This window comes from Sturnira hondurensis, unplaced genomic scaffold, assembly GCF_014824575.4.
Source record: "Sturnira hondurensis isolate 20B ecotype Veracruz unplaced genomic scaffold, ASM1482457v3 Scaffold0005279, whole genome shotgun sequence".
NCBI lineage: Eukaryota > Metazoa > Chordata > Mammalia > Chiroptera > Phyllostomidae > Sturnira > Sturnira hondurensis.
The window spans coordinates 10,255,476-10,327,564 of record NW_028077910.1 but is presented as its reverse complement, the minus strand read 5'-3'; positions in this window follow the sequence as shown (position 1 = coordinate 10,327,564).

The window sequence follows — 72,089 nt, the reverse complement described above, 5'->3', positions numbered from 1 at the left end:
CTTTTATTTCCTTTTCTTGTCTGATTGCTGTGGCTAGAACTTCTAATACTATATTGAATAGAAGTGGTGAAAGTGGGCAACCTTATCTTGTTCCTGATCTTAGTGGAAAAGATTTTAGTTTTTGCTCATTGAGTATGATGTTGGCTGTAGATCTTTCATATATGGCCTTTATTATATTGAGGAATGCTCCCTCTATTCCCATTTTTCTGAGTACCTTTATCATAAATGGGTGTTGTACCTTATTGAAAGCTTTTTCTATGTCTATTGATATGATCATGTGGTTTTTGTCACTTTAATTTAATAAATATTTATTGTCAACTAACATTTGAAAAGAGAACCAAAAATACTTTACAGTAAAAGGAGCCCTGGCTGGTATGACTCAGTGGCCTGAGCACTGGCCTGCAAGCCAGTGTTGCTAGTTTAGTTCCCAGTCAGGGGCACAGACCAGGTCCCTGGTAGGGGGGTTGTGAGAAGCTACCATTTGTTGTAGTTTGATGTACCTCTCACACATCAGTGCTTCTCCCCCCTTTCTCTCTCCCTTAAGAAACAAACATTTTAAAAGATAACCTCCTCAATAAATGATGCTGCAAAAAAATGGATATCCACATGTAAAATTATGAAACTAGTCCCTATACAAGGTTCACAAAAATTAACTCAAGGTGAAGTAAGGACTTAAGTGTAAGATCTGAATCTATAATTCCCCTGGGTGTGGGGGACAAGAGCAAAGCTTCTTAACATGGGTCTTGGCAATGTTATTTAGATGTGACACCTAACACACAAACAACATCATAAAATATTAACGAGTAGAAGTAGACCAAAACAAAAAGCTTCCACACAGAAAAAATATAATCATTTTTAAAGAATAATGTATGGAAGGAGAGTAAATATTTGCAAACTATGCATAAGTACCTTTTAAGGGGTTAATATGCAAACTACATAACTCATACAACTCAATTAGTAAAATAATAATATCTTAATTAAAATAGGCAAAAGATGAAAGGAGACATTCTTCCTAAGAAAATATTAAAATGACCAATAAGACATAATGAAAATGTGAAGCAAACCCACAATGACATATTGCCTCATACTTGTCAGAAAGGCTGTCATCAAAATGGCAAGAGAAAACAAATGCTAGAGAGGATGTGGGTTGTTGGTGAGAAATGTGAACTGGTACAACCACTAAAGAAGACTGTACAGTGGTTTTACAAAAACCTAAAAGTAGATCTACCATATAATCCAGCAATTCTACTGGTGGATGTATATTTGAAGGAAAAAAGTGTATGTCAAAGAGATATCTGCTCTGCTATATTAGTCACAGTTTATTTACAATAACCAAAGCATAAAAACAATGTAGGTGCCCAACAGTAGATAAATGACTAAAGAAAATAATATAGAGGTAATAAAAAGTATGTATGATATATATCATAAAACTATATCATTTATGATATTATTCAGCCATGAAAATAAAGAAATCCTATACTTTGTGATAGTCTGAATAAACCTTAGTGTCATTATGTTAAGCAATAAGCTAAACGGACAAAGATCAATCAATATTGCATTCTCACATGTGGAATCAAGAAACATCAGTAAAAAAAAAAGATCAAATTTATGGTTATTGGAGTCAGAGAATTGGATGATGGTGGTCAAGAAATACAAATTTCTAGTAATAAGTCCCAGAGATGTAATATACATGATGACTATAATTAGCATTGCTGTATGACATACTTAAAATTTACTAAAATGGTATATTCAAAATTTATCATCACAAGGAAAAAACATTGTTGTTTATAACTGCATGCGGTAATGGGTGATAACTCATTTACTCTGACAATCATCATGACTGTAGTTTAACAATATATGTAACTACAGCCATTGGTCTCCACACGTTGAAATGATGCACTGCTGTATACCAATTAGAGCTCAATAAAAATAAAGTTGACCAAAAGAGAAAGAAATAAATTAAATTAATATTTACTTTTATGTGTGTGTTTATTTATTTTCTACTCTTGGACAAACTGATTTTTAAGGGAGTATTTTAACAAATAAAAATTAATTTAAGTTATTTATAATTTTTATTCAAAATTTTGCTAAATATCATAAAAAATATTTCATCCTATTTGTCAAGGTATATCAAGGATAATTCACTGGACATTTTTCTCAAGCTACTTTTGTATGGTAAATGGGATATTCTGAATGAATGGAATCTGATCTAAAAACCCACACTGCATATTACAATTTACCAAGCATTATGGTAATATTGTAGTCAGACTGTGTGTGTGTGAGTTGTGTGTGTGGTTAATGGGAGTAGGAGTAAGGTAGAAAAGCCAGGGAACTTACTTTTAAATGATTTCTCATTTATTGAATAAAAGTAGATGATGGATAGCTAGGGGACTATTGACATTATTTATTTTTACAAGTCTTTGATTGTGATGAGGGGATTAAATTTTAAGGGGGGAAGCCCATTTGAATTGTCCTTTATAGAATATCTGTAGGCAAAAAATAATGTGTAGAAAAAACATTCTAGGCTTAGGAAACAGTGGAAAAATTCAAAGTACCTTTGGGAATCTAGTTTTTAATCAAAGTAGGAAATTTTGAAGAATTCATGGTTTTTAATCAAAGTAGGAAATTATGAAGAATTCATGGTTTTCTACTTTGATTAAAAACTAGATTCCCAAAGGTACTTTGAATTTTTCCACTGTTTCCTAAGCCTAGAATGTTTTTTCTACACATTATTTTTTGCCTACAGATATTCTATAAAGGACAATTCTATGCACCCGGATGTTCATAGCAGCACAATTCACGATAGCCAAGAGTTGGAAGCAACCTAGATGCCCATCAGTAAATGAGTGGATCAAAAAGCTATGGTACATTTACACAATGGAATTCTATGCTGCAGAAAGGAAGAAGGAGCTCCTACCCTTTGCAACATCATGGATGAAACTGGAAAACATTACGCTGAGTGAAATAAGCCAGGCAGTGAAAGACAAATACCATATGATCTCACCTTTAAAAGGAATCTAAACAACAAAACAAACAAGCAAGCAAAATATGACCAATGACACTCAAATACGGAACAGGTTGACAGGGTCCAGAGAGGAGAGTGAAGAGAATCATAGGGGAAAAGGGGATGGACTCACATGAACAAGTATAAAGGTCACATAGACAATAATTAAGGTGGGGGCAGAAATGGGAGGGAGGTGCGGAGCACTGGTGGGGCAGGGCAGGGAATATAAAACAGAAAGCTGTACTTGAATAAGAATTAAATAAAAAATTTAAAAAAACAAACAAAAAAAGAATTCATGGTAGTCTTTTCATTTCTTGCTGAATACTCTGTCTCAAATACAGGCATTTTCTGTTAACCTTTCAAAAGATAAGTCAAAACATGAAAAGGAAAGAAAATCTTTAAAATTAGTTAAAATATATGTACTAAAATAAAATACAATTCTGAAAAAAGTATATGAAAAAGAGAAATAAGTCAGATGCAGAGAGATGGTTACTATATGATATCACTTATATGAGGCACTTAAAATATTCAGACTCATAAATGCAGAGAGTAGATAATCACCATATTCATTGAGTTGTATATGTTAAACATATACAGCTTTTTTTCATGTCACTCATACCTCAATAAAGTATATAAAAGAATATAAAGTAATTTTAAAGTAAAAAATATAAAGAAGACATGAATACCATCACCTGAATTAAGATATTATAACTGTTAACAATATCTACAATACTGAGAAAACATATTTCTAGTCAGGGATTATTGTTAACAGTTGAGATGACCTTCACTGAATTTAAGCTGATAAAGGTGGAAAGTGATGATGGAGTTTTCTTGCAAAACAAATGAATAAGAAAAGCGATGAGACAGGGAAGTAAGGTATCTCTGGGAAGGAGTGAGTCAACCACTTGGACTTTACCAGGAGAATCTTGTAAAGAGTCACAAACTTAAAAGTAAGTTTTATACACTGGTCCAATAATGCCAGAATAAAACCCCTATATGGTATTTAGTATAGAGACAGAAGCCCCAGGAATGTGTTTGTGTTCCTAATGTATGTGATGATAAATTTTAGGCAAGTTGCCTGGTCTAAGAGATTCCAGGACAGCTGGTAAAGCATTGTTTCTGGGTGTGTCCATGAGGGTGTTTCTGGAAGAGATTAGTGTTTAATTCAGTAGATGCAGTAAAGAAATCTGTCTTCGACAATGTGCGTAGGCATCATTCAATTTCTGAAGAGCCTGAATTAAACAAAAAGGCTAAGGAATGATGTGCTCTCTTTCCCCTTTCTTGAATTAGGACATCCATCTTTTACCGTCAGACATCAGAGCTTTGGGTTCTCGGGCCTTTGGACTCAGACTGAATTATGCCACCTGCTTTCCTGGTTCTCCAGCTTGCAGATGGCAGATTGTGAAACTTCTCAGGCTCACAACTGCATGAGTAAATTCCTATAATAAATCTCCTCTTTTATATGTGTGTTCATATTCTATTGGTCTGTTTCCCTGGGCAACCCTGACTAATACAGCGTGTGTTATTTCCTTGTAATCCTTCTTGTTTTAAAGAGAAATGGAGTCTATACAGCTATTTATAATTTCATGAAGAAGTTAAAAAACATGACAAATAAGTAATTAATTAATAGAAATATTTTATTTTTAATATTTTATTTATTCTTTTTAAGAGAGAGGGGAAGGGAGGGATTAAGAGAGGGAGAGAAACATCAATGTGTGGTTGTCTCTCATGTGGCCCCCACTGGGGGGAATCTGGCCCAAAACCCGGGAATGTGACCTTACTGGAAATCCAACCGGTGACCCTTCAGTTCACAGTCCCTGCTCAATTCACTGAGCTACACCAGCCAAGGCAAAATTAATCAATAGAAACATTTTTAAAATACCAAAAAATGTGTGTTCATTGTGCAAATGCAATAATAAAGTGTATGTACTTTCACTTCCGAATGTTTGTTATTTGCATACATACATATACATAATGTGTTTGTTTTTATGGTTTCAAAATTATACATATAGACTTACACTACACTACATCTTGCTTTTCTCTCCACAATATATTATAAATCCTTTTGTGGTAGCATGTATAAAACTGACTCACTTTTTCATGTTTTAAAAAGATTTATTTAAATATAATATCCATGCAGAAAAGTGCACATAGAAATGTACAGCTAGGTAAAGGTCACAAAGCAAACCTCCCAATACAATCGATCCCTCCCTGATCAGTAAACAGAAAATTAACAGCCCTACAGAAACCCCACTTCCCCAACTTCTTTGAAATCTGAGTCCTCTGCTTTCGAAATTTTGAAACATTTCATTTCTTCTGTCTTCTTTGTTTGACATTTCCATAGACTTTTGATAGTATTATATTGTGAATTATATCTTGTATTTACTTATTGGGTAATAAGATTGAACACTGTTTCCTATCTTAATTACTATTTCATCATTCCCTTTGTTTTATGAGCTTGAACATATCTTCTGACCACTTTTTAAAAATTAGACCATCTGTCTTTTTTTGATTTGTAATGTGGTTTATGTATTTTGCACATAGGACCAATGTTAGATGTAGATAGATATTTTCACTCACTCTATATCTTGCCTTTTTACTTTAAAGTTTGTGTGTTTATCTATGTATGTCTGTGTGTCTTGTAGACTATTTCAATATTAGTTTTAAATTTATAGTAAATTTAGAAGATAGTACAAGAAACCCTGTACCCATTTTTCCTAATTATAAATATTTAATGTTGTTGTGTACAACAACATTATTGGTTGTATCAGGCAATTGGTTGTATCAGAACCAATACTGGTTTTCTTAAGAAACTGATATTGATACATTAGTATTAACAAAGGCCATAGTTTATTCAGCTCACATTAGATTTTATCTAATGTCCTGTTTATGATGCAGTATCCCCTCTAATAATATCATGTTATGTTTGTAATTTGCTTTTATTGTATCTTTTCCATTACCGTTTATTCTCCTTATGCCCTCTTCCATCTCTGCCACCCCTCCTCCCCACCATCCCTCCAATCACCACAGTGTTGTCTGTGTCCACGAGTCTTTTCTCTTCTTTACTCGATCCCTCCACCCCCTAACACCCCTGCACCCAGAGCTGTCAACCTGCACTCACTCTATGAGTCTGTCTCTAGTGTGCTTGTTAGTTCAGCTTGTTCATTAGATTCCACGTATGAGTGAATCAAATGGTATGAGGAGAGTGGCAGTGGTCTCAGCACTGTGAGTGGTGATGGGAATCTTTACACTCTACTTACTGTGCCTCTTCTGACAGCATCCTCATGAAGAGAGAAGGCAGCACCTTTTTATTGCTGGGTGTGGGTGGAAGTCCAGGCTCCTCAGTGGTCCTCACTGATATTGCAGGTAGTTTGGGTGGTGGAATTGCTGACTCTCTGCTTTTCTACTTGACCTTTTTGAAGCCACTGCTGTGATGCCTGGTTATAACCTGGAGAGAGGAAAAGTCTGGACTCCCCAGTTGGCCTTTGCTGCAATGGACAGAGGTAGGGCCACAGTTAAGCTGTTTGTGTGTGTGTGTGTGTGTGTGTGTGTGTGTGTGTGTGTGTGTTGGCTATTTGGATGGAACAGATGAGTTATTACCCAAAAGGTTTCTGACTTTATAGACTATCTTTATCCTAGTTTATTTGCTACAGGGACCAAACTTTTGTTGGATTTTGTGTTTTCTGTGCTTGCTGGCATTTTGGAGCTATAAAAAAACAAACAAAAAGAAAACCCAAGGGACACATTACTAAGCTGTTCTTTGCATCCTGAGACCCCTAGTCTGTTTTCTCATCACTTTTCAAAGTCTTTTTATGCTTGGTTTATGTGTAATGTACACTTTTGCTAGTTATACTAACTGGAAAGAATAGGGGAATACATGTCCACTAGGTCACTCAGAAGGTAAAGCTCAATATGCTTGTTTACTTTTAAATTAGCAAGGTTTTCAAGGTTTTAAAAAATTATTTATATTCCCTATATCTCCTTTATTTTTATTTTTAAAATATCTATTTTTAAAAAGAAAGTTAATGACTTGTCTGTCTCAATAAAATTTGAACATTTTATATCACATTCTCATCCTGGAGACTACAGGATTCAAGAATAATTTCAACAAATATACAGTGTTATTTATCCATCTGTAGCAGCTTAATAAATCAAGGAAAGAGTTCCCACAGACTTAAGTTAGCTCAGATGCCAAGGAAGTTTTTTATTAATTGTGTCTGCTCTAAAATGCTTCATATTTGCATATGAAGATTTCATATGTTTATTAATTTGATCTTACCCTTCAACTGTAAACATTGCATATTTTTTCTATAGACTCAGTATTTATCTCATTTAATGATAATTTTTGGCTTACAGTTGTGTATGTGCATACTCAAGCTATATTTTTTTCAGTCTCATGAGACGTTATTAACAAAAACATTACATTTTCACAATTTAAAATACATATATAAAAAAAGTAAAACTGAGTCATCTTTTTGACCTACCAAAATGAACATTTCTGTTACTGTCTTTTAACATTTCAGTTTTTGCTTAACAATATTTTGTATACAGTCAATGTTCAAAGGTTTATTTTTAATTCTACATATTGTTTTTATCATGTTTTATTAATATGCCTTTATTTTGTTGTTAAATTGTGTTGAATTTGGGGTAATACTGTATTTCATGTTATTTTATTTTATAAAAACAGATTTTAAAAATATTTTAGATACAAATTTTGCTCCCTATGTGAGCCTTCAGCAAATGACGGGTTATAAAACAATGTGAAAAATAAGCTCATTTGGATGAACAGTCTTTATCAAATGCTACAGATACTTTCTAAAACATCACAATATATACTGCTACAGAGATATATGAGCTTTATGTAATTAAACTTTAATAAGATAGCTAAGAACAACATAATGGCTATAGCTATGTAAGTGTAAAAGGATAGAAGTCTTACACAGCTGGGAAAAGAAAAGGGCTGGTTTTCCAAACCCATGTACCTCTTCTGTGTACACACAAGTTTAGGGTATCACTCTCTTGTAGCTGAGGGTGGCTGTTTCCGTAAACCCTCAGGGTCTAATGTCAATGAAAGTGAAGTGGGCAACACCTGTGTATGCTCTTTTCCACTCTTCTGTTCTTTCCTGTGTGTGCAATGATGATACCCCAGCAACCCTATCAATCGTTCATTGGCAATGGAAAAGCTAGCTACACCTTTTCCCCTGATTTCTGTGTGGGACATACCACTCTTTGTCCTATCCACATTGGTGGAAAATGCATTCTGGAACATCACATCAGAGAAAAGCAAACTTTTCAGTTTGAACCATTGTGGTCTATTTGTTAGAGCAAATTAGTCTAATGTATAGAGTATTTAATTTAAAAATTCCATTAAACCCTAAATAAATCCAGAAGCTATTATTTATATATAAGCATATTGTTTTTAGTGTACATGTTGCTATTGTTAAACCAATGAGAAGGTTCAGGCTATAGTAAAGAACAAGAAACATTTATCTGGGCAAAAGGATTGCAATTTGAGGGACATGGATTCAAGATCAACACAAACTGTGCTCTGGAGAGAACAAAGAAAGGCAGGATTTAAACTGCAAACCCCACAAAATTCTGTCATGCTCGTGGAGGATCCTGGCTAGGCCAGCAGGAATTAGTTAGTGGCAATATGCAAGGAAGGAATAAAGTCCACCTACGTGCATACAGTGGTTATTCCAGGGTGGCCTTGAACAAAGTTTAACAACAGTTTTTAGCAACTTTATAGCAGCTCTGGAAACTGAGGCAAAAGATGTGCATAGTAATAGGACAAAGCCCCTTGCCCAGACCCAGCTGGACCCCATAAAGCATAAAAGACCCTCATTGTTTTATGAATCTTTATCCTCAGGACTAGAAACTTACTGGAAGCTCCCTGAAGGCTCAGAGGCTCTGGGAAGTTCGGAAACAGAACAAACCAGACCACAAGGCCTGGGACCAGACCCTGTACCCATCGGGTTGCAGCCCGATGGAACCATCCTGCTCTACAACCACTCCATCACTTAGTGAAAGCCCCAACCCCTCGGAGATGGTGCTTATCTTTGCACCAAGCCCTTTCTGTCTCTTGTGATCATTCAGTAAAAACTTTTACTCTGCACATTCTTCTCTTTGTGAGTTCTTTCACAGTCTGTGTCAATAACCACCCAAAAGACACAGCCCACACTTTTGATAGCCTCCTATTTTTTTACGTTACTATCTTAGCAATGTTTATGTCATTTTTCTCCATTATTAGTTTTTGTATTGATATAACTACAAACTTAGAAATTCTTGAGTACCTACGAAAACGTAATATAACTTTTTCCTTTATTTTGTGCAGCTTTATACATTTTGCTTAGGTGGTAAATGATGTTGAGAGATAATAGTAAGTCCTATACATATTCACTGGGGGCACATTGAATGATTTGTTTTCATTTAGTGAGATTATGAAACTTTTTCTCAGATTTAACACAATGGGTATACCATACTTTTATAAGCCAATATACAAATAAACTTATATTTTAAAATTATGTCAGTCACATCATGAAGAGAAACCTATTATACTTTTATCCACATATTTGTTGATGGCCTCCAGCCCAAAACAAGTAGAACACCTGTGGTTGAAAAAAGTTTGATTTATCGGCTCATTGGTGTGAGAGCGATCACATACAATGGATAAACATGGAGCTTCTCCATGAATATAGTAGCACAAACTATAATCTAGAAATTGTGAAGTAATTTTGGGGAAGGATGAATGAAGCAGGATCCTGCCTTAGATTGAATGCTTTCAGAAAGTTGGGGTGATTTTATATTTGGGTGACTAAACAGTTTTTATTTGGAAGATGGAAATAACGGAGTAGAGTTAAAGCTGCAATGAACAAAGTTGCAGCAATCATTTCCAATATGGTTACAAATGGCCTAGCGTGATGTTTGTGTTTTGTGTAATTTTATACATTTAACAGATCATCAGAGCTTAGTTGTGAGTGTCAGACCAGCATCCTGGAAGTGTAGGTGCTGAGCCACCTATGTATTGTCAGGAGTTACCTTTCTCTTTCTTAGTTTTTGCTTTGGTCCAAGGGTGAAACAAGTGAGGAGTAAAGGTGTTAAGGTCACTATTGCCAAAACTTTGCTATCTGGATGTTTTCCCCGGCACATGTTTGTACTTCGAATAGAAGTCGTCTTTGCCATTCACTTTGATACATTTGAAATGACAGTAGCTTTTGCAAGTCTGAACAGGATCTTTTGGGCAACTGCATGGGAATGGTTGTTAGTATTTGTGAGAGTTACGACAGATAAGGCCTGAATAACCAAATATAGGCCCCAAAACATGTCCGAAATCCACTTGTGCTGCCATTTCTAAAGCTCTAATAAGGATTTTTTTAAAGCCTGGTAACAGACTGTTCTATGTAACCCGAAGTATTTATGTATTTGCAGCTAGAAGTGTTCCCCCCTGGCTAGACAAACAGAAATCAAGGGTCACACATGTGTCCCTATCAACTTTGGCTAAGAAATTTAAATTTAAACTAGTTCATTGGGCTTCTGGAGCAGAATTTATGTTCTCATGAGAAGGGCAAATAATCTTGGAAATATTCTATATCTCATCAGGACATAATCAATTATTCATCCCTTAAGGTGCAAAGACTCCTTAGATGAAGTTAAACCACTCTCGAAAAGGCAGGCAGGAATATCTCTAAGGAGAACAATCTAACACTTGTAGCGAAAACAAAGCTAATATCACTTTCCAATCTTGGTGGTAGAACAAGTTTTGTCAGTGTAATTCCTCAGCACTATATCTACTGCTATGGGTTCGAAGGTCAATATTAATAAGACTGAAGTGTGAAATTAATTATGTAAGGAAATCTCAAGTATTAGCAGAGAACTTTAGACAATGTTTATCTGCTGAAATGCTTAAAGGAACATCTATAAAAGTTTTTTTTTTCATTAGGAGGCTTAGGCAGAGGATGACATATCCATCAAGTTGTTAAATTCAGAGCAAACACAGACGATCCTAAAGTTTAAAAGTAACAAGATGAAAGTAAGAAAGAGCACACTGAAAAAACTTTTTGTTAATTAAAAGAGCATGCCAAAATGTAATAGTATGCAAGATTAATGATAGAATAAAAAGAAAAAAAGAGACTATTGAAGAATTAGAAAATCAATCTTGTTCTTTCATCTTGTTCAAAAAATGTCTACTTTTGCAATCATTAACAGGTTCCTTTGTCTTAGATAAAAGCAGTCCACTTCTCTAGTTAGTTTCTGATGGACTTCTAACAATTCTGAATTTGAACTCTCCTAGCAGAATTTGACATACAGTAGTCATGAAAAAGAAAACTACTGGGAATGTGATATTTCCGGTCAATAAAAGAGTCTATAGAGTAGAATGTCTTTATGTTTCCTGGAGACCATAAAATAAAAACAACCAATTGTTTGTTTTTTTTTCCACCAGTTCTGTTGCTACCACCCTGTCTTATGGATTTAATGAAATATTGAAATAAACAATAGCTCTTGGATGATTTCTAAGAAATAAAGTCAAGGACCCTAATAGCACTTCCCCAAACATTTTATGTGCAAAAATGGAAAAGCATGTTTTGAACTTTAAAATTATAGAAACCAATTTATTTGTAGATTTAATTTATCCATCTAAATTTCATCATAAATGCACCTTTTGGACTTGAAAAGTAATAGTGCCTTTCTGCTCTGAAAAAGACAATGCCCAGAGAATGAGAAGAGAGGGAGAAAAATATTTGAAAAGTCACACCTAGCCTTGGTTGGTGTAGCTCAGTGGATTGAGCATGGGCCTGAGAACCACAGAATCATGGTTCAATTCCCAGTCAGGGCACATGCCTGGGCTGCAGGCCAATTCCCAGCAGGGGACTCATGAGAAGCAACCATATATTGATATTTCTCTCCTTCTCTCCTTCCTTTCCCCTCTAAAGATAAATAAATAAAATCTTAAAAAAGAAGAAAAAGAAAAGTCACACCTAATAAAGGACTGTTATCCAAAATACACAAAGAATTCTTAAAATTAACAATATGGAAATGAGCCAAAGTCTGAAGAAAAACTTCACAAAAGACATTACAAAGAGCAAAAAAGCATATGAAAAACTGTTGCAAATCGTAGGTCTTCAGGACAATGCAAATTACAACAACAATGAGATGCCATTATATACCTATTAGAATGGCCCAAATCTGGAATGCTGCTAACACGAAACACTGGTGGGGCATGGAATGATAAGGATTCTCATTCTTTGTTGGTAAGAATGCCAAATAGTACTGCCACTTGGGGAGACAGTTTAACAGTTACTTACAGAGCTAATCCTATTTTTACCATACGATCCAGCAAATGCACTCCTTGGCACTTAAACAAAGAGCTGGAAACTTCTGCCAACACAGATGCCTGAAAAAGGATGTTCATAGCAGCCTTATTCATAATTACCAAAATTTGGAAGGATATGCCAGTAGGTGAATGGATAATCAAAATTCTACATGCAGGAAATAGAATGAAAATATTCAGTTAAAGTAACCCATAAACTATCAAGCCATGTCAAGACATGGGGAAATCTTAAATAATCCTTATTGCTAAATGAAAGAAGCCAATCTGAAAAGTCTCCATACTGTATGGTTCTAACTATATCACATTCTGGAAAAAGCAAGAGTTTGGAGACAGTATGAAGATCAGTTGTTGCCAAAGTTTGGCTAGGGAAGTAGAAAGAATAGGCACAGCATAGAGAGTTTGGGGGACAACAACAATACTCTACCTTATAACTTAATGATGGATATGTGCTAATGTCATTGTACATTTGTCCAAAGCCACGGAATGTCAAGTATCGAGTCAACACTAATATAAATGATGAACTTTGGGTGACTAATATGTGCCCATGTAAGCTCATAAATTGTAACAAATGAACCACTCTGGTGGGGAATGTCACTAATGGGGGAGACTAATGCATGTGTGGGAAAATGGTGTATATGGGAAATGTCTGTGTTTTCCCCTCAATGATACAATGATTTTTTAATGGCTCTAAAATAACTATATAACCTTGACTGGTGTGGCTCAGTTGGTTGGGTGTCATACCTCAAAGCAAAAAGTTGCTGGATTTTTTGGTCAGGGCACATGCCTGGTTGCTAGTTTTGTGCCCTGGTCAGGGTGTACTAGGGAGGCAGCTGACCAATCTTTCTCTCTCACATCGGTGTTTCTCTTTCTCCCTTTTTCCCCCCTCTGTAAAAATTAATAAACAAATTCTTTAATAAATAAATTAATAAAGCCTTAATAAAATACATGAGCTTTAACACATATTTAGGTTAATATACTTATGTTAATATATGTTGGAAGTAATTATAATTTTGAGTTTATAGACAAATCTAACTATTTTTTTCTTTTTCAATATATTTTGATTGCATTATTAAGTTGTCCCATTTTCCCCCCTTCACTCCCCTCCGCCCTGCAGGCCCTTTCTCACCCACTTTCCCCCCACCCCTTTAGTTCATGTCCATGGGTCATACTTAAAAGGTCTTTGGTTTCTAAATTTCCTATACTATTCCTACTCTGTCCTTTCTATTGCCTACTTATTATATATGCTACTTATTCTCTGTATGTCCCTCCCTCCCCCTTCCACTCCCCTGTTGCCTATCCTCCGTGTGACCTTCATTTCTGTGGTTCTGTTCCTGTTCTAGTTGTTTACTTGGTTTGCTTTTGTTTTTATTTTAGGTGTGGTTGTTAATGATTGTGAGTTTGCTGTCATTTTACTGTTAATATTTTTATCTTCTTTTTCTTACATAAATTCCTTTAACATTTCATATAATAAGGGCTTGGTGATGATGAACTCCTTTAACTTAACCTTATCTGGGAAGCGCTTTATCTGTCCTTCCATGATAAATGATAGCTTTGCTGGATAAAGGAATCTTGGATGTAGATCTTTGCCTTTCATGGCTTGGAATACTTCTCTCCAGCCCCTTCTTGCCTATAAGGTCTCTTTTGAGAAATCAGCTGATAGTCTTATGGGAATTCCTTTGTAGGTAATTGTCTCCTTTTCTCTAGTTGCTTCTAGTATTCTCTCCTTAATTTTAATCTTGGGTAATGTAATTATGATGTGCCTTGGTGTGTTCCTCCTTGAGTCCAACTTCTTTGGGACTCTCTGAGCTTTCTGGACTTCCTAGAAGTTTATTTTCTTTGCCAGATTAGGGAAGTCCTCCTTTATTATTTGTTCAGATAACTTTTCCACTTGTTGCTCTTCCTCTTCCCCTTCTGATACCCCTATAATTTTGGTGTTGGAACGTTTAAAGATGTCCTGGAGGTTCCTAAGCCTCTCCTCATTTTTTTGAATGCTTGTTTCTTCATTTTTTTCTGATTGGATATTTTTTTCCCTTCTGGTCCACACTGTTGATTTAAGACCCAGTGTCCTTCTCATAACTGTTGGTTCCCTGTACATTTTTCTTTATTTCATTTAGTGTGGCCTTCATTTTTCATCTAATATGTGGCCAAATTCAACCAATTCTGTGAGCATCCTGATTACCAGTATTTTGAACTGTGCATCTGATAGGTTGGCCATCTCTTCATCACTTACTTGTATTTCTTCTTGAGCTTTGATCTGTTCTTTCCTTTTGGCCATCTTTTGTCTTGACATGCCTGTTAAGTTGTAAGGGGCAGAGCCTTAGGTGTTCACCAGTACAACCTAGTCACTGGGTTGTGACATTGTATGTGGGGGAGGGGCCCAAGAGGGAACAATGGCGCTTGCTCTGCTCTCTGCCAGATTTCATTCACTTCCTCCGCTTCCCACAAGCAAACTGGGCCCTTCTGGTGCTGATTCCCACATGGGTGGGTTTGTGTACATTCTAGGACCCTGTGGGTCTCTCCAATGAACTCTCCTGCGGGGCTTGGAGTTTCAGCACCTCAACCCGCACAGGTGTTTTTAATGGGTGGTTTGAGGCTTTATTTCCCTGTGCTGGGGCCCTGGGTTGTGTGGTACATCCTGCTTCCCAATTGTTCTTCCCAGTTTATCTGTACACCCATGTGGGAACCCCTAGTTCGCAATCCACCACCTCACCAGTAAGCTGGCTGCAGCCTCGCACACCCAGATTCACTATCCACTGCCTCACTGGGTCCACCAGTAGCTGCCTTGCCCAGAGTCCTCTCTGACCAGCTTCCTGTCTCTGCCCCTTCTACTGGTCTGAATGAATGTGTCTTCTTTGCTCCTTGGTTGTCAGACTTCCATACAATTCAATTTTCTGGCAGTTATGGTTGTTTTTTGTTTTTAAATTGTTCTTGTCCTTCTTTTAGTTGTGTGAGGAAGCATAGTGTGTCTACCTATGCCTCCATCTTGACCGGAAGTCCAAATCTAATTATTTTTATCCTGTGAATTAAATTGGAAAAATCTTTGTGTTACCTAATGACCATTTTAAAATGATATAAACACAAAACAATATGTCTTATTTAGAATTTTAGGCTGGAATTTGAGTAAAGTTAAGAACAGTTTTAGGCAAGACAAATATAGAATATTTATTCAAAGAAAAAAACACCTATGGACATCATTATAAAAACATTTAGCAATAAAGAAACCACAATTGTTAGAAACTCAATATTTAAAAAATATTTTTCACCTGTATTTAACAATATTTCTAAAGAATGACTTAACATAATATTTTGTCAGCCAACAGGAAGCTCTGCATGTGGGCAGAAAATAACTTGGCCATTTTACAAGAAATTAAAAAGGCACAATCATAAACTATCTTATTTTTATTCATGAAACAATATACTAAGTATTAATATACATTTATATATTTATACCAAGGCACACAGAAATATACAAACATACAAGTAATTCAAAGCTTTAGCAATTAATTCAAAGCTTTAACTAAAGCTTTAAAGTATAATTATTACCACTATATTAAATAAAACAATGTATCATTTAATTAAATTTTTCCCTTGATGAACTATAGAACTTTCTTAATAAACAAGAAGAAAATCATATTTTTATGCATTCGTATTTTTCTGTAATTACTTTACTTAGTTTGGTCATTCATTTATATTGATCATCTTTAAATACTGATTTACACCAAATAATGGTTAATCAAATTAATGATTTTATTTATTTTATGGCCAAGGGGGAAAAACACACAAAATAAACCTCTCAAAATAAAAAATGATAAAAATTAAAAACTGTTTATTGTATTATTTTCTATGTGAAAACATATTATTTTAACAGATTTGGAAGTGACAAGAAAAACACATATATAAATGCAATAATACAAACAACTTTTGCATGTTTTCTTAATTTTAGCCACTCAAATAAATAAAGTAAATTACAATCATGCTTAATAATCAATGTTTAATGCATACTTAGAGATTGGTCTGGTATGTAAAACTTACATATTAGTTAACAACTTTAGCTAAGGATAGTATGAAATAAACTCCTAAAAATGTTTTAATGCTATCTATTATACCTTTATATAATATAAACATATTACATTTATTATTGTGTATATTATTTCATTGTATATTTATAGTTCTGCTATATTTATATTCAACATGTATAATTTTAACAAATTATAGACACTTTATATTTTACTTAACTCATAGATCAAGCGGAGGAAATTTAGGATGTTTAAACTAAATGTTGTGCTGATATAAAAATACAGGACCTCATCAATCTTTAAAATCTCAAAAGTGAGGAAAGAGAAGACAAGAGGAAGCAGAGCATCCTACTCTATGTTGCATTCCATGGGTTTTATATCACCATCTTTACCTGTATGTAAGGAGCATGTAGCACATTCTATATCTTTGGCATATTTCTGTCAATTATCTTCACAGTGTGGAAGCAATATTATAATTTATTTTCCTTTTTTGCCTGCTTCTAGACATTTTAAAAACCCTTCAAAACAATTTATCAAAGGCTACCTCTAGCAGATATTTATGTTTGGCTCCAGTTCAAGTCGTATTAAGAGTTTTGCTAAAAAAAAAAAATGTGTTCAGTGGACATAAGCAAATTTTGACATTCAATTAGAATTTGTTATTTTTCTTTGATTAAAATAAATATCTCTACACTCAATAGTTGGAAGTGAGGACTATAAAATTTCCTATTCATAACCTTATTACCAGATGACAATAAAAGATAATTTCAGTACTAATCATTATAAAAGTAGATGGTATTTTTTATCAGGTAGGGAAAAAGTCCACTTTGTTGGCTTGATGAAATTATAGGTTCTGTGTCAGTCAGAGTTCTCTCTCTCTCTCTCTCTCTCTGTCTCTCTCTATATATATACACACATACACACATAATAAATTATATGTGAAGACGTGTATACACATATATAATATTATAATATAATTTTAATTTTAAGATATGTATAATGTGTGAGTATATATGTATATAAACATATATTTTATATACAGCAATACAGGGTCTGGCACAAATAACATGCTTATATAATTCCAAATTTTGGCGGACTCCTGCCAGCAGAGTTCCTATGTTGTGGCTGACGAGGAGAATGAATGCACAGGTGACAACAATCCTGTGAAGAAAAAGAGAGCTGCACGGCTACTCTCTCAAGAGGAGAGCACCTCAACCCTTGCCTAGACAGGCTTTTATTGTTTTCCTCCAGTCTTATATCAGAGAAAGATTTATTATCTATTACATAGAATATTATTGTCTACATTTTAGGTACAATCAAGGAAATGAAAATAACATGCAGAGGGGAATGGCCATGAGCTGATTAGCTCTGTCCTTGGGAAAGTTTATACAGGCTTTGGATATTACCTTGAAGATAGACAATACACATTTGTTGTTTTAGACCAGAGTGATGGAGTTTTAACAAGAGCAAGACATAACGGTCTGTATGCATTTTGTAGGCCTGATTCCCATGAGAAAACTCGGTTTGAATGTCTGGCTCCTGCCCACCACTTTGCTTCTGTAGGTTTTCCATACAGAGCTGAGTCACATTTGCCAGACTAAAACAAACCCGTCCCCTATATAAAATCTTGTATCACAAAATCATAAGCATGTTATTGTAATATAACAGTACCATATTCAGGCACACCATATGATATTTTAGGTAAAATGTTCAAATTAAAACTATAAATTATCACACCCATATTATTACCCTAGCGATCACACTCAAGCAGTTGTTACTTCTGCCAGACTCTGTGTATAAGAAACAGACAGACAGACATTCAGAGACCATATGTACTTACACAAAGGAATTGGGTCATACGCTTGTGGGAGGTGGCAAGTCCAAAACCTGTGGGGGAGATAAACAAGCTGGAAACTCAGACAGAGTTTCTGTGTTATTGTTTTGAGGTAGAATTCCTTCTTCTCCAGTACACCTGTTTCCACATTTAAGACATTCAAATAATCCCATAAGGCCCACATGCATTATTCAGCATAATATCCTTTATTTAAAGTCAATTTATTATACATGTTAATCACATCTACAACATACACTCATAGCACCATTTAAACTGGGGTCTGACCAAGCAACAGGGCCTCATAGCCTAGGCAAGTGACACAGAAAAGTAACCACAGTGGGTGCTAACCTTTCAACAAACGTTCATTTGAGGCACCTGAAACCACTTATTAGCATCAGGATTTAGTTAAATATCTGGTTGGCATTGAGTAGAACATTATCAAAATCGATGTCCCTAAATAGATTATGTTACTAATTCCATAATTTGTATACAAAGAGTTTTTCCTTCTGGGACAAAAATCTATGGTGTTAATTTATTCTAGACTGTCCTTATGGCAAAAAGTTAAAATTAGAAATGATCTGTAACACTTCCAAAGCAGATATTATTGGCATACAGTAAAGCAAGAAATAAACAAGTTATTGAAAAAAATCAATTATTATCCCACAAATGTACAGTAAGATTTTTATTTCTAGCCAACTTACTTACCAAACTAACCAAGTAACAACTTCTGTAAAATTACATTAGACTGTATTTGGAAAGATTGTAGAAATATTTAAGAAAAATTAACTTCCTAAGCCAATTTTAAAAATGCTGTTTTTTCCAAGTATGCAATTATAGTTCTTTAGTTATGAACTTTTTTCTTTCTTAAGATGGTTTACAAGATACAAAAATGTTTTGCATATATTTTGTATTGGTATTAATTAAAAAAAACACGAACTATACCAATTTCACTTAACCAGAGGGGAGGTGGGAGGGGATAATGGGGATAAAGAGGGGAAGGGTTTTCAGGAACTACTATAAAGGACATACGGACAAAATTAAGGTGGGGTCGAAGCAAGGAAAGGAGGTGAGGTGGCAGGGAGTGGTGGGGTAAATGCAGATAACTATAACTGAACAACAATAAAATAATTTAAAAAAGAAATCAAAGCCTTTAGAAAGATAATATGGATACAATAGACTATTATTTATCAAAATATTATAGTCTATATTGCCATAAACTTTTTTCTGTGTGTTCAGTACATTTCAGTAGCTCAAATAAAATTAAAAAAACAGTACATTATAATGAAGAAGTTGAGTTTTGCTAGAATAAACAGAATAACAAGTCTATGAAAATAAATTAAATTTTAAAAGCATTATCTAGATATATATTTTCAATTTCACATAAAGTACACATAAAACATAATTCCATTCAAATAGCATCCTGTTTTTTCTTGAGTGTAGAGAAATACTGAAAACTAATCTCATTTAAAAAGTGCTAATCTAATAAATATGTTATTATTATGAGTAAGAATTCCAAATCTCTGTGATTTCATTGCAGAGACTTGACTGTAACTTGACTGTAACTAAAATAGAGCATATTTGATTAAGTATCATTTTTAAGTGAAATAGAACTTTGCAAAGCCATTGCACAGACAATACTACAGAAAGATGTATCTATCAGTAAAAATATTTGGTTATCTATTTATACCTAAATATCTATGCATTTTATTTGGATTGAATAAATCTGATTAACTTTAAATGTTATTATTCATTTCTGAGTCTTTGAGGTCATTTCCTATGATTTGTAAATAATTGTTTTTATTTCTTATTTTCTCCAACATTTTACTTGTTTACTAAAATGTGACATGACATTTATTAATGAAACTTTAGTCTTTTTCTTTGTATGAAGAATTTTAGCTTTTTAATACATCTTGGGAACAAGAATAGTCATGCATTCATCATAGAATTTTCAAAAGCCCAGCGCTTACAAAATCCAAAAGGAGAAACTTTGGAAGGGAAAAGAAACAGACTCCTCCATCCAAACAGAAATAAAAGGATTTGGAAACTTTTTCTCCAAGAAAATATTCATCCTTAGCATTACACAAGGAACCCTGAGTAATTTTATATAGTAAATAATAACTTCTAAGACCATTAAAAATAATTACCTTTACATACCTGTAGACTAATTTTAAAGAGAAATGTGTGCATGCCAATCAGTTATATAATTTTTATGGAATATATTTGGTGACATATTTCTGTCCATAGTATCATTAAAAACACTTTACTTTCAGAATTTAAATAATACTAAAGTTTAACATGAACATTATTGATGATAATTAATTTTTAGTAACAGTTAACACAATAAAACACATTTCACATGATGTAATAATTTCACACTATTTTCAGGTCTAGATGTTTCTTATCATGAAGAGCATGGTTTAAAATATTAGATTCAATTCTGTTCAAAATTTATTGCTTTTGAAGGGACTAATGTTCTTTTATTAAACTAAAAAGAATTCTTCAAATTTCACCATATTTGAAAAGTCTCACTTTTAATTTGAAATGTCATCTAACAATTATATGGTGAATTTTATTTTATGTATAGCATAATGTAAATGTCCAATGAAATAATATGTATGTATCACTATATGTCACTCTTACATATAGAATGTTTAAGTTAAAGGAGTTCATCATCACCAAGTCCTTATTATATGAAATGTTAAAGAGACTTATCTATCTAAGAAAAAGAAGAAGATCATAACTATGAACAGTTGCGTGGGCTGGTGCGGCTAAGTGGATTGAGTGTCGGCCTGTGAACCAACGAGTCACCGGTTGGTTTCCCAGCCAGGGCACATGCCTAGGTTTCAGGCCCGGTCCCCAGTGGGGGAGGTGTGTGAGAGGCAACCACACATTAATGTTTCTCTCCCTCTCTTTCTCCCTCACTTCTTCTTTCTCTAGAAATAAATAAATAAAATCTTTTTTAGAAAAGAACACAAAGTATCTCTCTTTAGTTTAAAAAAATAGGAAAAAAATAAACCATGAATAGTAAAATGACAACAAACAACTATCAATAACTGAACCAAAAAAGAGGAAGAAAGCAAATTGAGCAAACAAATAGAACAGGAATGGAATTACAGAAATGGAGATCACATAGAGGGTTATTAGTAGTGAAAGGGTGGGGGGACAATGAGGGAAAGGTGCAAGAAATAAGAAGCATAAATGGTATGTGTAAAATAGAAAGGGGGAGGATAAGAATAGTATAGGAAATGGAGAAGCAACAAACTTATATGTAAAACCCATGGACTTGAACCAAGTTGGGAGAATGATGTTGGAAGGGGAGATGCGAGGTGGAGGGAGATAAAGGTGAAAAAATAGGGCAACTATAATAGCATAATCAATAAAATATAGTTAAAAACTTAAAAAATAATATTCTATTCTATCTCTCTATCTACCATCTATTATATACGTATATGAATGATTGACCTTAGTTTGTTCTATAAAATGAAGGTTTTAATCCTACTTTTAAAAAAGATTTTATTTATTTATCTTTAGAGGGGAAGGGAAGGAGAGAGGGAGAGAAGTATCAATGTATGGTTGCTTCTCATGCATCCCCTGCTGGGAACTGGCCTGCAACCCAGGCATGTGCCCTGACTGGGAATTGAACTGCAGTTATTTAGTTCACAGGCCTGTGCTCAATCCACTGAGCTACACCAGCCAGGGCTTAATCCTACTTTTTTAATCGGACCAATATTGTTCCTGTCACGATTTTAGTTTACTAGTTAAATGTATATTACTCATATTTATTAGCTTCAAATCCATATATGTGAAATGGTTGAAAGAGAAATCATACTTCACCAGAAGCATTTAGAAAATAAGAAAGACAAACAGAAAAAACAATGATTTATTTACCAGAGGATTCTTTTTCTCTTTCGTGCATACTGTCAGAAGAATGTGTTCTTTCTATAGATAGATCCCTGTCCTTCATGGTGTTCTTGTGTGTCAATATGCGGCACAACTTTTCATGGTACGGTTTTTCCTCTTCCATTGGAAGCCATCATTACATTTGAAATACTGTTAAAAAGCACTCCATTTTCTCTTATAAACCGGTTCAGTTACAGGCATGACAAATGTTCCTTAGAACTGGCAATAAAGAAACTCATTATAGAACTTAAGTTTCTAGTAGATAGTTTAGAGTTTTATCAAATAAATTTATGCTACCTCTCTTGTCACATCATTTTACTAATAGGTTTGCAATCAAATTAGACATTAAACAATAAAATGCATGGGTTGTTTCACAATGTATTAAATTCTCACATGGGAAATAGAATTATCCATCTCACTCACGTCTAGAGCTTGAGTCTCCCACGTCATTTCCCACTGTCCTCCAGTACGTATTCTTCCCTCCAGAAAGGCAACCGTCCTTTTTTCCCCCTCAACATACCATACTCATTGACTATTCAAAACAACTAATTCTATTATTGCTTATCCTGAAATATTTTTATCTTTTACTCTTTATATTACTGTTCATACTTTGCCATCACCAGCCCATAAAGAGTTTCTAGCCACTGATTTACTTTCTCCGGCCTTCTCTGGACAACGCGAGTGCCTCATTCCCTGAGCTCCAAGATATTCCTTTATGCAATGACATACCCACATAAAGATATGTCTCTGAACTGGTTTTAAACATACATCAAGCAAGCCCTGCATCTAATTGAGAAAATGAAAGTTCTTCGCTCCTTAGAACGGAGATACTACACGTAAGAATAGACTCAGTAAATACCTGTGGGGTGAGCTTATATGGCATTCCAATTACAGAAGGATGGAGGGACGGGTTCTTTTTGGTGTTCCTGTTGTACAATATAAATAAAGAAATGGTTTAGGTTCTGTCTTTTTCTGAATTCACAATTGTCGCCATTGCATTCCAATGTTCATGCTTATTGCGTTTCACATACTGGCTTTTAAATGAACATAGTATTTCACTACACATGTTATCAGTAGATTACTTTTATCCCAAGTAGGAAGAATATTTTATTTTTGAATTTTAACAGGTCATTTTCCCGTAACTGACTAAACCACACCCTGTTGAAGTAATTTTATTTCTAGTCCCTTCTCCTGGAGATTGGATGAGTTGCAGCACTGCTCTACTTTAATGTGCGACGGTCTTCGGAGAAACGGCGGCATCTTTACTACAGCTGAGGAAAACTAAAAATGTGTCCGTGGCAGCATCCCTCACCAAATATGCCTGTACGTCTTTTAAAGCTTTAGTGAAGACTCAAACATTGTCATTTCAGTTCATCATAAGTTATCATGTAGAATAATGTTCTCTGGTGAATGATTCAGGGTAATGATGTAGTAGCTGGAAAGATATAATGACAAATCCCTGGGACAGAAGCTATCCTTTTTCGAAGTTTTTTTTTTTCTTTTTAAAACTCAAAAAGGTCCCTGGCTGGTGTAGCTCAGTGAATTGAGCGCGGGCCTGCAAACCAAAGGATCACCTTTTGATTCTCAGTCAGGGCACATATAAGAATCAACAAATGAATGCATAAATAAGTGGGAAAACAAATTGATGTCTCTCTCTGCCTCCCTCTCTCTCCCTAAAATCAATAAAAAATAACATTAATTTTACTAGTTTTGTACTGAAGCTAACCTCATAATGCAGTTATATTAATGCACTTCAAAAATTACCTTCAACAATAAAGACTGATGAATTATACCTGCAGTTATTGACTAATACATACCCTGAATCAATTTAAATCTTTCTATTATATATATACATGTATAGATATTGTATTACATATTATATATGTGTTATGTATAACATAAGATATATACCTATAGATATATATTATATACTAATATATATCTTTCACATATATAACATAAAATACATGTGTGTTGTATATCACATAAGCTATGTATCTATAGATATATAGGTATTCTGTTTCCTAAATAGAAGATGTTGATTGTGTGAAAATACTGTCAATTGATATATTTTTGCATCTGCTTAGTAATCTGCTCCTGTGATATTAAATACTATATGTCTCATCTAGTATATATCATCTAATATATATTCTTCTCAGTGTACATAGAAACTCACTGACAGGCAACAAAATCATTAAGGTTGAGTATCTTCTTATTACAAAGAGATATTTGATTAATGTTAATTTACTACCAAAACTTGAAGTGCATACTTTTGCATGACAATGAATATCCAGTTTTGAGGACAAAGCTCATATGTGAAGTAGCAACATTCCTTTTCTCCCTTTACCTTTACAAACACTTTAGCCCTCCCCACTCCAAACAGTTTTCCACAGAACATTTTATTGTGGTCCTCTTGCTGCACTGTCCATCAGTTACTCTCTCACTCACCCACAGCCTCATTGCATTGTCCACTCTTTTATCCTGCTCTGATACTCTAGAATTCGGTTGAATGTGATGTGCAGTATTGAGAACTAAAGGAGAGTTTTCCTAGAATACCAAAACGTGATGCCCAAATGGATACTAGATTCCTGCATATCTCTGAGTACCCAAAATGTTGCATTACAGCATTTGCTGTGGAGAGCAGTGTTCTTTCCTATAAAAAGTGAGCCATACCTTATCTCACCAGGTGTTTTATCATAATGTACTTTTCCTGTTATAACTGCAAGGGAATCCAGAGGAGACTGTAATTGAACCACAATGTGATTCTCCTTGTTCCTCTCACCTTGAGAAGTCATGCTATGTGATATTTATGTTGATTAATACTACACTGCAAGACATCTACAATCTAAATGGCGAATACAAGACCTAGTGTTGTGACTAACTCAACACTAAATGAATGCAAGCTGACGGTAATAATGTTGCTATTTTTTATTGGCTTTAAATACAAATCAAAAAATTTGAGCATTAGAGAAAGAGTAAAAATTTTGTTGAAATCATTAGATGTATAAAACAAGTGTGTGAGGGAGAATGTAAATTTTTGCATCAAAGATAATAAAGTATACAAGATCTACATTGAAGGACATGTAGGATGAAAAGGTGTGCAAGAAGCTGCCAGTGTTCAAGATTGCCTTTGAAAATGTGAGAGATTGTGAGAAATGTACCCTGGATGCAAGTTATTTTTTGTGTGTGCATGTGCATTTATGTTTATGTCATGAGACAAACTCCTATTCAGCACATTGCACTTGAAAATATCTTGTTGATTATAGTACTTAGAGATCTTGGAGAAGAGAATAATGCTGGAAAAATGTACAATGTTCTGCTGCTTTGCAATTCTAAGTGACATTACTTTTAAAAACTTGTAATTCAGAAGAACTCATAGTAAAGAACATCATATAAATGAGATCAAATGATAATAAAATGGTTGGTGATGAAGAGGTATCAGAAAGGTTCAGAAGCTTTTGACAACCAGAGGTGCAGCTGGTAACTCTCTAGAACATTGCTATAAACTCTCATTACCCCAACTCAATGACAATTGTTCATACTTTCACAGTTGTATGGATTGCCAGAACAGCTGCTACCTGCAAAAGATTGTGTGGAGAGGTAAGTCTCTTGCAGACCACCCACTAGTTCTCCTAGAAAGAGTGAGATGAAGAGGATGAATAGTGTAGCAACAGACGTAAAGCAGATACGAAGTTAGGTCTGAGGTGTCGGTTGAAGAAATATTGGTACTCATGAGGATTAGTGTTTGGATTTCTCATACTTATCTCTCTCAAACCACTGAACTAATTTCTGTAATCAATTTCTCACCCCATTTAAAGGAAAAGTCACTTTAAAATGTAAAATTAATTGTGATTTTGATTCTTATGCAGATAAGTTGTCTTCAACACTATTGTCCTGATAACTCTTAAAAAACACTATGTTTTATTAAGTTTTATGAAAGAATAAGCACATATTTTAGAACTATTTTTATATAAAACTTTAGAAATAGTCTTTATTCCTTTAGTTAATTTTTAAACCTTTAGCATTGAGCAGATTGCTGAAAATTTTTTAGTAGATTTCTGCCTGTCATGTGACTCTTATTTTGGAGATACTACAAGGGGCTAAAGTTACTGATAACACCATTTCTTTTTTTCTTTAATATCTGTAGGTAATGAATTTGTTTGAATGGTATTACTATGTTTCAAAGTACTTGGTCAAAGTACTATTAGGTCTTCAATCCATTTTGAATTTATTCAAGAGAATTTTGTTGTTCTATGTGCCTTGTGGTTTTGTGTGAATTAGGTCTCCTTTTTACTGCTATTTCTTCAATTTTGTAATTTTTATTAGTAGTAGTGATAAAATACTTTATGCTAGATTATTACTTCTGATCTCTCTGATAAGAGAGTGTTAATAATATGTTGTGAGGGCTTTTAAGTAAGCACATTCGCATTCACTTCCTTATAACTTCTTCAGTCCTGTACATGAAGGATGACCTAACAAAACAACAGGGGTATTTTTCTTTTTCTTTTTTAAATTTTATTTTAATTGTTGTTCAAGTACAGTTTTTTATACTTTATTCATCCTAGCCCAAGCCCCAGTCCTCCCTTCCTCCCTCCTACTTCCACCCTCCTCCCTAGTTTTTGTCCATGTGTCCTTTATACTTGTTTCTGTATACCCTTCCCCTTTCCCCCTTTTCTTTATTGCTGTGTAAAAAAATAACACAAACATACAACTTAAAAGAGCACTTATTTACCATCTTACTTCCCTGTGGGTCAGGAGTCCAAGCATAGCATGGTCGGCTCTTCCACAGGACTGCAATCCAGGTGTTGGCCCTGCAGGCTGTCAGCCTGAGGGCTTCAGCTTCTGGCTTGCTGTCAGCTGGAGACTGATGTGGTTCTTCTTCAATATGTATATGATTATTCTTCTTGTCTTGTACAAATGCATATCGCCATTGTCAGTGAGTAAATAAATGCCCGTGCCCCCCAAATAAATGGCTTCTAAGTAGAACATTTTTCACCATAGCTATATAAGCACAATTCCTTACAGTGATTGTCTCTCTTCACTGCACTTTGTGCTTAAATTCCAACACAATTCGATAATTGGAGGAAGCAACTGTGGACTAATTTCCTTCTTACTTGCAGTAAGTTTAATGCTAGCATTGGTCACTATAGGTAAACCCAAAGGAAACATAAACAGTTGAACTGGTGACTCACAAAGTTTAACTTTCATTGAAAGATCTGGTTTACATTATATATATATAATATAAACTGCAACAGAGAGAATATTTAACATTTTTTAAGTATAGTACATGTACACTGATAGATGAATTCTCTAAGTCCTCACTGGCATTTAGAAATGAGATAGTAGATTTATTTTCTTAATTTTTAAAATGTATATATTTTAATTGTTGTTCAAGTACAGTTTTCTGTCTTTTACCCCCATCACAGCCCACCCTCCCAGTGCTCCCTATCTCCCTCCCATTTCCACCCCCCTTAGTTTTTGTCCATGTGTCCTTTACACTTGTTCCTGTAAACCCTTCCCCTTTTCCCCTGAAATTCCCTCCCCTCTCCCCTCTGGTCACTGTCTGCCTGTTCTCTATTTCAGTGTCTTTGATTATATTTTCCTTGCTTGTTTGTTTTGTTGTTTAGGTTCATGTTAAAGGTGAGATCATATGGTATTTGTCTTTCAACACCTGGCTTATTTCACTCAGCATAATGCTTTCCAGTTCCATCCGTGCTGTTGCAAAGGGTAGGAGCTCCTTCTTTCTTTCTGCTGCATAGAATTTCATTGTGTAAATGTACCATAGTTTTTTGGTCCATTCATTTACTGATGGGCACCTAGGTTGCTTTCAACTCTTGGCTATCGTAAATTGTGCTGCTATGAACATTGGGGTGCATAGGTTCTTTGGGATTGGTGTTTCGTGGTTCTTAAGATATAATCCTAGCAGTGAAATTGCTGAGTCAAGAGGCAGGTCCATTTTTAGTTTTCTCAGAAAATTCCATACTGTTTTCCACAGTGGTTGTACCAGTCAGCAATCCCACCAACAGTGCACTAGGGTCCCATTTTCTCCACAACCTCTCCAACACCATGGCAATTTGTAAAGTTTAAGATAAAATAAAATTGACTTTCTAATTTTTTGAAGTATCTCCACACAGCTTTCCACAGTGACTGCACCAGTCTACATTCCCACCAACAGTGCAAAATATTCCCTTTTTTTCATATACTTTCCAACACTTGTTGTTTGTTGATTTATTGATGACAGCCATTCTCACAGATGTGAGGTAATATTTCTTTGTGGTTTTAATTTGCACTTCTTTGATGATTAATGATGTTGAGCATCTTTTCATATTTCTATTGACCATCTGTTTGCCATGTTTAAAAAAGTGTCTACTCAGGTCCTTTGCCCATTTTTTAATTGGGGTTTTTTTTTGGTATTGAGTTTTGTAAGTTCTTTAAAAGTTTTGGGTATTAACCCCTCATCAGACGTAGTGGCAAACATGTTTTCCCATTCTGTGAGCTGCCATTTTATTTTGATGTTTTCTCTCTATGCAAAAAGTTTTTGGTTTTATGTAGTCCCCTTTTTTTTCTGTTTGCTTCTTTGTTTCCTTTGCCTGGGGAGATATATCTGATAAAATGTTGTTATGAATAATGTCTGAAATTTTGCTGTCTATGTTTTATTAACAATTTTTATAATTTTGGGTGTAACATTTAACTTTTTAATCCATTTTGAATTTATTCTGGTGTGTGGTTTAAGAACGGAATCCAGTTTCATTTTTCTGCGTGTATCTGTCCAGTTTTTCCAGCACCATTTATTGAATAAACTATTTTTAGCCCATTATATGAACTTCATTCCTCTGTCAAATAGTAATTGACTATAAAAGTCTGGGTTTATTTCTGGGCTCTCTATTTTATTCCATTGATCTATGTGTCTGCATTTTTTAAAAAAAGATTGTATTTATTTATATTTAGAAATAGGGGAAAGGAGATAGAGAGGGAGAGAAATATTAATGTGCAGTTGCCTCTCACAGACCCCCAACTGGGGACCTTGTATGCAACCATGCTTGTGCCCTGACTGGGAACTGAACGAGCTACCTTTTGGTTCACAGGCTGGCACTCAATCCACTGAGCCACATTAGCCAGGGTTATGTGTCTGTTTTTATGCAACTACCATGTTGTTTTGATTTCTATGGCCTTAGTTTGGTATAGTATAGTTTGGTATAAGGTAGTATGATTCCCCCAACATTAGAAATGGATCCGGTTTTTGACCCAGCAATCCCACTTTTTCGGAATATATCCAAAGGAACCCAAAGCACTTTGTTAAAAGAACAAAAGCACCCCAATGTTCATTGCAGTATTATTTATGATCACTAAGATAAAGAAGCAGCCCAAGTATTTATCAGCAGACAAGTAGATAAAACAAGTATGGGGCATTTACATGATGAAATATTACTTGGCCATAAAAAAAACAGAAAGTTTTAACCCTTATGACCATATGGTTAGACCTGGAGAACATTATACTAAGTGAAATAAGCCAGTCAAAGAAAGATAAATACCATGTGATTTCACTTATGTGTGGAATTTAATGAACAAATTGAACTAACCAACACCATAGAGACAGAATCACTGACAGAGAGCAGTATAACATCTAAGGGTGGAGTGATTGAACAGGAAGGAGAAAGTACTCATGAACATGGACAACAGTGTGGTGACTGAGGGGGGTGGAGGGCATAAAATGACTAAATAGTAATGAAAAATACAATAAAAATAAAATAAATAAAATTGAGTTTCAGTGACTGAGCTTCAGACATAGTGCAGAGTTAAATAAATATATTTTGCACTCTCACAAAGTAATTTTATTATTATGATCATATTTTATGGTGGCATATCTATTTGTTTCTTCATTATAATTTGCAGCTATTTTTCTTCCCGGCTTAATATCATAAATTTTAATGTATATATCTATTAATACTGAACTGCCATTAATTATTCTAATGTATGTTCTAGTTATAAAACATCTCTACATTTATATATAGCACATCATTCAAAATTTAGGCATGTAAATGTTTTCAATAGAGACACCTTCTAAAATGCAGACATGAATATTTATTTTGCTTTTACAGCATTGATAGCATCAATTCTATAAAAATAGCACTTTTAGAAATGGTTAAACAGTATTTATAGTATTTGTGTTGGTCCAAGAAAGCTTTAAATTGAGATTTATATAAATACTCTATTGTAAGAAATAGACTATTCTTTCAGGATAGTAAGGTTGCATTTAGCTTTTATAAAATATGTAGTTTTGACTATGGAATGGACTGCAAAAAGAAATAGGTCACAGGTATAGTCTAAGAGAATTATTTTGTTTATATATTTGACTTGAAATTTTAGGTATTTTTACTTTGTATAGTGGTTTGCTAACTTCTTTGTACTTCAGAAAAAATAACTCATTTTCATGTAATTCCAAATTTAATAAAAAGTTTGAAAATGTAAATAAAACTAATATTTCTTTTTTCACTTAAAATCTGTCATGTAGTATAATTTGGTTATTCTGGCAAATACTTTCTTTATATGTAATAAACTATTCAATTTTCACAGCAACCCTAAAATACTGGTATCACTATTCCAGTTTTTGAATTTTTATTTTTGCACTAAATTGCATTTAGTAAAGTACAAATATTAAGTGTAAAACCTCATGAACTGGAACTTGGAGTCAATGATGCTCAAATATCAATACTCTCAGAATAATCACAAGGATGCACAGACATACACTTTCTCCTATTCCCAGAAATTTCCCATGCATTTCCTAGTCAATTCATCTACCAGAAGCAACAACTGCTCTCTTTAAAAATCATAGGTTAAATTTTTACTAGATATCAATAAATATAATCATATTCTTATTTTGTGTGTGTGTGTGCCTGTCTTCTTGTGATGAGAATGATGTCTATGAGTTCCATTCATATGATCGTATTTCAGGAATTACTCTAAGTGTTCAAAAAGCATTCCATTCTTTGGATATATTGAATTATATTTGTGCACTGAACTATTGATGGGTGTTGGAATTGTTTCCAGTTATGAGAGATTATGAACATTCCAACCAAGTTATTTTGTGTATGTATGTATTCTTTTTCTTTTTTCTTTTTTTTGGATAAATACCTGGGACTAGAATTGCTAAGCTGGACATGAAATGCAAGCCTAACTTTGAAAAAAATTTAAACCACTTAGATCTGGGCTTTTCCTTTTGAACAGACTTTCTAAGTGAGGATAAGGCTCAAAGGCAACTCAGATGCAATTTTTAATTTGAGGGAAACTATCCTTAATGAAAGAAGTGGTTCCATTGTTTCCTCACAGGCAGATATCTAGAATAAAACATTCTAGTCTTAAACCTCACCAACTATGTCATTGATTCTGCCTTATTTAGCTTTTTTAATATTTTATTTATTTTTAGAGAGAGGGGACAGGAAGGAGAACAAGTGGGAGAGAAACATTAATGTGTGGTTGCCTCTCATGTGTCCCCTACTAGGGATCCGGCCTGCAACCCAGGCATGTGCCCTGACTGAGAACCGAACCGGTGACCTTCTGCTTCACAGGCCCATGCTCAATCTACTGAGCAACACCAGCCAGGGCTAGTTTTTTTTTAAATTTTATTTCTTTTTTTTGTAATTTATGTACTTCTCTCTATACCATTTCTGACACAATCTTATCTTTTCCATCTGCTAAAATGGTCTCTGAACAAGAGTTTTACTTCCTGTTGTTGTTTGTGTCCAGTTGCCTTCCACACTGCAGAGTTATCCTACTGCTTTTCAAATTTGGAAATACTATTTTCTGCTCGCAAATTTTGGATCACTTTCTATTTGCTCGAATTATAAACATCAAGCCCATTCACTATTTAGAAGACTTTTCTATATCTGATTTCTACAAAGTATTTTTTCTCATATCTTGATTCACTTCTCTTTCAACTCTAAGTCCTGACTATGCTGAACTCTTCATTCCTTGAATATACCATATATACATTTGCCCCTGAGGTATTATATATTTTTCACTGCTAAAACTAAATCTAACTCCTTTTTCTCTACTGACTCAGTTCACCTGCTCTGTACCAGTTTCAACATCACTCTTTCTGAGAAGTATATAGTTCTCATTCCAGGTGCTCATATAAAAATATAATTTTCTTGTAAAAATACTCATTTGTGCAAGTTGCAGCTATTGCTCTTTTGTACACTGTTGTTTCCAGCAGTTTTCACAGTGCTTAAAACAATATTAAACCCGTTTAGAATAATATTGTTATGGGCAAAGGACCTGAACAGACACTTCTCCAAAGAGGACATACAGAGGGCCCAAAGTCACATGAAAAAATGTTCAACATCACTAGCTATCAGGGAGATGCAAATTAAAACCACAATGAGATACCACTTCACACTGGTCAGAATGGCCATCATTAACAAATCAACAAACAACAACTGCTGGCAAGCTTGTGGAGAAAAGAGAACTCTAGTGCACGGTTGGTGGGAATGCAGACTGGTGCAGCCACTGTGGAAAGCTGTGTGGAGATACCTCAAAAAGCTAAAAATGGCACTGCCTCTTGACCTAGCAATTCAACCACTGAGATTATAGCCTAAGAATCCTAAATCACTCTTTCAAAAGAACCTATGCAACCTAATGTTCATAGCAGCACAATTTATAATAGCCAAGGGCTGGAAGCAACCTAGGCTCCCATCAGTAAATGAGTGGATCAAAAAACACAAGGGAACACTATGCAGCAGAAAGAAAGAAGGAGCTACTACCCTTTGAAACAGCATGGGTGGAACTGGAGAACATTATATTAAGTGAAATAAGCTGGGTGGTGAAAGACAAATATTATATGGTCTCACTTATAAGTGGAACTTAATCAACAAAGCAAACAAGTAAGCAAAATACAACCAAAGATATTGCAATAAAGAACAGTCTGACAGTAATCAAAGAGGAGGAGGGAGAGGGATAGTAGAGGATAATGGGGGGCATCGAGGAACATGCATGAAGGACACATGGACAAAGCCGAAGAGGGTGGGTTTAAGGGTGGGGACTGGGGGTGGTGGGGTGAAAATGGAGACAGTTGTACTTGAACAACAATAAACAGGCAGAGACTGGGTAGGCAATGGGTCTGGTGGAACAAAGAGAGCGAATAGCATAAATGTAAGCCAATTGTGTGCAACCAACTCTCCTCTTGAATTTGAGGAGAGGAAGCTACTGCAGTTGATCATATGGCTTAGATAGACCTTTATACCTCACAGAACACCTACCCATAACCCTTAATTAGATGATAAAACTATTTAGTCAAATTACTAAGACAAGTCCAAATATCTCAGAACATACACATTTTTTAAGAAATGCGCAGATTGAATGATGTCATATGATAATAAGTATATTAATCACACTAACAATGCCTCATGCAATTGAGAACAAGATGTATGTGGCTCCATGCACAGCTAAACTCTGTGCATGGCTTCATTAATTTAATAATTAAAAATTCTACAAGATTGCTATTGATTTCACAAATACTTTTTTGCATTTTACTACATAGAACTTACATCATTTTTAGTAAGGATGTGTTATACCATCTCAATTGAAAATACAGGCATTTTAAAATAGAACCCAGCAGTGAAATAACTTTACCAAAACCAATCCACTGCTCTAACTCAGAGACTACATCTTTTTTTTACAGTATATGATGGTTATGCTTCTTGTTCCGTGTATTTTAACAACCATCAGCACATTATAAAAGCAGACTAAACTATTAATACTATTCCAGGTACTGAGAATCTGTTATAATTTATAATGTGAAAAGTCACCGATCCCATCTAGATAATCAAAATTTTATAAAATATGTTTGACTGTAATTTAATGTAGACATGGATTTATATCTTCTACTAGAGCTGCCACCTGTGGAGTGATTATGAAAGAGAGAGGCATGAAGTGAGACGGAATTGATCTGGCATACACATTGAGTCATGACATGACTCAAAAATAGGAAGAAATTATACATCATTCCCTTTCATTCTAAAAATAAATGTTAGCAGATTTTTATTGATGTCATTCTAAGATCTCTAGGTGACAACATCATTATCTAAATTTGGAAGCAATATTCCCACAGTTGAAACAGAAAAAAGCTGCAAAGTACCTTTGGCTGTGTTTGGTTGAACTATGCCAGTGAATGATTATGTTGGCTCCTCTGAGTCTTTTGAAGCAGTAATGTCTTTATTTGAGTTCCACAGACTGAAAAAATGGAGCTCAATGAGGACATTTGCTGAGCTTCTGAACTACGGCATCGCGTAAATCAGCATTCCTGGGGCAGTTCCAGTTTTAGTGTTGACGTGGATCTTTGAAGCATTTAAAGATGCTCTTGTCAGTGGCATGCTTCTGACTTTTCCACTGGAATTGCTTCCAGAGTCACAAAAGCACTCCTTATACACCTCTGTGGTTTAAACCCTTTTCATAGACATTTTTATTAAAAAAATAGGTATCACACTTAGACAAATATCTATATGTATAGATTTATATTTGCTTACCTTGAAGTATGTGTGTCCATGTTTAAAATTAAATGTAGAATCTTTACCTTCTTGGTTGACAAAGGAACTTTAAAAAACTGTTATATTCCCTGTTATCCATCCATATTTACCTAAGCTTGAAAACTTATCTGCCATTCTTAAATACAAGTCTGCCCTCTTTGCTGTTCGAGACAATGTTCCAGTTGCACCCATTCTTTTTTTAGAGAGTAAGAAGGGGAAGCAGAGAGTGAGGCAGCTAATGGTTTTCACATAAATGACTCATAGGTTGCATACATCAATTTTGTTCAGTTCCACTGACCTGAATTTAATCACATGGCTACATGTAGTTGCAAGTGAGGCTAGAGCCGTCATCACTGGCTGGAAAGCAGGAAATGTGACCTGCTAAAAAATTGCAGTGAAGGAAGAGAGGAAGGAAGAGAGAATGGATGTTTAGGAACACCAAGAAATCCCTCAGACATTGTGCATGTGCTGACAACAGGCCGTAGTTGAGGAGATAGGGGGTATATGGAAATAAGAGAATACAATACAAAATGAAAAACAAAAGTAAACATCTTCCTGGTTCCACATGGAAGTTTATTTTATAGTTTACTGAAATACAATGAATCACTAGGTACAATACACCTTCATAATTTTGTAAATAAATAAGTCTCTTTTTTAATTTAATTATTTTTCAAGTACAGTTTTCTGTCTTTTTCTCCCATCTCAGCCCACCCCACCATACTCCCCACTCATTTTCACCCCTCTTAGTTGTTGTCCATGCGTCCTCTATACTAGTTCGTATAAATCTTTCCCCCTTTTCCCCTGAAATTCCCTCCCCTCTCCCCTCTGGTCACTGTCCCCCTGTTCTCTGTTTCAGTGTCTTTGTTTTTATTTTGCTTAGTTGTTTGTTTTGTTGTTTAGCTTCCTGTTAAAGGTGAGATCATATGGTATTTGTCTTTCAACACCTGACTTATTTCACTCAGCATAATGCTTCCCAGTTCCATCCATGCTGTTGCAAAGGGTAGGAGCTCCTTCTTTCTTTACGCTGCATAGTGTTCCCTTGTGTATATGTACCATAGTTTTTTGATCCATTCATTTACTGATGGGCACCTAGGTTGCTTCCAACTCTTGGCTATTGTAAATTGTGCTGCTATAAACATTGGGGTGCATAGGTTCTTTTGGATTGGTGTTTCAGGATTCTTAAGATATAATCCCAGCAGTGGAATTGCTGGGTCAAAAGGCAGGTCCATTTTTAGTTTTCTGAGAAAATTCCATACTGTTTTCCATAATGCTTCTACCAGTCTGCAATCCCATCAACAGTGAACTAGAGTCCCCTTTTCCCCACAACCTCTCCAACATTTGTTGTTTGTTTCTTTGTTTATGATAGCCATTCTGACTGGTGCAAAGTGGTATCTCATTGTGGTTTTAATTTGCATCTCTCTGATAGCTAGAGATATTGAGCCTCTTTTCATGTGTCTCTGGATCCTCTGTATGTCTTCCTTGGAGAAGTGTCTGTTCAAGTCCTTTACCCATTTTTTAATTGGGTTGCTTGTCTTCTTCAAGTGGAGTTGTGTGAGTTCTTTGCATATTTTGGAGATTAAATCTTTGTCTGAGGTATCATTGGCAAATATGTTTTCCCATACAGTTGGTTGTCTTTTTTATTTTAATACTGTTTCCTTTAGCCACACAGAAGTTTTTTATTTTGATGAGATCCCATTTGTTTGTTCTTTTCTTTATATTCCTTGCTCTAGGGGACATATCAGTAAAAAAGTTGTTGCGTGAAATATCTGAGATTTTCCTGCCAATGTTCTCCTCTTTTAAAGGAGTTTTGAATTGTCCTGAACTACAACTTTAACTCTGTGATAAAAATATATGCAAGTTGGTATAGTCTTTTAATATATTTATTCTTAATGCCCAGCTCTGTGATGTAGCTGCATGATGGCTAAAGTTATTAAAGAAAGGAAATATTTACAAAATTTTTCTAAATCTCCATCTTAAATTTTACAAAACAAATAGATTTTAATGCATTTGGGGTTCTGCCCCGGGGTAATATAGAAAATAAGGTATGCAAATAACATTTGTTACAGGATCTTTTATCACCATTTGAAAACCTTACAGCCCAATCTCATATATAATTATGGAAAGACCCTAGTAAATATAATGTCCTCAGGATGATGTAGCATGAAAGTTCCCATTGATAATGTCCATGAAGATTCTGTGAGACCTGGAAAAGGAAGCCAGAGAGATTGTTCCAAAGCCACCCTGAGGATATTATTTCTGAACAAAAGTATTGTCCTTATTAGACTAGAAACTGAAAGCATTGTCAAAAAAGAGCTAGTTTAAAAGTTCAATGAAATAAATAAAATGTTTGTAGCTAACTATAAAAACTCTTAAGATTTGCCTTTAGAATATGTATGTGGCCACTTTCTACAACTCTATTACAAGGCAACGAAAAAAATCATATTGAAACGGATAATGCACAGAATCTATAGGGACTCACTGGGTCACGTGTGTGCTTTTCATGTGAGATAAATATGTTTTCCACTTCCCTACACATTTCCCAGAACTGTTAGAGCTATTTGGCCTTTAAGTCATGTGAGATCAGAACACAAGGTTGGGAATCAAGAGATAAAAATTTGTATTTTTCTTCTTTTGCTCAATGACTGTGCACCTTGACAATCAGTGCCCCCCTTCAGGTCTACCCAAAACACTGAGCACCCTGTCCTGCTCTGATGGACTGTGATTATGGCTGTGTCTCAGCTCTACATTCCAGCATTCTTTTATTGCCAAAGTCCTTTGCTCAGTCCATTTTTTTACTTTCTCTTTCAGACGGTTTCATTGAGTCTTTTATTTTATGAACCAGAGGAAAAGTATGTTGTCTCTTTCTACCAATGGATTTTACCACACAATAGATAAAAGTAACTACATTTTTTATAAGAATGGTGAATTTTTCACAGGAATATATTTCATATACTTCAGAAAGCAGACAGCATAATGTGACAAATGGATGGGGGTTTTTGCTCTACTCTGTACATTATATTTGTTTTTAATATCATTAACTACTTCTTCGTACTCTAGTCAATGCATATTTTACTGGGCTATTCTTCAATCTGACACATTTTTGTATGTTATTTTTCATGTTGAGGCTAACATTGTACTAAAGTAAAGAGGGGATGTTCAAAATAACTAGTTTTAAACATTCAAAGAATAGTTAATTAATGAATTATCTCATATAGATTGACTTTTTAACCTTGCATTACATCAAGTGATGCAGTACTTGTCAACTTTGGCCTATCTGGGGGGGCTCTGTGTTATGTACTTGAGGGCTCAATTTCTTTGCATTACTTAACCAAAGAGAGACAGGTTAAGCCATTTCTCCCTTATCAGTTGACAGGTTACTGTTTATGAGGTCATCTATTTCTATTTCTGCACTGTGCTTACACAATTCAATGACTGCCTTTCTTTCCCAGTGTTTCTTTTTTTTTAAATATAATTTTTATTTAATTCTTGTTCAAGTACAGGTTTCTGTCTTATATTCCCAACCCTGCCCGCCCCCCACCCCATGCTCCCCACCTCCCTCCCCTTTCCATCCCCCACCCTTAGTTATTGTCCATGTGTCTTTTATACTTGTTCATGTGAGTCCATTCCCTTTTCCCCTATGTTTCTTCCTAGTACACTTTGATGATACTACTTCTGAAACTGTGAAATTAAAAAATATATATTCTCTCTTCCTTTTGATCTAGCATAATCCTACATAAGCAAAAATGTGATATTTATTGAATGCTGCTATTATACCAATTAAAGCAAAGACAGGTATAAAGAACTGATTTGTATTCCAGAATCTCTTTCTTTTGAAAGTAGATGTAAAATAATCTTGTTAGAGAAGAGGGGCAAGATCCCTAATATTTCCCAGAGTTAAAATTTGCTCATATTTTAAAAATAAAATATATCATTACACTGTGTATTTGCATTACATTATCAGATTAGGTTTTATAAGAATTCTATAGATTGACAGATTTTGAAATTTTGGGGAGGTAAGCTAGGTTATATTTCCCAAGTTCAAATTTTAAACTCGTATTTTATTCTTTTAGGGTGTCAGTGAACTAAATTAAACACAGGAAAAAAATACCACATTTTTTCTGATAGAATAGTCTCCTTTTCTATCTGATGTGTTAACAGTGCACATCAAAAGTCATTGAATACAGTGTCTTTAGTTATATTTTGCTTGTTTGTCCTTAAGCAACAATTAAAATAAAAAATTTTAAAAAGTCATTGAATATAGCTTTTCCAAAAGATTCGAGCATGACCAAGAGTGAGTCACCTCTCTTTGGCCGAGAAAAACTCCTGGAAAGGTCTAACAGCTGGGAGCAATCAGCCTAGCGCACCCCAGAATCTGGGGGAAGAAGTCTGGGTAATTACTGACAGAGAATCTCAGCAGTGGATCACAGCATCAGTGACAGCTCATCTTGGCACTGTCTGGGCATATTTCTTTGTTTAAAACTTCTAGAGACAGCAACTACCAGCCTTTAGTGGGCATTTTTCCCCTGGGGAAAATCTGTGAGGATTTAGTGGAGCAAACTACAGCATCTGTCATTATGGCTAGTATTGAGGCCACAATTAAGACTAGGTTTTTTCCTTCCTGTACCTTTCACTAAAGGTAAGGAGATGCCCTTACCTTTAGTTGAGATGCCCTGCATTTTCAGCTAACACTTCCAGGGCTGATGGCTTATCCGGTAAAATAACCACCCACTCTCATCCCTGAGTTGCCAGGCCACTCTCAAGCCATAAGTGCTGAATTTGAATTTGTACATTTCCCAACAAAATCAAACAAAGCTGTATTGGGAGGTGCACAAGGGATCACCTACAAGGAAATTGATTCTTCTCTGCCCAATTCAACTCTTACGTAAAAAACAACTATACCTCCTGAATGTGAAGTGTCTGGTTTTAAAAGGCTCATGTGTAAGTTTCAGAACCATTTTTGGTTCCACTCAAGTCTTCTCAAACTTGTGGTTTCTAAGAAAAGGTATCTAATAGAGTTAAAGAAAAGAAAAAGTATATATTCAGCTTTTATTTTTGCTAGATATTAAACTAGAAACCAATCTGAGATAATAAAACTCACACCAAAAACAAAATGAATGTTTCTAATAAAGAACTATATACACAAATAGGTGATGATTATTAAAGGAGCAAAAAATAGTGTAAATGTGTTCAGGCAGCTTTAAGAAGGGTAGAGGGTGGTGAATGGGTGGGGTCGTGGGAGATCCAAACAGCAGAAGAGCCCTGAGTAACAAACAAGCAAAATATAACCAAAGACACTGAAACTGAGAACTGGCTGACAGTGACCAGAAGAGAGAGAGGAGAGAATTTTAGGGGAAGGGGGCAGGGTTTGCAAGAACTAGTGTAACGGACACGTGGACAATAACAAGGGGGTGCTGGAGATGGGAGGGAGGAGGGCAGGGCTGGGGAGATGGGCTTCGATGGGGGTAAAGGACAGAAAACTGTACTTGAACAACAAGTAAAATTTTTAAAAATCATAAAAAAAGAAAGAAGCCTGACCACTGAAGGGAAAAGAGATACAAATATTTCTGCCACTTAATATGTTGCTTTTGGCACATGGAAATGATTTTTTTTCCAAAAAGGCATATTTTGAGTATCAAGCTACGGTTAACTCCCCCATATGCTAGGACCAAAGTTGTTATCAGGACATTTTGCAGTTTTGTTTTTGCCTCCTTAGTGTTATTACCTAATGTTTAAAGTGATTTGATTCTTTGTAGGACAGAGGAACTCAGCAAGAGTTTTGATGTTCTGTTTAGCTATTTAGTAAACTTAACATGTTTTTTGGTAGATAATTTCACAAAGGGGTATGTCTAGTTCTAAACTCGTGAATGAGATGGGGAAAAAATCTTATGTTTTAAAAGAAGTCAAGAGAGATGATGCATTACAGATCTGTATACCTGAAGCCTATGTAATGTTATTAAACAATGCCACACCAATAAATTATATAAAAATTAAAACAATTAAAAATAAATAAAAGGAATTTCTCCATTATATTATAATATTTTATTAAGAAATGTGATTTATTTACTTACTTTTCCCTGGAAGGCACATAAAAGTAACCATGAGGATAATTTACTAGGACATTAGGAAAGAAATTACTTTGGCTGCACAAATTCTGCTGTATCATTAACAAACCAGCCATCTACATTTGAAACAAAATACTCTGAAACCAGAAGTGTGATACAAGGAATAACAGATGTTAGGGCTTGGGTAAAGAGGGGTTAGAGTTCTTGTTTAGTGTAAATTTTTAATGTAATAGAAGTGTTGGGGTCTTCAAATAGAGCACCCAAATTCTAAACATACAAATCTAAATTGTAGGGTGTTACCCAAGTATTTACTGTTACTGTGTACCACAGACAAAGAAAGTTCATTGTCCAGCTGAGTGGATCATTGTCCTGCAATATTCAGCATTATAAAGTCAACCAAAGAGGAAAAACAGAGAGTGATTTTGAAGTTCATGGCATTTTCACATTGGTCATATATCCATAATTTGCATCAAATTAAATAATATGCACATACAGACGTGGCCAACAGACATATGAAAAGATGCTCAATATTGTTACTCACCAGAGAAATGCAAAGTAAAACCAAAATGAGATATTATTTCGTACCTGTCAGAAACCCATCTGTATTGTTGATGGGAGTGCAAATTGGTGCTGTCACTATTGAAAACAATAAGGAAACTACTCAAAAAAGTAAAAGTAGAACTACCATATGACCCAGCAATCCCACTTCTGGGTATTTATCATAAAGAAATCCAAAACATGAATATGAAAAAACATATTCATACCTATGTTCATTACAGCATTATTTTTGTTTGTTTATTTAATTCTTATTCAAGTACAGTTTTCTGTTTTATATTCCCTGCCCTGTCCCCCCAGTGCTCCCCATCTCCCTCCCATTTCTGACCCCCCCTTAATTATTGTCCATGTGTCCTTTATACTTATTCATGTGAGTCCCTCCCCTTTTCCCCTATGATTCTCTCCCCTCTCCTCTCTGGACCCTGTCAGTCTGTTCCGTATTTGAGTGTCATTGGTCATATTTTGCTTGCTTGTTTGTTTTGTTGTTTAGATTCCTGTTAACGGTGATATCATATGGTATTTGTCTTTCACAGCCTGGCTTATTTCACTCAGCATAATGCTTTCCAGTTCCATCCATGATGTTGCAAAGGGTAGGAGCTCCTTCTTCCTTTCTGCAGCAAAGAACTCTATTGTGTAAATGTACCATAGCTTTTTGATCCAGTCATTTACTGATGGGCATCTAGGTTGCTTCCAACTCTTGGCTATCGTGAATTGTGCTGCTATGAACATCGGGGTGCATAGGTTCTTTTGGATTGGTGTTTCAGGGTTCTTAGGATATAATCCCAGCAGTGGAATTGCTGGGTCAAAAGGCACGTTCATTTTTAGTTTTCTTAGAAAGTTCCATGCTGTTTTCCATAGTGGTTGGACCAGTCTGCAATCCCACCAACAGTGAACTAGTGTCCCCTTTTCCCCACAACCTCTCCAGCACTTGTTTGTTTCTTTGTTTATGATAGCCATTCTGACTGGTGTTAAGTGGTATCTCATTGTGGTTTTAATCTGCATCTGTGTGATAGCTAGCGACATTGAGCATCTTTTCATGTGTCTCTGGATCCTCTGTATGTCCTCCTTGGAGAAATGTCTGTTCAAGTCCTTTGCCCATTTTTAAATTAGGTTGCTCGTCTTCTTTGAGTGGAGTCGAGTGAGTTCTTTGGATATTTTGGAGATTAAACCTTTGTCTGAGGTATCATTGGCAAATATGTTTTCCCAAGATGTTGCTTCTCTTTTTATCTTGATACTGTTTTCCTTAGCCATGCAGAAGCTTTTAATTTTTTTTCCAATTTTTTAATTTAATTATTTTTCAAGTACAGTTTTCTGTCTATTACTCCCATCCCATGCCATGCCCCCGTGCTCCCCCCCTCCCTCCCATTTCCACCCTTCTCAGTTGTTGTCCATGTATCCTTTATATATGTTCCTCTAAATCCCTCCCCTATTTCCCCTGAAATTCCCTCCCCACTCCCCTCTGGTCACTGTCAGCCTGTTCTCTATTTCAGTGTCTTTGGTTATATTTTGCTTGCTTGTTTGTTTTTTTTGTTTAGCTTCCTGTTAAAGGTGAGATCATATGGTATTTGTCCTTCAACACCTGGCTTATTTCACTCAGCATAATGCTTTGCAGTTCCATCCATGATGTTGCAAAAGGTATGAGCTCCTTCTTTCTTTCTGCAGCATAAAATTCCATTGTGTATATGTACCATGGTTTTTTGATCCATTCATTTACTGACGGGCGCTCATTACAGCATTATTTATGATAGACAAGATATGGAAGCCCTGGCTAGTGTGTCTCAGTGGATTGAGTGCCAGCCTGCAAACCAGAGTCACAGGTTTGATCCTCAGTCTAGGGCACATGCCTGGTTCTGAGCCAGGTCCCTGGTAGGGGATGTGTGAGAGGCAACCACACATTGATGCTTCTCTCCCTCTTTCTCCCTGTCTTCCCCTCTCACTAAAAATAAATAAATAAATAAAATATTTAAAGAAAGATGTGGAAACAACCTAGATGACCATCGATAGCCAATGGATAAAGAAGACACAGTACACGTATACAACAGAATATTAGTTGGCCATAAGAAAGAGTGAAGTCTCACCACTTGTAACAACATGGATATACCTAGACGATATTATGTCATAGTGAAATAATCATGTCTTTTGTCTTTCAAGAGAAGGACAAATACAACTTTATTTCACTTACATACAGATTCTAAATAACAAAATAAACAAACAAATAAAACAGAAACAGATACAGAAGACAAGTTGATGGCTGCCAGATTGGGAGTAGGGGTGGCAGACTGGGTGAAAAAAGCCAAAGGATTAAGAAGTAAAAAGTGGCAGTTGTAAATGGTTACGAGGACTTAAATACAGCATAGGGAATATAGTCAATAACTGTGTATGATGTCAGGGGTGCACTAGATGTATCTGGAGAATCGCTTTGTAAGTTACACGTCTGACCATTGTGCTGTATACCTGAAATAGTGTAATCCTGAAAACCAGATGTGATTGAAAATTTTTTAAAAATTAAGTAAATAATATGCATAAAATCAAAGAAATGTTAAATTTTGAAATGAGGTGAAAAAGACGTTTTACTTTTTTAGTAAAAAAGGAAACACATTTTTTTAAATAGAAACTCTACTATATCTATAGCCAACGAGCTCTCAGAGCTATTGTTAGTCATGTAAATACAGACTCTGAAATATATTCAATGCCACACTGTTTGCATGATTCCTACATGGTTTTAAGACCAGCACCTTTATTGAGTTCTTCCTCTCAATCTGGGTGTGAGACCCATCTTGTTAGGCATTACATGGTACTGCTTCTGTCCTTATTTCACATAGCTGCCTTTCATTCTGTTCATTCAATGTGTTCTTAATGAGACTCTTTCCTAGATTGACATTTAATTTTTTGAAACCTATTTGGACTTTGATCACTTCATTCACTACTTGGTGTCTTCACCGATGCCATTTGAGGTTTTTTTCCCCCATCATTTTCTGCTTTGTGGGCTGAAAATTTACTCTTCTCCAAAGTAATCTTATAATTTTTCAGAGAAACAGTATCAGATATTTTCTGAAAAGCCATCTCTTGTATTTTGGTGATCACATGTTTGTAGATGACCTCTTTGTCATACATGATCTGCTCTAATGCAGATACATTTCTTCTCTCTAGATGTGACCTCTCTTCTTTTGTGCTTTCACTAAAGTGGTTGACAGAAGGGTTAGATCCTTTGGAGGAAGCAAAGGCTCAGCTGCTTCTGCAATTGCCATCAGCTGTGCCGATAACACCAGACAGGAAGGAAGGATTCAAGCCACCTCTTGCCTCTACTATCTCAAGGCACACACTAGAGGTTTTACTACTTCCAAATCTGAATTGACTTTGGGTCTATTTATGCAGAGGTAGCTAATTGGTTGGTCACCTTTGACAAATGGTGCAACTTAAAACCTGATTAGACTGGGTGTCCAGACAACAGGAAGTGAGCAAGCTTCTCATGGGGTTTGGTTCTAAACTGGGACTTTGTATGTACCCAGAAGATAGAAGGATGGGAGGTCCAGAGAGGTTTTTGTTTTGTTCTTCAACAAAACATATTATAGCATGTTTGTATAGGGAATAACGGAACAGATAAGGGAAAATAATGATTCATTAGGCAAAGATTCATTTGCTCTTTTCAAGAGCAAAACCTCTGAGTATATGGGAAAGTTGGCATTTAAGTCCAGACTGGAGGGATTGGATTTGGGAATGTGCAAGGATGAGTGTTAATTGCCACATTCGTGTAAGCATATTTCATTGGGTGGGAGAGCTGTCTGCTTGCTCTAGGGGTGTAAGTGGAGTGTCTGGACTGGAGGTCTCACTGACTAGGGCGCCGGCAGAGAGCACGGAGGCAGTCTGCCCCTTGACCACTCCCTTACAGGCAGGGAGGTGCCACACTGGCCAGTCCATTCACATTCTGAGCAACCCGCACACCATACAGTTCAGTATGTTAAAGTATGAAGTGCTCAGTTTCATTTTTGAGACAAATCTATTTTGCCAAGACAGAGGATGTAAGGAGAATTCTGACACCCTAACCTTCTGTCAGTCAGTTCTTCTCAGTCCAGCAGTGGAACCCTACTATTGGGTGATAAAACCCTCCACCTTGTTTTCAGAATTGAGACTAACTTGGGAAGCTTTTCTCTTCAAACGTTTTCTCCATTGTCAAAATTTAGCCTCCTAAATTCACTTTATATTGTTGGAATGTAAAGATTGGTTATGAATATAAGTAGGTAATTTCCTTTATAAGGCTTCTGATTGAATATTTTCTCTTTTAAAATTTTATAACAGATTTCTAGCCTTTCCACTTTTAGCCTTTCCACTTTTAACCTTTCCTCCTGAATCTATTTATTTTTATTTTATTTTTCTTTTAAATTTATTATTGTTATTCAATTACAGTTGTTCTTATTTTTCCCCATTTCTCTTGCCTTCTCTACCCACCCCCTCACTCCCACATTCAATCTTACCCATTATCTTTGTCCATGGATCCTTTATTCGTGTTCCTTGACTTGAGCTTCGCTTTTTTCCCTCCATTATTCCCCCTCCCTCCCCTGTGGGTCATTGTCAGTTTGTTCTTCATTTCCATGTCTCTGGTTATATTTTACTCACTTGTTTGTTTTGTTGATTAGGTTTCACTTATAGGTGAGATCATATGGTATTATTCTTTCACCTCTTGGCTTGTTTTACTCAGCATAATGCTCTCCAGTTCCATCCATGCTGTCACAAAGGGTAGAATTTCCTTCTTTCTTTCTGCTGTATAGTATTCCATTGTGTAAATGTACCACAGTTTTTGATCCACTCATTTACTGATGGGCACTTAGGCTTTTTCCAGCACTTGCCTATTGCAAATAATGCTGCTGTGAACATTGGGGTGCATAGGTTCCTTTGTATTAGAATTTTAATTTTCTTAGGTTATAATTCCAGCAGTGGAATTACCGGGTCAAAAACAGTTCCATTTTTAGTTTTTTGAGGGAATTCCATACTGTTTTCCACAGTGGCTGCACCAGTCTCATTCCCACCAAAAGTATACTAGGGCTCCCTTTTCTACAAAACCTTGCCAGCACTTGTTTGTTGGTTCGTTTATGATGGCCATTCTGACTGCTGTGAAGTGGTATCTCAGTGTGGTTTTAATTTGCATCTCTCTGATGGCTAGTGATGCTGAGCATCCTTTCATATGTCTCTGGGCCCTCTGAATGTCCTCCTTGGAGAAATGTCTGTTCATCTCTCTGACCCATTTTTCAATTGCATTGCTTGTCTTTCTGGAGTGTAGTTGTGTGAGCTCTTTGTGTATTTTGGTGATCAAATCCTCACCCAAGGTATCATTGGTAAATATACTTTTCTGTATGGTTTGTTCCCTTTTCATTTTGTTGATGTTTTCTTTAGCTATTAGAAGCTTTTTAATTTGACGTAGTTCCATTGAATCTATTTTAAAAGTGGTGTCTTTGATTTGTATTTTGTTTCATGACTCACTTTTGATTCATTTTCATTCACTTTTTAATTACATACTAGTCTTAGTTTTCTACATCTTAGATATTAGAGTGTGTTATAAAAAGTTCATGTTGAGCCCTAGCTGGTGTAGCTCAGTGGATTGAGCACGGGCCTGTGAAGCAAAGGGTCGCAGTTTGGGCACATGCGTGGGTTGCAGGCCAGGTTCCCAGTAGGGGACACATGAGAGGCAACCACACATTGATGTTTCTCTCCCATTCTTTCTCCTTCCCTTCCCCTCTTTCTAAAAAAAAAGAGGTCATGTTGATTTTTGCTTAGACAGTAAAATATAACATAAAAATATCTTTCATATTTTCATAATTTTTGCAGTTAAATTAATATAGTTGTGTTTTGATTTTTTAAAATATATTTTAATAGCCTGGTTCAATCTTTGAATATTTTTTCTTATGTGTAAAATAATTTCTAAGAAGCTTCTTTCCAAATGAAGCAATTCTTTTCCTCCTTTTCCAACAAATTCAAAAAATGGTAATTGTCCCTAGAGTCAGCAGTAGAAGCTTCGTTTGTTTCAACTGCCAATCAGGCCCCATGGGTGGGATTTGACAGCTGTATAATGACATACTGCAAATTTGTCAACAGCTGAGTACAGAAAGAAATGCCACTTCAAAATTTGAAAGAAATTTAGTTGGAGCATGATTTTGAAACCTTTTTTTTTTACCTCTGAAAAGTACCAATGACCAGAAATAGTGAAGACCTTAATTTTACACTGCAAAGCATATACTGTTTTGTTCCCTTGTTTATTTAACCTTTAAGTTTAGGGAAATAATGTGTAGTTTCCATAACCATTTTAAAAATCCTTTGTGGTTAGAAATTGATTTCTTAAGAAAATGCCTTTAATTTTGCATATTAATATAGAACATTCAGTTTTAAAAATAACACTAAGCTAAAGTATACCTTTCAATGTCAGCATGAAGGCTCCCATGAAGGACCCTTTGGAATAAACTCTTAAAAACGACATTCTAAATTGTATCTTTTTGCAGTTTTAAAGTACATAATATTGTTCTTTTATCCATTTATAATTAAGTATAAGCTATCTGCCATGCAATAGTTTAAAAACTAGTTGTCAACCATAAAATGTAAGGCTCTGCTTTAAGAGTTTAATTCATTTTGGTCTGTCATGGAAATACAGACAATACATTTCAATATAATTTTTAATAGAAATTGTTACATAGAGACACTGCATCAGCTTCTTCAGATACACCTTGATTTAAATGATAGCAGTACCACTTATAAATATAATAATTTCACCTCTTCAGTGATACTACGTATGCCATGTAAAAAGATAATGCTTTTTGTGTTTAGCAAATCGAAAGCATTCAATAATTTGTCTCTATTATTTTAGCATTCCAATCAGCTACAACTGTCTAGTGCTATGGGAATCGAGAAAGCTTGTGATTATCTTGGAAAGCTTTAAAATTTTGTTGCATTTTCCTTGGATTTAAAAGACTAATAAAATTACCCTGTCTGGGGTGGCTCAGTGGATTGAGTGCCCGCCTGAGAACCAGAGAGTTGCCAGTTTGGTTTTTGATTGGGTCACATGACTGGGTTGCAGGCCAGGTCCCTGGTAGGTTACTGGAGAGACAACTACACATTGATGTTTCTCTCCTTTTCTTCTCCTCAGTCTAAAAATAAATAAATAAATATGTCTAAAAATTAAAAAAATAAAGGACTAGTAGAACATAGTTCTATGTATTCATGGGTATGTATTTTTCAAAAGTGAAAGAGCTCATTAGGGTTTTAAGGAATTATTTGTGTATAATTTGACTGGGTCAAAGAATGCCCAGCAAGAAAATAGAATAGTTAGTCAGGATCCAGATCCATAAAATAATTTGTATCAAATGATCTCAACTACAGGACACTTCAGATCCTCTAAGCAGAGCAAGGAAGAGCCCACCTAATCTTATGCTTAGTTACATTGGTTTTGGAACACTACTGAAAATACTTGAAGAACTCTGCAACTTTAATAAATCTTTTGTTTAAAAATATTAATAAGTGGAATAAGCTGACCAGAGAAAGACACATGCCATATGATTTCACTCATATGTGGAATCTAATGAACAAACTGAACTAACTAACAAAAATAGAGACAGACTCACAGCAGAGAGCAGGCTGACAACTAAGGTGCAGGAAGGTTAAGAGGAAGAGGGACTGAGCAAAAACTAAAAAGGATTCATGGACATGGACAGAGTGTAGTGATTGAGGGGGGCGGGTATGAGGAAACCAGTTGGTAATAGAAAAAAACAGTAATTCCTTTTTCTTTCCAGGAGCTTTGGGTTGAAAGAAACAAAAAATAAAATGAATTGTAGCTCCTGTAGAAAAACAACTAAATTTTGACACATATTTTAAAATAAAAAAAAGACATTCCTACATCTACATCTTGGTGAGATCAACAATGAAAAGAACCCTTATGTAATTGATATATATGATTTAGAGAAAGGGGAGTTTCTCATCAGTTTCTTATAAAATAACAAAATTTTAATTTTAATTATTATTGATACTTTAAAAGTAGTATGAATGAAACATGTCTTCAAGGAAGCAGACAGCATTCAAAACTCATCAGTCATCAAAAGATCAATTGGCTTATATATAATCTCCAACTACTAAGTACTAAGAAGTTGTTTAAGAAATCTATTGTATAAGAGAAACACATATATACATTACACTAGCCTAAGTTGTGAGGTTTGAAAGGGAATCACTTTGGCTGCCATTTGGTGCAGAAAAAGGCAGTCTTTCTTTGGCATATTAACAACTCAAGAGGGATAATCAGCTTCAAGAACCATTGGGGTAGTTTCGACATTCATAGTATAACCTGAGTCAGTAGTGAATTATAAGATGTTTCAAAAATGTGAGAGAACATTTGTTATGCTTTAATTCACATTGAACCCTTAAAGATGAAATTGACTATGAACCTGTAAAGTTTCTGCATTTTTTTTGAAATTTTCTGAGGCTCTTAACTGACCTTGTTCAATGTATGAATGAATTGAACAGAGTAGCTCATAGGCACAGAAATTTAATGCTGTGATAATTGCATTCAAAAGATTTTTATTAAGTGGTTTCAGCCAAAGGCATAGTGTCACTGGAGCAAGTGTCATTTTCAGCTGCCCTAGAAACAGGTCGTCCTGCTTACACATCTTACTGCCACAGGGAGGAATGAGAACCCTGCCACACCTGCCCAGCCCATTGGGTACTCAGCATTGAAACTAAACAAAATGTAGCATGTCCCAGAAAAACGCCAGGTACCACACAGACCCTGTTAACAACAACAGGAAAAAGACAGCAAAAGCATTTAGAGTTTCTAAAAGCAAGGCAGCTATCAAATAAAATATACATTGTTTTTAATTTTTTTTTCTGGTAGCATTTTTCTCGAAGAAAATACTTTTCTCCAAAAAAAAAGAAAGATGTCTCTGGGCAGAGGAGGCCAAATTTAGAGCTTTTTACTACTCACCATCCAATGTGAGCCTTTCTGAAGGCCATAGTGTTCTTCTTCAAGCATCACTTTGGTATGTCGCGGGCTCCTGACATTTAAAAGGGGGCTTCGTTCTTGTCATAGTCCTCTTTCCGAGTGTATTGTCATCAGCTTGACATCAGAGAGAACAGCTAATTTCATGAGGTAAATATGAGATGATACTACATGGCTAACATTCTTAATTTTACTCATTCATTGCTCAGAAATGTATTTTGTTATTTAGCATGAGTTTTTCATTAATTCCTGCCATACAGCAATTTAAGGAAAATAATGAGGCCATGAAAAACTAGACATGTTCAATTTTCTAAACTATATTTCATACAGTAATGCTAGTTTCTCCTTTTTTGTAATAGCTTCTTTTAGAACAGATATAATGTTATAACCTGATTATTCATTTTTTTATTTTTATTCCCATTGCCTTTATAGTTCACATTCCCTTAAGGCCACAAAAGTTCTATTTTTTTTAAAAATAGTTTTTATTTCAATTTTCTGCTGGATACATGTGAACAGTGCTAAAGATTTAATTAATCGAAATAGATGACTTAATGAAACATTACAGCAAGATTTGCAACTTAGAGGATCTGAATGTTGGTGCTGAAGAATGAACTCTTTCTTAGGTAGAAGAAAATAAAATGGACAAGTTCACTGTGCCGGTTCACTGTTTTCTATTCATGGTTGGGAGTTTGCAGGTTGGAGTGCCGACTGATGCACTGATCTACACCATTTTATGTAGAAGACTTGAGCACTCACAGATTTTGATATCCACAGGGGGCCCTGGAATCAGTCCCCTACATATACAGAAGGACAGCTATGCATCGTTCAAGGGTCAGCTATAGAAACATTGAGAGTCTTTGAAGTTTAAGATTTTCAACTCAGATCTCTCCTAAAAATCAAATGTGTTATCCATGATATTGTACAAAACGTTGATAACGTTAACCAACTGCCCCCAAATAAAGTACTCATTCTCCTTTATATGTTAGGTCATTTATCTTCCTTCATTCATTAGGTATTTTGAGCAAATATGAAATCTGATTACCTTTTTGTAATTCATAATTTTTAATACTAATTTTTAAACTCAGAGCTTTTTTATTTTATTTTATTTTACTTTATTTTATTTTTACACATTCTTTATATTTTCCCATTATCATTTAGTCCCCATATACCACCCTGTCCCCAGCAATCACCACCCTGTTGTTCATGTCCATGATCAGTCCTCCAACCCCTAATTCCCCTCCCCGCCATAGCTATCATCTGTTCTCCGTCTATGAGTCTGTCTCTGTTTTTCTTGTTCAGTTTGTTCATTAGATTTAAGAAAAATAATGAGGCCACAAAAAACTAGACATATTCAATTTTCTAAACTATATTTCATATAGTAATTCTAGTTTCTCCTTTTTTGTAATAGCTTTCTTTAACTATTTTTATACTCTTAGAATCAATTAATTTTAGAATTTTTAAAAAACAGGGAAATCATGGTCAGCAGATCATATGTAGTTACTGGAAATCACAGGACTGTTTTTGAATTTTAATGAACTTTGAAGAGTACCTGAAGTTTAAATTGATTTATCAGGAATCTTAAAATCAGGTTCGAATTTACTATTTGGCCTAAAGTCAGTTTCATATTCTTTTCCTCACACCAGAAGAAACTGGCTTGCTAAATTGTTTGTATTTCTATTCTTTTATTTTTATATGAAGGATATATAAGGACTGTCCTGGAAAAGACCAGATAGTGTTAATAAAATGAGACTGGTTTGAGTGACACTGATGTAATCTGACAGCCAAGACAAGAGAACTGAAATGCTCCTTGTGAATAGTGAATAATGATGACTTCACCATACTAGTCAATGGAGGTGGTAGTCACCACTGAGTGAGCATTTGTACCGTGTAGCCAAGGCATTCAAAACGACTGAGCCAGTAGAGCAATGAATCTACATCAAACTATGCATTAAGCTTGAACATTACTCTGTGGAAACCATTCAGATGATTCGAAAGGCCACAGCTATGGGCAACTGGTGATTGGCAGCTTCATCATGACAATGTGCCCACTCAATGCATCTGGTCTTGTCCAGAGAGTTTTTCGCACAAGAAATCACCCAGATGACTCAGCCCTGCTACAGCCCAGATTTGGCACCCAGTGACTTCTGGCTTTCTCCAAAATCAAAACGATCTTTGAAAGGGAAGAGAATTCAGACTGTCAATGATTCAGGAAAATATGGCACGACGGGGCAGCTGATGGCCACTGGGAGGACCACATGGGTTCCCTAGCTGTCTGTGTCGAAGGGGGTTGAGGCGTCACTATCCTACATACAATGTTTCTTATATCTTGTGTCTTCTTCAGTAAATCTCTCTATGTTTCATGTTACCTGTCTGGATATCTTCCAAAAGACTTTTATTCAGTCTTTTCAAATCTCTATTAATTTTAGGTTTGAATTAAAATGCATATCCTTAGGATTATACATATCCAAGTGAGGGTCCTCTAATATGTTTTTGAAAGCCACTGTTTAGAAAAAGCTTTTCACATGCACACAAACATATATACGCAGTATCCCAATTTGTGAGTTTCTTTTTAAAACAAGCATTTCAGGAGACTGAAAGTAACAAGGTGATATCCTGTGCAGAAAAACTATAATGAGTTCTGAAGACTGATATTTTGGTCACAATGGAGCCCTATTTTTATTTATTACTTTTGAAATCATCGGCCGAGGATATGTTTATCTATTTTAGGGAGAGAGGAAGGGAGAGAGACACACACACGCAGAAAGAGAAAGATATAAATCAGGTTCTTCCCAAATGTGCCCTGACAGGATCAAACCCATAACTTTTGGCATACAGAATGATTGTCCAACAAACTGACCCACCAAGCCAAGCCTATAGTTGTTTTTGATATAACAGACAAAACAAATACATTTTAATAAGCTCTACAGATATTATTTATAGACACATAAAATATATCAAAGTATAGTTTTTTTTATTTTTTTTTAAGAGTGGGAGAGAAACATCAATGTGTGGTTGCCTCTCATGTGTACCCTACTGGGGACCCGGCCTGCAACCCAGGCATGTGCCCTGACTAGGAATTGAACCAGTGAACCTTTGCTTCACAGGCCCGTGCTCAATCCACTGAGCTACACCAGCCAGGGCCAAAGTAGAGTTTTAAATCACTTGATGTGTGTATTCTTTATTGCTGTGTAAAAAAATAACACAAACATACAACTTAAAAGAGCATTTATTTATCTCTGTGGGCCAGGAGCCCAAGCATAGCATGGTCGGCTCTTCCACAGGGCTGCAATCCAGGTGTTGGCCCTGCAGGCTGTCAGCCTGAGGGCTTCAGCTTCTGGCTTGCTGTCAGCTGGAGACTGATGTGGTTCTTCTTCAATATGTATATGATTATTCTTCTTGTCTTGTACAAATGCATATCACCATTGTCAGTGAGTAAATAAATGCCCGTGCCCCCCAAATAAATGGCTTCTAAGTAGAACGTTTTTTCACTATAGCTATATAAGCACAATTTTTTACAGTGATTGTCTCTCTTCACTGCACTTTGTGCTTAAATTCCAACACAATTCGATAATTGGAGGAAGCAACTGTGGACTAATTTCCTTCTTACTTGCAGTAAGTTTAATGCTAGCATTGGTCACTATAGGTAAACCCAAAGGAAATATAATAGTTGAACTGGTGACTCACAAGGTTTAACTTTCATTGAAAGATCTGGTTTACATTATATATATGATTAGTGGAGAGGTTAGTCATGATCTGAAAAGAATAAAGGCATTTAATTGGGAACTGCAACAGAGAGAGTATTTAACGTTTTTTAAATAGAGTACATGTACATGATAGGTGGATTCCCTAAGTCCTCACTGGCTCTTAGAAGTGAAGTAGTAGATTTAAATCGTGAAAAGAGAAGTGGACATTTAAAAAACTTATTGATTTTTAAGGTTATGTAATTAAGTAATATATTTTTCTACAAATTATTTATAAAATAATTAATTTGTATTATTAAATGTTTTCTATATAGATTTATCAATACACCAAATACACTTGATTTTTAATTTTTAAATACCACTATTGCCCTGGCTGGTGTAGCTCAGTGGATTGAGCGTGGGCCTGCGAAACACATGATCGCAGTTCGATTCCCAGTCAGGGCACATGCCTGGGTTGCAGGCCAGTTCCAGGTTCCCGGCAGGGGACGAATGAGAGGCAACCATACATTGATATTTCTCTCTCTCTCTCCTTCCCTTTCCCTCTAAGATAAATAAATTAAAAAAATACCACTATGTTCTTTTACCAGCAAAAAAATGAATACTGATCTAGATAAATGCTCTCAATTTTAAAGATACCTTTGGCTTAATACATATTTATTATACCATAATTAATCAAATTATATTGATCATACCTAAAGCACTATGCTGGATATTGAGGAAGTCTAGATTTACACACTTTTTTACAAACCATGTTACTTATGGTCCCCATCAGATGTGTTAGAAACAAAATATGTGATACATGTGAGTAGGAGCAAGGACAATCACTAACGCAGTAGAGAACGTTTCAAAGGATATTCAAGGTATATATTGGATACTTCTTCCTGAGCTATAAAAGTTATATAAGGGAAAATGTGAGAGCGATTAAGAGTGACTAGTCTTTATTGATATTCTAACTTCTTATCTGAAAATATGATCATTTTTAATATACACGATGTCAGAAGAACTGGTAAATGTCCATGTTAATAACAGCAACAATTAAAAAGCAAATCACACAATTATGAAAAATTGGAAAAATAGATTTAAAATGTGTATTTCTAGTTATGTAATATTTTCTCTTGTAAGTTTTTTTAATATATAAAGATTTTATTTATTTATTTTTAGAGGGAAAGGCAAGGAGAGAGGGAGAGAAATATCAATGTATGTTTGCCTCTCATGCATCCCCTGCTGGGAACTGGCCTGCAACCCAGGCATGTGCCCTGACTGGGAACTGAACTGTGGCCCTGTGGTTCATAGGCCTGTGCTCAATCCATTGAGCTACACAAGCCAGGGTTGCATGTCAGTTTTACATTGGAAAAATGCTCAACAAGTGCAAGAAGACATCCACACAAGGACTCCAGAGTAGTAGAATTTGCAACACTGTATAAATACTTAATGCCCACCAATACGCATACGAATAAAGGAGTTCTGATTAATCCATGCTATGGAATTCTACACGAAGTTATGTAGCTATATGGGTACTACTGTGAAAACATTGCTAAGATGTACTATTAAATTTAATGAAATCCCCATTATGCACAGTGATGTTTTGGATGACAAGATAAAATAAGATGAGCCACAGATAAATATCAATAAATTACCAAATCCATCTGTTTGTGCAGTGATTTCATAGTTTTTCTTTAAGCATTTATTATGTGTCATTTACTACTTCTTGGCTTATTTCTTCACTCTTGTAGCATTTTAAGAATTTTAAACCAGACAGAATTTATCACAGTGATATTTGATCTCAAAACTGGACAGAAAACACTGGTTGGCTTAGGTTCATTCTTACTACTATACTGCTTTACTTTCTGACATTTCATTATGCCCTTTGTGTAGCAGAGATGAAAATTTCTGGAGTCCTTTTCTCCATCTGAAGTACTTTTCAGGCCCTATTCAGTGGAAATGGTCTGCCAAAAACATAGATAAAGAGATACATCTGTAATCTTACAAGCTGTCTCCTTGCACAGAATCAGGAAAATGATTTTTCCTTTAATGCTTGTCAGGATGCTTGACATCTGTCACAAAGGCTTAGGTGCTATTTTTGTTTTTTTTTTCTATCGTAATCATGCTCTGACACCTGCCCCTTTGAGACTTTTTACTGACGTGGTAAAGAATCGAGTGCCTTTCCGTCAAAGAACTCAGCTCACTATATTTCCTGTCTCTTTTGTTTGGTTTGAAAGTAATTTAAAATAACACTTATTTTCATAGAATAGATGTGCAGAAATATTCAAATTAAATAAAAATATGTTATTATGCAATCAATAATATTTCCTTAAAAGGATTTGATCTTAACATATTAAATCATCTCAAACGTTTTAAATAACATTCAAAATTATTTTTCTATATCCATCAGAACACCTTAAGCATAAAAAACAGGTATATATTTGCCAGTTGTTTCTAAGTAAAAGCTAATAAGAAATGCCATACTAACCATAAACAAGGATGTAATACAAGTCCATAATACGTTTGTGAATTTTAATGGGGGACTTTGTAGTATTTGAAAAAAAAGTCATTGTTTTACGTTACAGGGCAATAGGTGTAGAGAATTGGGGTGTCACTGGCTGGTGTGACTCAGTGGTTGAGCGCTGGCCTGTGAATTAGGGGTTTGCCAGTTCAATCACCAGTCTAGGGCACATGCCTGGGCTGCAGGCCAGGCCCCCAGTAGAGCGTGCATAAGAGGCGGCCCCCCCTGATGTTTCACACCCTCTCATTCTCCCTCCCTTCCCCTCTCTAAAAAAAAATAAATAAAATCTTTAAAAAAAGAATTGGGCTGTTTATATGAGGTATGGTAAGACAGTAGTAAAGGTCAAAAGTTATTAGTGTCACCTTATGGTGTAGGCGCCTCCAATCTCTCAAACTCACAAATATAACAAAAATAAATCAATAAATAACCTATTAGAACCAACTCTTTCAGAACTCTGGAAAACAATCAAAGATTTAAAGCAACCCAGCAACCACTGAAACAAGAGAAAGGCAACTTGAAAACAGGAGGAAAATGTGGCCATTTTCACTTTCACTTACCCCTCCCCATTGTCAGTCTGGAAATAGCTATGGACTGTGTTCCCAGTGTTACCCCGGACCCCTAGTTTTAGGGGGAGAATAACAGATCTCATTTAAAAATTATTCTGTGTATCTGTGCTAACTTGTCAGAGAGTTACCTGAAAATGGAAGGTGCTTGACTGTGTTTTGCCTAATTTGACCCTCAGGTCAGAAACTGCAGGCACAGCTTGCAAAACTGCTGGCAGGCACCTTTACAACCTGCAGATGCATGGTGTTAAGATGTACAAACACTAGACACACTAAGACCTGAAAGGAAAATGTTGAAGAAATTCATGGAGAAATCAGGACATTCAAAACACTTGGCTACACAGGGCCACTGAGAAGGCCACATGCATGCTCAGAGAAGAGTGTAAAAGACCATGAGCTTTTATCCTGGGCTGAGCCTTAGGCTACGAGCAAACCTGACTAGACAAAGGAATGGGATGGGAGTATAAGACAGAAAACTGTGCTCGAACAACAGTTAAATAAAAAGGGGGGGGGGGCGGGGGGCGGGGAAGGAATGCCCCAGAAGAGAGCTAGTTTGTAAAGACTAGGAGAGGATATCTTTTTATTGCCTTATTGCTTTTGTATGGTATAGAATTTTTTTTCAAATTTTTCCTCCTTTTTAACTGTTTCTTCCTAAGGAAATCTCTGTGAGAGCAAATATATTGGTGAAAACCTCCAAGAGTCAAAAAAATGCTAATCTTGAGAAATGAGAACTTGTTTTCTAGTGTTGCCACACAATAATACTTAAATGTCCAGATTTTGCCAATAACAAAATCACAAGGCAAACAGAGAATCAGAAAAGTATGGCCCATTCACAGGGAAAAAAGTTGATACAAACCATCCCTGAGGAAACCCAGACATCAGATTTACTAGGAAAAAGAAAAAAGTTAATACAACTCTTGTGCTTATGTTCAAGGGAATAAAAGAAAACCAGGTCAAAGAACTAAGATCAGTAAAATAACATATGAATAAAGTGAGGATATCAAAAAAGGGATGGTTCTTTATACATTATGGATATACGTCCTTTGTTACATGCTACTTGCAAATATTTGCCCACAGACTGCAGCCTTTTTATTCTTTTAACGTTGTATTTCACATAGTAAACATTTTTAACTTTGATAAAGTTTAATTTGTAAATTTTTCTTTTATTTTTCCTTTGGGTATCATGTCTATGTACCTTTGCCTAATCCGTATCAGCAATATTATCTCTATTTCTACTGAAAGTTTTACAGATTTTGTTTTATTTTGTTGTACAATCTATCTGTTTGAGTTAATTATAGTATAAGATACCACAGTTAGTTTGATCAAGGTTTGTTTCATGTTTTGTATATGATGATAAATTATTCCTATACCATTTGTTGAAAAGATTATTCTTTCTCAAATGAATTTATTTTGCACTTCTGTCAATAAATGAAAAAGAAGAAAAAAATTAAATGGCCATATTTGTGTGGGTATATCCGTAGACTCTCCGTTCTGTTTCATTGATCTACTTGTCTTTTTCTTTGCAAATATCACACCTGTTTAATTTACTACCTTTGTAATAACTTAAAATCTGGTAATGTATGTTAGTTTCTTATTTAGACTGTGATAAATTACCAGAATTTTAGTGGCTTAAAACTAAGTTATTATCTCAAGGTTCTAGAGTTCAAAAGTTCAAAATCAGCTTCATTGAGCTGAAAACGAGGCTACATAGCCTTTGGAGGTTTGGGGGTTCTGTATTCTTGCCTTTTTCACCTTACAGAGGATGCCTGTGTCCCTCACCTTGTGTCCCCTGCAGGAATAGTGTCACACTGCACCTGCTTCTGTAGTTGCATTTCTTTCTCAGACTCAGATCCTTCTGTGTATCTCTTATAATCATTCAGATAATTGAAAATCATTGTCCCATTTCAATATTTTTATTTTTTAATTTTGAAGATTTTCATTTATTTTTAGAAAGAAGGAAAGGGAAGAAGAAGAAAGCGAGAGAAACATCAGTGTGTAGTTGCCTCTCGTACATTCCCTACTGGGGACATGGCTGGTAACCCAGGCATGTGCCTTGACTGGGAATTGAGCCAGTGACCCTTTGGTTCACAGCCCACGCTCAATCCACTGAGCTACACCAGCCAGAGCATCAACATCTTTAAGTTAGTCATATCTGCAATGTCCTCATAACACATTCATCTGTTTAGGGGGGTGGGTATGAGTATATTTGGGGAGATATTTTCTATTACATGGTTCAAGAACCTACTTTACCTAATTTCAGTTATTTCAATTTTTAGGGTTCTTTCTTTTACAATGTAGTCTACTTTGAATATTCCATGTGCACTTGAAGTGTATTTTTTAAAGCACTCTACAGTCTTGAATATAAGCCATTGCAATTAGATCTAATTTTCTAGTATTTAAAAATCAATATAGTCACCATTATTGTAGACTATTATCCAGGCTACTACATTCACTCTGTTTTCCCATAATACCTTCCCCAAGGAAGACATGTGTTATATTTCCCCGCAGCATTAATCATACATCTTGCTTTGACTTTATGATGAGTGGGGTGCGTTTCACACTGCTTGGTATGGCCACATGACTAACTTTGACCACGTGAGCAAAAATTTGATGCCATGTGAGCACAAATTCGCGCTGTGCCCACACATTTGGGCTATATATTCTATATTCCTGTATTTGAACACCACCAAAAAGATATATCTCAGATCATCTCTGGTCAAAGAGTTTGCAAGACTTTTGCAACGCACCTGAACTGACCTTTCTGGTTGTAGACAAGTCTGCCCTAAGTCATCCCAAACCCTAACTGTCTAATCAGTTAACACACAGCAGGAAATTAATGTAGATGCCTGTATGCTACTGAATTTGTGGCTAACTTCTTTTTTATTGCAGCCTTATTGCAGCAGTGACTGATTAACCCTATGGATAAGTAAAATTTTTATTGATAAGTGTGTCTAAAAGTAAGACCTTCTACAATATTGGGCTGGTTTAAAAGTCTTGTTTAGTTTTTTCCATAAAATAAAAGACATATTTTTCATTTTTCACCAATAACTTTATTGACTAGGATATTTTGAATTGGCTATCTCCCACTATTTGGTTTCCAGTGTAAAGAGGCCAGCAGTGCTGCTAAATGTCTTCCAATGCATAAGACAGCCCCACAGCGAAGAATTATTTGGCCAAAATATCAATAGTACCAAGAAACTTTGCAAACCACTTTTGACACGTTTGATCAGTCACAGTACCTCTTCCATACAATTCACAGTTTTTTTTATTAAATTTTTTTCCAATTTTTTTATTTAATTATTTTTCAAGTACAGTTTTCTGTCTATTACTCCCATACCGTCCCACCCCCCATCCTCCCCCCTCCCTCCCATTTCCACCCTTCTCAGTTGTTGTCCATGTATCCTTTATATAGGTTCCTCTAAATCACAGTTTTTTTAATATTTCAGTTGCACTTTTACCTTTCTTGAAATAGTAAAGCACAATACCCTACAAAGTCGCCTACCTTTTTCCATTCTTTAATATTAAAGCATTCTTCAATATTAAACTGACTGCACAAAAATTCACCAACTTTGATGTGTTTTTAAATGCATGCTTATATGACAACTGTCACAATACAGTCTAACAAAATTGTTTCAAATAAAATTAGGGACAACTAAGAACTTCTACAGTCATTGGACCAAAAAGAAAGAACTTTTTGGCCAACCCAACAAAATGCCAATTTAATATATAAATAAATAGGCATGAGTATATAAATATAACAGATGCAGATAGATGCCAATATGTCTTACTGATAACTCCAGTGAAAAATATATCTTGGTAAATTTTGAAACAAAAATCAATGTAAATAGTGTCATATAATTATCCCTTAGTACTTATATCCTGAATAGAAGTTTGGTGCACATAAAATTATGCAAATATATTTTCCATTTGTATGAAACACAAGTAAATCACAGACTCAGGTTTATTAACCAGGTAGTATCTTGTTGGCCATTGGAAAATCCAGTGACATGGTGCCGATATATGTACAACATTCATAAGCATATCGACACATTTCCAGTTATGAATATAAGAACAGCTCACGACTATTCTGGCAAACAAAAACACTTCCATAAATTTTTAAGTGTCTTCCTCATAGACAGTAAAAACCACACACGATAATCACCGTTAAACATATAATAAACCTGAAAACATCTCAGTTCGTTAAAGAGTATCTGGGTATGTCTACATCAAGAAATATTTATACCTGTATAGAAAGAAATATTTCCACGATATAGTGGGGAGGAAAACTTGGAATTTAATACATTTGTACAATGAAGTACAAAGGGCCCCCCAAATGAGCACATAGAGTAGAATGCCTTTAGAACACCAGGAATGCTCCTGGCTATCACAAATATAAAAGGAAGTACATCAAAGAATGTAAAATCTCAATAAAAGAAAGGTACTTATGGAAAATAGGGATTGATTAGAAATTATCTTAGCAGTGCAACTGCATAAACTCATAAATGTAACCCCTTCTGTTACATTTGTACATATCTCAAAGGAAAAGCTTCATAAAGAAACAACTGAGTGTTCCCGAACACACACTTCAATTCTAGATTCACATTTATAATTATATCATAAATCCAAATAACTATCTGAGCAAATGATCTGGTGCTAATTAAACTACGGTTAATGAATATATCCCAACCCCCAGCAGTATTGACAGAGCCACTTTTCATTATATTATCCAATGTAGTTACAACACATTGGGTAATATAATTACACTGTGGTCTGTGATTGCAGATACATATGAAGTACAGAAAGTAGGGCATTTCAGGAAATAAAAATTAAGGAGGAAAAAAACTATGAAAATACTTAATTCAGGTTAATCGTTTAGACTGCTGAAATAATTCCTGGTTGAAGAGACAAGTATGCTTATGTCTCATTATTCTGAGTATTGAAGGGTCCCATTTAAATTTGATTTACTGCGGGCAAGAGAACCAAAATTCATACAATATAAGATAGGTTTAGAGGGTGACAAATAATGTTAAGACTTTTTTATTAATAGTCTTTTTCTCAGTCTTGAAGTACTTTTTGTTTTACAAATTAACATCTCTAAAATTGGATTTCCTCTTACAAATTATGGTTTCTTAGATAAAATACAATAGTGTGTCAATCTTTTCTAATTTAAGTGGTCTATTTAAGGTACTCTCTTAGGAAAAAATTCATTCTTCTGTAATAGTTTCTCCTTAAAAGGACATTTAGCTGCCTTGAGAGACACGCAAAAAGACACAGTAAAAGGATAGGGGGAACTGGGACCCACAGACTAAGGACTGATTGCTTTTCTCTTTTCCCTTTGTCGTTGACATTAGTGCCTTTCTCAGGTTTCTATATAGCTTATTGGCATCTGCTACCGAAATCTCAAGTGCTGATCCCATGGTCTGTTCACTTGGTTTATCCAGGGCTGTGTCTGTCCTGTACAACTTTGGCTTTGCCTCACAGTGCTGTAGACATATTTGCCTTCGGTCCATATTCTCCACACAGTCTGCAAGGCTTCTAGTCACCCACTAGAGCCTTTGCAATCTGACACTTTTAATTCTGCCAAAGGAACTGTTCCGCAAAGTGTAGAGCCTCAACTTCACTCTCTTTTACCCTGAGGACTTTGGGGTACATATGCACAACTCACATGCTATAGTGAGAATTCAACAGGCCCAGGAGGGATAATCCATAACTTTTCCTGCTGATCTGCTCTGTGCTGACAGTATGGTTTTCTGTTTCATCTATGCTGCATTGATGTGGGTTCTCCCTGTGTGGCTGTCCCCTCCCTGGGATTACAAACAGACAGCTAGGACAAAGTTCTGTCCCCCATGTTTTTTTTTTTACTTTTCCATGAATGTGCTTGACACCCCCATTCTGGTTGCAAGAAAAAACACAGCAAAGGACTCAGGGAGAAAATATCTCCTAATTATTTCCGGGTGATAGAGCAGACAATCTATCAGGAAGATCTGAGGATTACTCTTGCCTCCATTTTAGAGATGGATATATCCTAGCATCAGCTGTCAATGCCGTATAAAATTAAATTAAATAATTTACATTTTTATTGTAAGTCCTTTTCCAACAAGACATGTTTTCATAATTTCCTTTTCTGTAAAGCAACCTACTCAGAAAATGTCTTAATCAAGCATAGTCGACGAACAAATTTCTTTAACTTCTATATTTACAATTTAGCCTAAAATGAGCAAAATATGTTGTGCTTTGTATATGTCATTTTCTTGTGGATTTTGTTAGTAGGAATCAGCATTCATCAAAGACCTTGAAACACTAAGAAGGAAAAATTTATGAAACCACAAGACTGGGATCGAAACTGAGGTTATGTTGGATTCCTAGAGGTAAAATGATTCTGAGGATATAACTGAGTAGCTATCCAGGTTTTCACAAGCACTATAGTCCTATTTGCCTGCAAAATGTAATTAGTCTTTTGCATCCAACTTTTCAGAAATATGTCTTATCTCAACCACAGTATAGCGTGGCTCAAACCTCCCATCTAAACTGTTTTTAAATAAATTTATGCAAAAAGAATTTAGGCTAAGGATTAAAAGCCCTTTACTATTTTGTTTTACAATTGTTTAAAAAACAACAAGAATAGTGTCCAAATCATACTTACTATGGTCTACAATAAGTAATAAAATTTTCATGTTTAAAGCATTAAGATTGGCTTTTGAAAGTAGATCACTGTAAAATAGTTTGCTATGGTAAATGGGATTTTTTAAAATAAAATTTAACCCAAAGAAGACATCAATATAAACTAAATATCTTGAATCAAATATTAGCTTGATACTTTAAGATCTAAGTAAGTTTAATTTGAGTCTTTTTTATCCAATAATCTATAGGAAGTTCAAAATCATTCCACAATTTCTCCAATTTTCAAGAAAACTCATGATCACTTTTACTAGAACATGCAGGATTTTAATCCTTTGATCGGGACCTTATCTTGTGGCTACTCTCTTTGCTCTTCACCGGTTCAGAATTTCTCGCTACCTCAGGCTCTCTTTTCCTCTCTCTCTTTCTCAATTTCTGCAGAATGATGGTGGTAGTGGAGAACATAAAGCATGTGTGGTGTTTTCAGGAACATTTATAAAGGACGCATGGACAAAACTAAAAGGGGTGGGAAACAAGGGTGGGAATTGGAGATGGCTAGGGTAAGGGGTGGAGTTTGGGGGGGAATAAAGACAGCTGTACTTTAACAAGAATTTAAAAAGTTTAAAAATAAAGCAGTTGTAGGGAACAGGATTTACTATAAATCCTGTATAGACAAACAAAATAAATACTGCGGAAAAAGTAATAACATACAATATTACGGCATATTTAACACTACTGTGTGCTCTCTTTAGGGTGAGTACTGCTTATTTCGAAGGCATGTCAACCAGGATGTACAGAAACAATGCGCCGGGCTTGCAGAAAGCAAAAGTAAGCCTTTTACCAAACATTTTATGCCTGGGGTGTGTCTACCCACCATGACCTGCCCAGTTAGGAATTTATGAACAGCTGACTCTGCGAGGTTACTCTCCACAGAACCCCTTTTTTTCACCACACTATCAGTGAATTTTATCTGATCAAGCCGCATCACAGCACATTCATGCCAGTTTTCTTTCCTGAACTTTGGAATAACAACTATTGTTTACAAACTGAGAAACAAGACATTTGAACATCTCAATTTTTAATATTAAGAATAACATGTTTTAAAGCACAATGTGTCAATGTTTCTTTGAGTTGTAGAATAGACCTAAGACGACTAAGGATTTCGTGCACCACGCCCACCCCTGACAGTGTTGGAAATCCATTTTTTAAATACAGACAGTTTGACTATGAATACACATATCCAAATTCATAGAAATTTTTGTAGCATTGCTTATTTTAAGATTTGCTTTATAATTAACTTACTATAAAAATATATTTTCAAGTGTATATGAGATATTTTACTTGCTTCTGTATATTTTGAAACTGATTTAAATTGTCAATCCAAAATCACAAATGAAATATTTACCATTTTTCTTTGACATGTATACTGGGTTTTCTGAAATACAAATAAAGCTTGCTGTTGTTCAACTTCTGCATGCTTTTATAATTCAGATTACTCATACACAAAGTAATAAATTAAATTTTTGTTGATAACTAAATTGTTGACTACAGCAGCTAAAATAAATCATGTACTTATCATTTATATATAACATGCAGTAGATAAAATTTGTAATTTTCTCATAGTGAAAAATACATATATTTATAGCGATTGGCTAATACCATTATCTTCGTATTTCTTAAGTGAATGGATTTTTTAATAAATGCAAATTAAATTCAAGGTTATTTATTACTTAAATACACTTTCTTATCATTTAGCTTTGAAAAGACCACTTTTTTCTTTCAAAACAACTGAAATATACTTAGCACCCAATGGGTTAATTTTCAAACAAAATTAATCACTATCTATAAGAGACAGGGCTGGGGGTAGACCACCCAAAATACATCAAAGTGTCATGCAGATTATTTTTAATTAAAGTTACTTGAGAAGCAGCTGATGCAAGAAGAACAGTCTGACCCTTCTCTCTCTGTCCTCCTAAAAGCAGGAAAAAAAACATCCCATATGAAATATGTCCTTCCTGCGACAGGCAACAGAAAGACATATTTATTGCTAGGGGAAATTGAGGATTTAGGAGTCTGTATAAAGAAACATTATCACTTCTTTACTCATTTACTTTCCTAAACCCAAACTCTTGCTTAGATTCTTCACTAGTTAAGCACCCAAGCCTAACTGTCTATGCCCTGTCAATTTATTCACAATTTACTTATTTATTTATTTTCTAAAAAGTATAAAAGCTGCTTGCTTTTATCTAGGTCCCATTTTTATGATATTTTTCTATGCATAAATAAATTTGAATCTCTTCTACTATTAATCAATCTTTGAACAATTAATTTGTTATACTTGCCAGAAAAACTAAGAAAAACATGGAGAAATTTTCTCCCTTCTGAATGTAAGATTCAATGACAAAGATAATATTCCCTATAAAGAAACTAGCATTTTCTGGCTGGCGTAGCTCAGTGGATTGAGCACCAGCATGTGAAGCAAGGGGTCACTGGTTCGATTCCCAGTTGGGGTACATGCCTGGGTTGCAGGCCAGGTCCCCAGTAGGAGACATATGAGAGGCAGCCACACATTGATGTTTCTTTCCCACCCTTTCTCCTTCCCTTCCCCTCTCTCTAAAAATAAATAAATAAAATATTTTAAAAAAAGAAACTAGCATTTTCTATATCCAATTCCCAAGTAAAAAATTTAATATTTTAACTGATAAGGATCATAAACACAATCTTTTTAAAAAGATTTTATTTATTTATTTTTAGAGGGGAAGGGAAGGAGAGAGGGAGAGAAATATCAATGGACGGTTGCCTCTCAAGCATCCCCTGCTGGGAACTGGCCTGCAACCCAGGCATATGCCCTGACTAGAAATTGAACTGTGATTGTGTGGTTCACAGGCCCGTGCTCAATCCACTGAGCTACACCAGCCAGGGCTAAACACAATCTTTTTGTGAATCATTCATATGTAAAGTTCTGACCCATTTTTACTTATCAATTAATTATGAAGATAGCATCTACATAAGTACAGTTATTTTATGGTATAAAAATAGATACCTTTTCCCATATCCAAATTCTCAGATATTCATCATATCTCTTTTCCTAGCAACCTCTAGTCAGCTCTTTTAATACACCCTATGTGATTTTTGGCTTAATTCCTCTTCCTTTAATTCCCAGGCTGCCTCCTTAGTCCAGAATCTCTCTCAGCTGGTTTAGTACGGTAGCTTAGTTGTCTCTGTTGGGAGATAATTCTCCATCAGTCCCTCACATTTCTGTCATTTTATATACTGACTACCTTTGTTCCAGCCCATCTTTTCAAGGATGATTGTGTAACAAAGAGCCTTGGAGTATAGACATAGTGTGTTTCCAGGTTTGCTGCTGATGCAGAATCACAAAGATGTCCTCCTCTGGGACAAAAGTCAAGAACACTCACTGCTCTTTATGAAAGACTGCTCCACGAAGTTCTTTCTGATCTTTTCTAGATAAAAGGAAACTCACTCTCTTCTTTGTTTTCCCAATACTTAATTTACAAGTCTCTCCAGCAAATTCTAACTTGAATTATATCTCCTTGTCAACATATCTATTGCTTTAAACATATGTTAAATTCCTTACATTTGGAAGTTAAGAAATATTTGAACTACATCTAGACAACCTATCGTCGACGAGCTTCAGCGTTTAAACATTCTAAGATATCCATGGGCTGAGGTGATGAAGGCGTCCCTCATGAAGTTATTGTTCTCCCTTGAACTAATGGCCATTTATCTCCCAAGTTATTAACTAAAAGATATTTGACAAGAGGTGATTATTTTATGACAGATAAAAAGGATTAATAATAGACAGGTACTCAGGTGCAGGTTACCTTTTCCACCTCCATCAGTCTGTAACCCTGTCTAAAAAGGAAACCAAAATATCTAAGTAGATGAGAAGAGAGATGAAATGACCAATGAGATTATGTTTTTGGTCACTGAAACTGCTCAGGTCTCGTCATCTCCGAATCTTTGATTTTGTTTTTATTTAGTAATGCTGTTAGGCTATATTTGGACTATATATATGCATTTTAAAATTAATGTTCTCTTTTTTCTCCCAGTATTTTTAGTTGTTGCTTCCTTGTGATAAAATACACTCACCCACCCACACACATGCAAACTCAGGACCTCAATATAATGAAACCTGCTTATTTTGGATAAAGTTGTAACAAATGTTCAAAACACATGTCCTTCAAAGCAGTCCCTAGTACATCTCTATTAGATCCCAGTTTTTGTTGAAAACAATTTGAAGTTCTGAGACCAGAACTTCAAATAAGTTATTTTTTTAACTTTAAAAGACTCATCCAAAAATTAAAAAATAATATATTTTTGTTTGTTTTTATGTCTCTTATTATATAAAATTTGAAATTTCTTTGAAGTATGTAAACTTTTCCTTAAAAGTTTGTGTTATGCAAATTACCATAGGAAAAATATCTGAAACTGTTTGTGTTCCGAATATGTGTTTATATATGTGCACCTGACATGTGTGTACATAAACAGATGTGTGTATATATAAACATGTACATATCATGTATATTTAATTATTATATATTACATACCATGTAATCTAAAACTTGTATTAGATAGTATATTTTGCATATATATTTTTTATTTTATATATATGTATATACAAAAAATATCTAGCTCCTGGGTTATCCATTATATACTAGGTGACCCAGAAAGCAATTACCTCTCAAATCTATAACACACTAACAAAGAAGTGGTTATATACAAATTTAAAAAGAAACTTGCCAGATAGTGACACATTTAAAATCACATAATTCTAGAATTGCCATTTTAAGGCAGTTTCTATAGTGTGAAAAAAACACTGTTTCAAGATTTTAATGTTTTGGCCTTTTCTAATTCTTAAAAATAGCCTTTAGACTTCTTTTCGACTTTTAAGAATTTAACAAGATGCTCTTTTCTTTGAAAACTTTATCTGCCAGAAGGTCAGAAAAACAGTGTAGGTCACTTAAAAATTGTATAGGTTAGTTCTAAGAGTTGTTATTAAAAATGATCTATCTAAAATGTTGCATATCCCTTAATTTATTGGAATTGTTGAGACTTTTTCAGAATGATTGGAATATCCTCTCTGTTCATGTTATAGTAACAAAATTGACATTGAAATTAGGATTTAGAAAGCTCAAAACAAATTCCTTCTTTATTGTGAGAGTTTTAAATTAATATACTGTACAAAACTGTAAGAGTTTAAAACATACCAAATCTTCAAAATTTCAGTCAACTAATAATTTCAAACATCACTGCAAAACTTCAGACCCTGATCCACCCGCATCTCAGTGTCCAGCACGTGAGTGTGTACGTTCTAGCATCAGTCTGTTTCTTGAAAGCTGCTTCTCCACGTCTCCTCCTCTGTCCTTCTCCCTAGCACATCAAACTCATGTTCATTTCTGTCTGTAGCCTGTTCTCAGTTTCAGTGTCTTTGAATTTAAAACATCAATTACAAACAAAGTATAGCCAAAGACTTTGGTTGTAATTGATGTTTTCAATTCAGATGATTAGCAGAAAATGTATTAAGTTAACTATTAACTACATCACCTTATAAATTCATGTATAAACTTGTTGAAAACATGCTGATATTAGAAAGATGTTGGTGTATAGATAGTGTTAATAAAATAACGTTCATACACTGAAATATAAATTATATTATAAAGTATTAGTAATTGTGTTTAGTGTATATATTTATCTATTTAACTATTATTCATATAAATTAAATTTAGTACTTTACTGGTGTGATTCAGTGAATTGAGTGCCTGTGAACCAAAGGGTTGCTGGTTCAATTCCTAGGCCAGGCACATGTCTGGGTCACAGGTCAGTTCCAGTAAGGGACACTCAAGAAGCAACTGCACATTGACATTTCTCTCCCTCTCTTTATCCCTCATTTCCCCTGTCCAAAAATAAATAAATAGAATCTTAAAAAAATTAAATTTGGTAGATGTATCTGTATGGTGCTTTTTCCTTTGCACAGGTGAGCACAAAAAATCAGAACCTATTTAGTTGATTCTGTTGAATCATTTCATTTTTATATCCATACAAAAATTTATTGAGTACTGTCTAGGTGGAAGCTTCGTTAAGCATTTATTATTTGGGGTAGAATAATATACAAAATAAACAAAGATCCTACCACAGAGAACTCTTATTCTATTTAGAAAAAGGGAAAGAAAAGAAAATGTCAGTCAGCAGCAATTACTGTGAGAAATATAGGTATATTAATATTTATAGCAGTGAATTTTGACATTTTTCACCTTGTGGCACACATAAACTAATTAATAAAATTCTGCTACACACCAAAATATTATTATATATTATATTTTTGCCAAAAGAACAAAAATTGATATAATTTTGATTAATTCACACTGGACAACTATTGTGTTGGCTATTGCTATTTTTTAAAAATTTGACAGTCTAAGAGAAAAGAAGTCAGTGTCCCTGACTAAATAGTCAGGTATTAAATGTTTTAAAAATTCTAGCAGCACATCTGTTGAAAATTGCTGATTTAGGTTGATAAAAAACAATTTTTGATAGAGACAACTAGAATAACTTCTCTGAGATAATTTTGAGTGAACATATAAAGACAGGAGTGAGCTATGTTAAGTAACAGGAGGGATAGCATCAGTAAAAATGATGTTGAAACCACATCATGAGTAACTGAAGAACTGAGCTTTTTTTCTCAACAAGAAGATATAATTTACATTTTTTATTATTGTTCAAGTGCAGTTATCTCCATGTTTCCACTGCTCTTCTCCCTAGACCCACCCACCCCCACTTTCCAGCCTCAATCCTACCCACTTTGGCTTTGTCCCTGGGTCCTTAGTACATGTCCCTTGAGGACCCTTCCTCTTCTCTTCTTTCCCGAATTATCGCCCTCCCTCCTCTGCTCTTGTTCCTGTCAGTTTGCTCTTTATTTTCATATCTCTGGTTATATTTTTTGCACTTATTTGTTTTGTTGATTAAGTGCCACTTATAGGTGAGATCATACGGTGTTTGTCTTTTACCGCCTGATTTATTTTACTTCGTATAATGCCCTCCATATCCATCCATGCTGCCCTGAAGGGTAGGAGTCCCTTCTTTCTTTCTGCCATATAGTAGTATTCCATTGTTCACATGTACTACAATTTTCTGATCCACTCGTTTACTGATGGGCACTCACGCTGCTTCCAGCACTTGACTATTGTAAAGTGTGCTGCTATGAACTTTGGGGCGCATAGGTTCTTTTGAATTGGTTTCAAGGTTCTTAGGGTATAATTGCTACAGTGGAATTGCCAGGTCAAAAGGCAGTTTTATTTTTAGTTTTTTCGAGGAAATTCCATACTGTTTTTCACAGTGGCTGCACTAGGCTGCATTCCCATCAGCACTGCACTAGGGTTCCCCTTTCTCCACAACCTCCTCAGCACTTGTGCATTGATTTGTTAAGGATGGCCATTCTGACTGGTGTGAAGTGGTATCTCACTGTGGTATCTCAGTGGTAAAGTGGTATCTCACTTTAATTTTCATCCCTCTGGTGGCTAGTGAGGCTGAGCATTCTTTCACATGTTTCTGGGACCTCTGTAGGGTCTCCTTTGAGAAGTTTCTCTTTAAGGTCCTTTGCTCATTTTTTAATTGGATTGTGTGTCTTCCTGGAGTGAAGTCATGTGAGTTCTTTATATATTTTGGAGGTCAAACTCTTAAGAAGAATTAAGCTTTGTGAGTTGAATTGAGATAATCACTGAAGCAAATTATTAAAATTTGGATTAGCATGACCAAAAACATTACTGCACTCATATCAGAGTGTTAATGGATAAATAACCATTGTTTCTATTTTATATGGAATTGTAAAGACTTGAAAATCTTGATGGATATTTACTGGAGTGTGAAACATCTGCTATTGTGATCATCTTATGCTTTATTTGGTAAATAATAGAAAAGAGAATGATTTTTGACAATTACTGGAAATTGTTAAAATTAATTAAAATTTCAGGGGGGGCATATGTCCATTAAAAAATTAAGCCATTGGAATATTAAGTACTTGGAATTGAATAAGTATGAAAACACTGCGCATTGAAGTCTATACAAACCAGAAGCCTTTTTATAGCTGCTATTATCCACTAACATTGTTCTTACCACTGACTACACAACTATTTAGTTTTTTCATTACAATATCTATCTGTGTTTACAAAGATGGCTTAGTAATTTGGTGACTTACATGATATTCATCTATATTTAATTAGTTTTTACCCACATATGAGAGAAGAACTGTACCACTGCTCAGTTCAGTGCATCTGTAGGCACATTTTTTATGAAGATATTGATGATTTGAGACTAAAGTGAGGGTGAATAACTAAAGAGAGATACAATAATATTTATCAGAAAGAGATTGAGGGAAGCAGAGAATTAAAAATTGAATAGCTTCGCATACACACAATGTGATGAATGCAAAGAGACTGAAGCAAAATAATTCTATTAGGGATTACTAAATTTAAAGTGTGACTGAAATAAGATTAAGAAAGTAA